At 37.6% G+C, this 60126-nt stretch overlaps 3 protein-coding genes across 4 annotated transcripts; 2 read left to right on the top strand and 1 right to left on the bottom strand.

The window, feature by feature from the left end:
- Window positions 1–4466: 4466 nt before the first annotated feature.
- ngfa (nerve growth factor a (beta polypeptide)) lies at window positions 4467–24971 on the top strand. Of its 2 annotated transcripts, XM_042004522.1 has the most exons (4): window positions 4467–4638; window positions 23214–23320; window positions 23693–24258; window positions 24345–24561. In XM_042004522.1, the coding sequence occupies exons 3-4, from the start codon at window positions 23704–23706 to the stop codon at window positions 24423–24425; spliced, it is 636 nt and encodes a 211-aa protein (XP_041860456.1). In that variant the 5' UTR covers window positions 4467–4638; window positions 23214–23320; window positions 23693–23703; the 3' UTR covers window positions 24426–24561. The 2 variants fall into 2 exon arrangements, with proteins under 2 accessions (XP_041860456.1, XP_041860455.1); XM_042004521.1 differs by having other exon boundaries at window positions 23693–24971.
- Window positions 24972–30313: 5342 nt separating this feature from the next.
- On the top strand, window positions 30314–42114 carry LOC121652010 (CD9 antigen-like). Its single transcript, XM_042004534.1, has 8 exons — window positions 30314–30500; window positions 36565–36667; window positions 38809–38906; window positions 39016–39090; window positions 39196–39279; window positions 39395–39451; window positions 39884–39967; window positions 40057–42114. The coding sequence occupies exons 1-8, from the start codon at window positions 30432–30434 to the stop codon at window positions 40120–40122; spliced, it is 636 nt and encodes a 211-aa protein (XP_041860468.1). The 5' UTR covers window positions 30314–30431; the 3' UTR covers window positions 40123–42114.
- Window positions 42115–43030: 916 nt separating this feature from the next.
- Window positions 43031–47138, bottom strand: LOC121652001 (mitochondrial glutamate carrier 1-like). Its single transcript, XM_042004518.1, has 9 exons — window positions 47038–47138; window positions 46465–46590; window positions 46143–46198; window positions 45518–45608; window positions 45303–45421; window positions 44997–45192; window positions 44742–44899; window positions 44546–44621; window positions 43031–44437 (listed from the first exon to the last, which is right to left on the bottom strand). Exons 1-9 carry the CDS (start codon window positions 47058–47060, stop codon window positions 44278–44280), a joined length of 1005 nt encoding a protein of 334 aa, XP_041860452.1. The 5' UTR covers window positions 47061–47138; the 3' UTR covers window positions 43031–44277.
- Window positions 47139–60126: the final 12988 nt, after the last annotated feature.

Below are 60126 nucleotides of genomic sequence, written 5' to 3'. Positions count from 1 at the left end.
GGTAGATGTTAAATAAATTGACAGCTAAGGGGCAAAATGAGGCCATAAGAGAAAATGCAAACTTCTTTAATAACTTCAAGGCTATTATAGCCATTTGCTTCATCTTGGTGTCTAAGAGTGTGTTTTCAGGGTCAAGGATTCTAAATAAGATGTGGCATCTATCCTAATGATGGAAATAGATGGTGATATTAGATTGAAGTATAAATGAGAGTGTCGGCATGGGGTTGGTAACTGGACGAGGTGTTGGGCCTTTTGGGGATTTTCTCAGGCGAATGACCCTATGGCTAGGTGGAGGCCTGCACTCTCTGAGTGCTTTTAATATTTCTTATTGTGTGTTGTTTTGTATTCGGCAATGTATACACAATGCAATACAAATCTGTAACCATGTATTTATTAGGACTGCAGCCTTACCATGTGGGGGCTTTGTAGTTGTTTTTGAAATGCCCCTTACCCCCCTTTTTTTTTTTTTTTTATTAAAATTTTTTTTTGCAATTTTATCACTTTTGAGTCTACATTGTGTAACTGATTTACTATTCCATAATCTGGTGTGAGATGGTGTTGGACAGCAGCCTAGTCAGTAGTGGTTCCACAAAAAGTCAGACAAAAATATATACAAACAACCTTAGACTGACACAACCTCATAGCATTTTACAAAACATGTTAACACTGTCTAGAAAAGAGTGTTAGTGTGTGGGGTGCAGAAGAGATTGACATGATGTAGTGCAGGGAATGCATTGAAGGTTTTTTTAATTGTGCTGTAGGTCCCACCAAGATTATCTTAATGACAATATATAGAAATAGCATGCTGCTTTCATCACTTGTTGTGTGTCATTTATATGCATTTTCTGTTTTTGGTGTGTAATCTGCTATTGTTAGGTTGTTACTTAAAACCAAGACCTGGTGTCAAACACTCAAATGCACAAACCAAGCTAACCAAAGTTAAACAAAAACGAAAACAAACAAAAAGAAAGATCCAAATAAAATGCAAAATGACTTGGCACGCAATAACTCATCTTTTTATAAGAACATGTTGGTTCACAAGTTTTAACTCAAGTTTATGATTATCTCACCAATGAAATTGGGTTTTTGAGTCATTTGATTCCTAGTGTGGAGAAATTTATGTTCGCACACAAACGCTACCCATTCCAAAAATCCATTTTCTAATAACAGTGTTAAAAGGGTGGAACTCAGTAGCGAGGGCACTACAGTACGTCAGTAGTGAGTCACACACTAGAGTTGTAGTCAATCTTAATTTTTTGAGTGGGGCCAGGCTACTGTGAGCAACCGAGTGATTCATTCATTCATAGCTCAAAGCAGAGATGGAAATTTTGATGGCCATGAAACCCGAGATGTTGTTTTTTTCCACTGGGCTAATACAGCAATTAACTTGATATATCTCAATTTGAATAAAGACAAAGAATCAAGATTCCCAAGTCATTAAAACTATTCTAGTTTTTTTAATGATTTGTTCAAGATTCATACATCATTAATACATACCGCTGTTTACAGAAAAAAAAACAGCAGTGATAAATACAGACACAGAACTATACAACATAATAAAGTCCACTAACATCCTAGCATGTTAGGAAGCTGCAGTTGGAAAGCAAACTTCACATGCAAGTAACATCAGTCAGTAAACAAGGGACAAATGTTGCAAGGTGAACAACAGTAAAACACCTAATATTATGTTTATTTTCTTTCATTTATGCACATAAAAATAGAATAAAAAAACATGCACCACAACACACTCCCAGCTAGAAGGTGGAAGTTATACAACTATACTATATATTCTTACTTTCTCTTTCACCAATGTTTTGTTTAGGTTTAGGTATTTAAATACATCTAGGTTAGATTTTAAATTTATTGCCTGCTTTAAAATTCCCCCTCTCTCAACATGTTTACTAGACTATCATTTTCAACATACATTTTAAGGTTGTAGGTCTGCAGATCAAGAATAACACAAAGGAAACCATCCAACCTGGGAGCCAGAAGGGTTTTAATTTCCCTTTGGGATTATTAAAGTACTTTTTCATTTTAATTCATTAAAAAATTGGACTTCATCCTAAACTGAGATCTTTTCTTTACCTTTACCAAGTTATACTGTGACTTACACCTATAATTAACCTAATTAATTGACATAGGAAAGGAAATGGCAGTACAACTTGAGAATCTTGTTAGTATTGTGTATTGTGTATTCATTCACTCTGTCAGACTGAAATGGCAGCAAAATGTTTAACTGAAGCAACTTGGAGGGGCAAGGAACTGAACTACAAGTCTGCTCTCACACCTGATCCCACACCACCTTTGACTTATGAAATGTAGCACTCCTATAACTAAATCAAAACCAGTACTGAAATTCAAAGAAGTGTTATATCATACTTGGAATGATGTAGACAAATTGGTAACGCGTGCTTTTCTATGCGTGAGTATCTGTTTGAGATATTTGTGTCCAATAGCAGCCCATTTTGGAGAAACCTGTCCAACCACCCCCTGAAAAGCCATCCAGAAATAAATCAAGCATGGTTAACAATTACCCTGTTGCTAAATGCTTGCATGAGAACAGTGAGGGTATTTTGATTTGGCTGAAAGTATTTATGTTGCACTGAGCTTCTGCGCTACAGCTGCAGATTAAAAGGAATTTAAACAAAAACACTGTCGTTTTGAACCATGAATGGATGCTGTAACATTGTGCAACATGTATTTTGATGACTACCTGTGAGGTAGTGTCACTTCAAAATGAGTTTTCAAGTCTTTGCAGACCTTTAGAGAAAATTATAGAGCTGTAAATTGAAGATCACATTTTAGAGCTGGATTGAAAATGAATTATATGACAATTACATAAACACATATAAACAGATATTCATGTTCATGCATTTTTACAGTGATTGATAGCAAATTTGATACCCTGATGCAACCATAAAAACTAAACATTGAAATGCCACTTTTCACATTTAAACCAACATACAATGAATTTGTCTTTACTATTGAACAGTTTTACCTCACTGATATGTGTTAGAAATTACTGAAATTAATACAGCCTTGATGGATTGACCAAGCAGTCAGAAAACCGGCTCCACAGACAAGGTTGGACTCATGCACGCAAGTCATCAGTAGCACCCCAGCGTCAAAATGCCTGAAATATGAGGATATCGGTGCACTCTTGACCTTCTCTCCACCCTTTCAGTCAAAGTGCTCACCCCTCCTCAGCATTTCTCACCCTTAACCAACCCCAGAGTGGGGTGCAGGGCCATAGTTTGCTCTCTGGGGTTTTCCCCCTTTCAGAGCCTTGATAACAAGGACTGAGGCAATTTTGACAGTGACACACACAGTGACGCTTGTTCACATAGCATCACGCAAACACAAAAACTTCACCTGTGTTATTTTATTGCAGGGCCCATTTGAAGTGAATAAAGTTTTCTCCAAAACAAAACAAAACAACACAAACAAAAGCAAAAACGATCTGAAACTAAAGGAATTTCATTCTTCCAAGATCAAGCGAAAGAGATGACACTGATACACAATCCTTCTTTTCTCTCGTTTTTTTTTTTTTTCTCTCTGTCTGTTGGAGGACATGGGTGGGATGTCTGTCTGCTCAGTGCCAGGGGCTCTGACAATGATACGGTTCAGGTCAGAGGGAAACCGTGAAAGGGAAAAATGCACAAACCAGAAAAAGGGTGAGAAGTCAAGAACAAGAGATAATAATAAAGTTGCATAAACAAGAAAGGGAGAAAACAGTCAGATAGGGTCTGCTGTGATACTGTAGCCTGAAGGTTCTGGTGAATGCAGGGTGTGGCTGGCAGCTACCAGGGTGAGTGGAGATTATAGGCTAGTTGCGTTGCGTTTTCTAGTTGCTCTTTTTCTCCTTTTTTTCTGTCCATTTGCCATTGACAAGTAACAGAGCTAAATTCCTGGTTGCAGCAGACCATCAAAGTTATATTCTTGTAAGTGCATAAAGCTGAATGAACTGTACATCCTGGTGTCTCAACTGTTGAAGCATGCGTGTATTTGCTTAATCAGCCTTTTAAAAAATGACTGTCTATGGATTTTTTTTAAAGGATGGTGATTTGTTTAACTGAGCTTGCCTCTGTATCCATTTGAATGATTAATCACTTAGATTCAGACCCATTACACCAAAAGGGCAAAAATCCATACTTATGTGAAGCTGTCAGAAGTTCAGGAAGAGGAATATCAGTGTACAAGTAAAGTAAAAGCAGATGCTGAGTCAAAACTGAATCGGTTAAAGAACTGTTATATATAGAAAAGAGTCACATGGATCAAACAATGAATGGATGGAGGACATGAATGACAACAGCTGTTTATCATGAGCAGCATTTTTCATTGTCACGGAAGCTTGTGGAAAAGGTAGGCACTAGGACCTGCTCTCAGCTTGCAGGGAGGGAAAGCTTTGAGACTCCTCTCACTAAACTTTTAGAACAATCCATTTCCAAAAGAGTGTGAGAGGGAGACAGAAGTGGATGGCCCAAAACCTGCTGGATGCAAAGTTTTAAAAACAGGAGCAGGATTTGGAGTTTGGGATACTTCTACCCCTGGCTGTGGAGAGAGTAAGGTGGAATATAGCAGACTTTCTGTGGAAGTTTTCCCTTAGTTGGGAGAGAAGATAAGGAGCATTACAGACTGGTGAGTTTTGCGCTTTTAAAAACTGAAGTTTGACACAGTATAACATGCTGGGTGTGTGTCTTTATAAGTCAGACAACCTGAGTTTATCTTTGAAACTGCCTTTTTATTTCCTTACCTGTCATTAAGTGAAAGTGGAGCTTCTGAATTAATGTTGAGCTGAGCAGCAGCAGCCAGTTAGTCCTCTGTGGAGGGCAGAAAATTCCAGTTGGCTACAAAACACAGGAGGTGCTATAAAAAAGTTTAACAAGATAATATTAATAATGTCATGTGCTGTCATTTTGAGTTAGATACATAGTGCAGATACAGAGAGGGGATGGGAGATGTCTAGGTGCAGGGAAAAAAGAGAGAACAGACGTGAGGATGAGGGAAAAAAAGGGGGTTCTCCAAACTTCAATGGGAACCCGCTTAGTGTTCAGTAAACCCCTGGGACATCAGGTTACCTTGTCTCTCTTTTTCTCCCCCTCATTTTCTATCTTTCTTTCCCTCCACTCATGTTACACAACCTTCAAAAGACTTGTAGATTCTGATGAGCTCCAATGTCTAACGTGAAGTTGGTGCAGTTATCTGTGGGTGGGGCCAGTCCTTGTGTAGGTGTGCTTCTGATCAGTTTTTCTTTCTGATATGTATATTTTTAATGGTGTGCTTGTGTGAGTGCAAGCATGCATGTGTGCTAAACACAGACCTCATGCATGCCACTCCTACAAGGGAATTCCTTTCGGGCTTTGACAAAAGAGGAATGTCACGGCGAACAAACATTTACGTGCACAAAACAAGATTACACACCAAGAGCTTCAACAGTGTCATATAGTTGTACTCCTCATGGATTTCCCCACACTAGGACTCGTGTGTTAATTTAATCTTACTTTTTTTCAGAGAAAGACCAAACACTCCCAAAGACTAAACACATTTTTAACTTTTAACTTTATTTTTAATTCACTTATGTGTGCATTGCCTACTTTTGTGATAAAAGTCATCAAAGCTTGACCAATAAGTAAGAATATATAAGATAAAAGGTATTCTGATCCATTTAAAATAATACATTTTTTAATTGTTTGAGTTTTGCTGTTGCTGTGTCCTAAAGGCTGTCTGTGTTTTCATCACGTCTCTGTTTGTCCTGAGGAAGTGGAAAGACAAAGCTCCAGCAATCTGGCTATACATCTCACACGAAATCTTGACAGGTCCTGTACTTTGTCTTTCTTTTTTTTTTAACACAGGATAATAAAAAAGAGGAAAGACTTATATAATTAAAGCAGCCCTGTCCCTTCTCTTGTAGTTTACTGTGTTGAATGTATGTACAGCGTATCTGGGCGAGCCTGCTGGCTGAACTGACTCTGAAGCATTTGTGACCGTGTCCTCACTGTTTTTGCAGTTTTCTATCAGTAACTGAATATGAAATTAATTTTGACAAACTTTTAGCTACAAAATGTGCTAATAACTGTAACTTTGTTTGGAGTTTAACATGGAAATTGTCCAACTCAAAATATCTTTCAAACTGAGTACCTAACACTGCCAGTGCTAAAAACAGCTTAGTGTTCGTATGTGTATGGAGGGCAGATGGACAGTGCTGTTTTCCCCTGCAGACAAAGATGTCTGTGATTATTCATGACCCTCTCAGGTTTCCCTTTGAAGTTGAGTTACAGCTTTCCCTATGTTAGCACCAGTGTATTTGTGTGTGCAATTGTGTATGCTTGTATTAGAGTATGTGTTTGAGTATATTTGTGATAGAGTATAAAAGTAGCAAGATACATAAAGAATTACACTTTGCACTATGCTGCACAAAATCTAATTTAGCATGTTAATTCAAAATAACAAAACATTTTGGGTTATCCAAAGGGGTAACAACCTGCTTAATGGTGGGATGGAATTATAGTTAATGATTTGTCATAATTTATACTGGATAAAAATATCCACATTGTTATTTTGTAAAAAAAAAAAAACAGCCAAGACACCAATTAAGGTGTGTTGTAGTTTCTAGAAGGTTTTAGTTAAACATAAAACTTCATTAATGCACAAATGATGCAAGTTAAAGACAGAAGATGTTATATTTATAATGCATTTTACATCAATGTTCTTGTCCACTTGTCATCTTCAACGGCTGAACTGTGAAGTAGTGATGGAGATGATCCGTACTGACTTATTGTTGATTATATATTCAGGAGATTGTTGCTCTGTTTTAATATTTCATCCTACAAGATAAAATGCATTACCTGTATACATGTGTTTTCATAGAAGCAGATCAGTTCACCGATAAGCTACATTCTACATGTTCATCATAAATTAGATGTCATACAACAACAACACCCCTCTTTCCAGTTTCAAGTTATTTCTGTATTCATCTGCCGTTTTGTTTGCTGCTCGCCTCTGTGGAGAAGTTACATAATGCCCCATTTCAACAAGCACATGCATCCCCAGCAAAATTACTCTTTCTCAGGAAAAGGATCCACCTCTTAAAGACATAAAGATGGAATGATTTGAGCTGTCTAGACTGTATAGGACACCTGGGCAGGGGAGAGGCTATAAGTGCTCACCTGGGGCCAGTGTAAAACTTCAGCTGCATCTGCTCATAAAGGCAAAAATATACGTATGTGTAGTTTTTTTGTTAAATCTATGAAGTTGTACAAATGGTCCTGAAACCTTATTCAAACTGTCAGTTTCAGCTATGAATGGATGTAGGCAGCGCCTTAATTAATCTTCTGCATAAGAATAATGATGTTTGCACAATGCTATTTGACATTAGAGTGAAATTGTAATAAAGATTGAATTTGTTTTAACTGAACATGGAATCCAGAGACTCATCTGAGAGTTGTTGCATTGGAAATTATTATTATTATTATTATTATTTGTCTGTTTTTGGTGGGCACAATTATGGGATCATAAACTGTAGGGATGTACGAATCCACTTTTTTCACTTCCAATACCGAATATCTGAAATTTAGTAACACCAATGCAGATATTAATACAGGAAAAAAGACAAATTGTGCTTCATTGTGTGGAAAAGACTGAGATCTTTCTTTTGTGCAAGGCAATATCAGACCTGACTTAAAATTTTCTTTCCTAATTTTTAAAAACAAACAGATATAAATGTACTGAATTACTTATTTAACAACTGCGCGCCAGTACAACAATCATCTTAAATCAACTTTAACAATCCTAAATAAGCTTCACAAGCATGTAAAAATACAAGAAAACTTCTCCTTTTTCAGTCAAAGCAAGTAGGAGTATAACACTCAATGTAATATAATAAGTCCTGAAACTGAAAATAAACTATAGCTTGACTACCCGGATTAAACAACATGGAACTATAACAAGAACAAAAACTCTTTAAAAATGCTTCAGTCAGTGCAATTAGGAATTCAAAATCATATGTTAAATAATTAATAAAGGAGCTGAAATTGAGAGAAAAAGAACAAAACAAAACAACAACAGCTCGGCTTAGTTGGTAGATGTTCAAAATAAACAGAAATCAGTCAGTTTAGTGCAATTATGCAAATAGAAATTACTGTTACCGTATTTTTATTATTGTTATTGTTGCCGTCTTTAAATGATGCCATGTCCTTTCTGACTCTACATTCACAACTCTCCTCCACCCCGATGCACAGGTGAGCACACTCCCACCAGAAGGCAGGCAGAGAGTGTGTGTCAAAAAATATGTGTCATAAATAATACATAGTAACCAGGCCTCACTAATTTACGCTGATAGAACTGACGTATCATAGTTTGTTTGTAGTTTTATTTAATGTTTACAGCTATACATCCACGTTTCTGCTCTTTCGTAGCAAGCTACCATAGATTTAAACTGCAGCTGGGTCTCTCAGCAACACGTTTTCCAAGGCCCAGCTCAGCTTCTGATCGGTTATTAATGTGTTTGAGGGGAAAGCTGCATTAATTTCTCACCATTGGTAGATGAACTCAACCTGACAATAGTACACAATAGTGCACATTAACCTTTTAAATAAGGTTTTTCTTCTTTTTTTTTTTCATTGAAGCAAAAACTCCGCTAGCTGGAGATGTGGTATGGTGCTGGAATACTTTAAGCCCTAAAAATTAAACATCCATTACAAAAGTTGCTGCATAAAACTATAGCTTCACTAGTTTGATAAAAGAAAAAGAAAGTCAGATAGTCCCAACTTGTCAAGCCTTTACACTACCGCTATGTGTCAAGCAGATTCCTTAAGTTTCTCTGAACATTCACTGTGCAGGTTTTGCACGTAGCCTTTGAATGTGTGGCTGAACACACTCAAGGTGTGACAACAATTGAAAGATTTGCAAGTCTTTGTGCACAGTTACAGCTGTTTAGCATCACATTTAGATAAATCAAATAAAAGGAAAAAGCTATTTTATTGGTTGACTCCTGCTGAGGAGCCCATCACTGGTGATTTTGACAGTGTAGAACCCAAAAGGAGCTTTTTTATGACAATCATTGTTTTGATAGACCTGCTAATGATGAGAAAGTTTTATCAATCAGCATATAAACATTAATAATAATTTTAGTATACCTTTCATTTAAGACAGTTGACCATTTGAAAGTATGCATTTTACTGAAACAGTTTAAGTCTAAACATAACTTAGATTGTGTAACATTCTATAATCAAAATCTGTAAACAAGTTTAAAAAAAAAAGCCTCAGTCTTTCTCTACGCTGCTGGAAGACTTTTGAATAGATTCTAGAAAAGTTTCTGATCCGTAAAAAGAGGAGAGAGAGAGGTGTTTTATGGCTAAAATGAAAACCCAAGACTGTGGTAATCTTTTGAGCTGATGAGCAGCTGAACATATGGTGAAAAAAAAAAAAACATTTATGAGGTCTGTCTGGAACCAGTGGGAAAGGCAACAGGTCAGAGTTCGTCCTCAGGGCTTTACGTCTGTGCCTGTGGTGGAAAACTGGCATCTTGCGGTCACTGCAGGTCTGAATCTCAAACCATAAACACAGGGTCAGCATGCACAGAACAGAGCAGAAAATAATGGAAAATACAATCATGCCTTTAAGCATAAATGTTGCTTTTTTCATTCAGCTAGCCCCCTTGGCTTGTAAACTGAAGCGTGATGAAGCAGTGCTCATAAGAACAACCCTGAGCTGTGGTTCATCAGAGCAGAGAGCACAGAACAAATTAGACACTGGAAATTTAACATTACTATTGTGTAGTCATTTCTGTTCATTTTTCCTTTTCAAACAAGTCCTCACAATGTTTAAAAAAAACTTCAGCTGAAATCACAGCTTACATTATTTGACATTTCTAATTTTGCAGATTAAAACAGAATTTTTATCAGATGTGCAGGATTCTTCATATGTGCCTGATTTTCAGTGTCTTTACACTGTACAAATTTTAAATAATACGCCTCTGTGTTTGGCGTTTTCCAGAAACTCAAGGCTGTTAATGTGAGTCAGTGTTTGATTGATGAAGACCTGATTTTGACAGGTACCTCATCAAAGAGTTTTGCCCGCCTGCAACTCTTAAAGTGTTTTTTGTTTTTTTGTTGTTTTTTTTTTAAATCACCCCTTATGTCTATACGACTGCATGTGTACACTATATATGCACACAAAAAAGTGACACAGATATGTGCAGACGTGTCTGCTCATTGTGCATTCAATGCCTCTGTGACTTTCAGCTATGTCTTACTATCTTTACATGCATGTGCATGCAGCACAAACACAGTAGCTGATAAATCACCAAACTGCTAAGGCCCCTCTTACAGTAAGAAAAACAGTGTTGTGGTCTTAATCTGTTGACTTAGTGCACGTTTGCTGTTTTGAATTGTTTCGCTGCAAACCATTTTATGTGCGTGTGTGTACATTTGGATTGTTGTGATGACACTTTCCTTACCCTTTATCCCAAGTGGTAGTTTGACTGCAGCTTGTCTGGACTTGAAGCTCTAGCTTGTTGCCATCAACAGAACCAAATACTTGATTTTTTCTTTCCTTTTTTTTCTTCTTTAAATATTAAAGCCCTTACAGGCATAGAAGTATCATTTTTGGCATTGTATGTTAAAAAAAGGACAGACATCTGCCGCTACAATTCCCATTTTTGAGATTAAGTTCAGCAACCTGTTATCAGGAGAGTATATAGATGAAATATACATTTAAAACATCCCAACACTGAAAGAATAGGAATTACATGAGTATAACTCACATGTATATATGGGTGTGTTTATGTGTTTCTGTTGGATACACATCAAACAAGCACACACCCAAAGATATAAGTGAATCCACTTACTATGCACTTATTTGAATTATGTCTATATGGGAATGCACAGAATGCAAAAAGATGAGCCACCAGCTATTTTTCTCCAGTTCTCCCTTCAAACTATTTGTTGTTTCTACCTTCAGGTTCTGCAATAGTTAAAACTTACTGGTATTTTGTTGCATCAAGTGGAGATGTAGGTATGATGACGCTGTAAGTAGCATAACTTTTTGCTGGATTCTCTGTTAGGCCTATGAATTTAGGCTCTCAGTAAATATAAATTTGTCACATTAACACAGAACAACACATGGAGCTTTACTGGAAAGTAGCCAGTTTATCTCTTTCACCACAGCTCTGCTCACACACTTAACATGGCATGCTGCTAACAGACAGAGGATGGGCCTGGGAGGTCCCTCGCAGACAGGTGGTTGACATCAGCCAGAGTGTGAGAGAGAAGGAGAGAGAGACAGAGAGAGAGAGGTGGGGTGGATGGGTGGGGGATGGTGGGGCAGGCAGAGAGGCACAGAAGCACAGAGAGAGGGTGATGACAGAGTGATGTGGAGACCACACAGAATAGAAAATACAAGGGTCAAGTTTTTACCAAGCAGTGTGAGACTGTGATCAAACAAACACCAGGAGTGATAACAAAGTAAGATCTTCACCACTCAGAGAATCAAGCTTAAACTGATAAGCAGCTTTGGCTGCTATCACCAGACACGGGTGGTAGTTGCATAATGACTTGCAGCATCAGATTTAAAAGACAAAAACTAAAGGCCTGGTCTACAGAGAAATCAGTTAAGATGTTTTCACTAAAGCTTTTTATCGTGTGTTTTGTCCACATGGGATAGAAATTTTGTGAGCCCAAATAATGCTCATTTTTTAAACTAGATCCCAAAGTGAATACATCTGAAAATGCTGTTTCATTTGTGTTTACAACCTGTATACATAGCCTCTGAACCAATGACACCATAGCCCCACCTCTCACTTAACCCAGATGCACAAACCAAGCCAATAATGGTATTGTGTTCATGTTGCTAAAGCTCCTGCTCATGATATGGTGTCATCAGTCCAAACAAATGTCTCCTTTACAGCTCGATTCTCCACCAATTCTTATTTGTATGTTTGTTAATGTTACATGAGTTTTTGCACACGCTCCATGTCTTGTTCTCTGTTTTCGGTGTTTCTGTGGCAGTGGCAGCTGTTTTGTGGGTTTATGTAATTACTAATCATAACTAATCTTACATTTTGTTTAACATTTCTGCTTCATGGTAAACTTTTTTAAAACTAAACTGTTCTGTCTCAGTGTGGATGTAGCCTATATTAGAGGTCATAAAATACTGTAATAGGATCAGTGTAAAATTTTACATTTTTATATGTGAAATTTGTTTCATAATTATGTTCCTGAATAAAGGACAGCAGGGATAAAAACCTATTTAAAAAAAACTCACCCTACTAACAGTACTCTTGCAGTTTCTGTCAGTGTGCTGTTAAAATGGTAATATTTAGTTTTAACCAACTGTTAACCCTGTTTTTTCTTCTTTTTTTTCACTTGCACTTTGAGGGGTTTACCAAGAAAAAAAAAATGTGTAGAATTCATAATTATTTTGGCCATTTAAAATATTTTATCTTTTTTTCTTGATTCCCACAAAAATGAAATTACTAATCATAATTTTATCATGTTAACATGTTCCAAATAAAAAAAATCCATGCATTTGATTATAATAGAATAGTGTTACTTGATATTTATGTTAGTGAAACTTGTATCGTTCATTCTCCGTAAATCATGAAAGATGATTAATCATTTATATCATCCTATAGATTTTAATATTGTTTTATTTTCGTTGTTTGTTTTTTTTTTTTTTTTTTTTATTTGATTGTTTTTTTATGTCAAACCATACAAAATATTTGACATCCTAGTAGCAAAAGAAGATAACAGGATCATCAAAGTGAGGTAGCTCTTCTGGAGTGAGGCCGCAGCTACTGAGATATTGTAATAATTCAGTCTTGACAGCTTAAACATCTCTACACCAAGTCATACCATAAATTAATAATAAACATCACATGATGATAAAAAGGATGTTTTGTCTTTTGTTGTTTTTAAGCTGTGGTCGCTCAACATATTTTCTTTGATATCCTAAAAAAATGCTCAGTCCCAACATGTTTGAGATGTATCAGTTAACCATTTACCCCACACTACCTGGCCAAAAGAAAACTTAAAGTAGAATGTTTCACTCATCTAATATCTGTCAGTGAAAACATTTTGCTTCATTACCTTTGGCATCATGGAAATATGGATGTATGAGGAAGCACATCTGTCTACTTACGCCCACGTTGACTTTCTGCAAACATACCTGAGTGACTTGCTCACAGTTGCTTCTCTGTTGTTTTGTTTACCATACCACACAGTCAAAGCGTCACATAGACATCCACAGCCCACTTAATTTTGTCAAAAGAACCGTGATAAGCCTTTAAAGCAAAGACAGCCTGCTGTAAAATCAATCAAACTCAGAATGACTCACACTGACATTAGTCAGTGATCAATATCAGAAAAACAACTGTGATTTATTTTGTGAAATTACTGCTAATAAGTTTCTTCACAATGAACAAACAGGATTAGCAGGAATGAACCACTTTCTTTAAAACATAAATGGTGTTCAAGTTGGACTCGGGTGGATTTCCTAAGAATAAATAAGCAAAACGATCTTAAAAAAAAAAAAAAAAAAAAAAAGACTGTACCTCCTGAGTATTGTACACTGAGCCTTCTTTTCTTTTAAACTTTAAAGAGAAGAAACACAATGCTGAAACTCTGCATGCCCTTTACCCCAGAGTGCTTTACAACTCCTCATAGCCTTATTTTTCTTCCTCCAACCATGTCCTTGAACTGTTTTTGTCTCCTTATTTGTTACCCTATAACCTTGTACTTCCTTATTCTCCTTCTATCATATGCTTTTCATTTTCACAATTCCCATAGCATCTTATTGCCCATCTGTATCCCGCCTTCTATAAGTTGTTGCCTTTCCCCATCCCTTGATGTCTCTGATTTCTTCCTCTCCATCCCTCTGTCTTCATCCCTTTCTGCTGCCAGACAGGCATTCTTGTCTTTGGCCCTCCTTTCACTTCACTGCTATGGGATTTTAGATTCTCACCAGGAAGGGGGAGTTATTACCATGGCCATGCCAAAAGATTAACCACTTGTCATGAGAAGATTGTTGAATGTCAAGGTCATAAAAACTAGAGGTCTGGAAAATATGTTCATCATTTCGTTCATCCTGCCTTCAAGGCCTAGAGGACTGGCCTCCCACGTCCACTGGTCTACTACAGGGAGAGGGTGGGTTGACAGGGGATGGGCCCAATTATAGAGAGTGAAAAAAAATGGGGACAAATGGGAAGAGATGGCTTTTCACCGACACCACTGTGGTGTTCTGGCTTCGGTTGTCAAAAGAGCCTCATGTGAGGAGTTCTGCTGTGGTTCGGTACAGTATGATAGCATCTTTGAGGACCATTTATTAAATTAAAGTAGAACCAGGGTATGGTGGTTGTTAGTACAGAAACAAAGGCTTGGTTTGTCCAACATCCTAAGCAGATGGCCGTTAAGTATGGTTAAGCTAAAATTTGACCCAAGATAGTCTATGTTTAAACTTTGTGTGCCTGTTGTGTTTTTCAAGAACTGTACAATAGCAAATCAGGGATCATCACAGCAGTGAACCACAGTGTCTTTTTTGGTTTAGTTAGTTTAGGATTGGTAAGTACCGCAGTGTCAAACACACAAAACATAGATCCACCTTTTCAGTCATGGCCCTGAATAGTTCTTGGTTTAAAATGTACCAATTCGAGCCAAATGGTTTTGCATTAGAGGTTTCAATTCACTTATGTTGCTCTTTTGTAAATATAGTGTACTGCTCAAGATAGAGCACACTTGTTGCTTAAAATGTACAGAAAATTCATACTTAAGATATTCTAATAACCACAATTTGCATTTACTGGAATAAGACCAAAGAAAGAGAAAGAGAGAGAGAGAGAGAAAATACTTTGTAAACTAATATATTCTAATATTAATTACTACTAAAATGAAAGTTAGCTAAATAATTTATTTTAAGGAATTTAAGATTATTCTCACAAATAACCACAAGGATTCAATCTTGTCTTTTGTAATGAATCATTGTTTAAATTACTGAGACGATGAGCAGAAAGCTTGGTGTTACACTGTTGTCATGTTTTGTCTGTTTTGTCTCTTTTGAAAACATTACTCTGGAGCAGTATTGTTAAGAAATGAAGTGTGAAAAAATGTGTTGCATGTTGTCTCATGAGTTGCTAAAGACATGAGAAAGTGCAGCTGAAAGCAGATTTTTTTTTTTTAAAAAATGTTGTAGTTTGCCAAGGTCTGTGATTACTGGGAGTATGTTTCAGTCTATTGGGTGGGAATATCTTGTTTTGACAATGAAGACATAACTTCTTTTTAAATCAAAGGAGAGAGCTGCTTAAAGATGTTATTATGCATGTAATGCATTTTTTTTTAATAATTTTAATGTACAGTACTTTAACTCAGATAATCTGCATCACAGACTTGTGTCCTTTTTACAGAAAGGGTCTAAAACAATGGAAGCGTAAAAGTGAAGCCACATGCAAACACAAAACTGATTGTTTTTCCAGTTCAGAGGCAGATATTTCTTGGAATGCTCTCCTTAAATCCCACTGTTTGTGAAGTAAGTATGTCTTTTTCAAAGTTACTTTATAGCTTCTGAGGCAGTAGCCACTGGTTTTTAATATAACTCACAAAAGTTCAAGATTGTCATTAACAGAAAAGAGGCAGTGGATTCTATCTTAAATAAAAAGGGTCACTGGATCTGATTAAATAATTTCTCTGCAATTTTTCCTCAGCCTGATCCAACCCAGTCCTCTGCACCTGCACACATGCACTTGAATGGAGCTGAAATCTGTTTGCTGTTAGTCTCAGAAATAGTCATGTATTCAGGAAGTTAACTCTGGCTTTTAAGTGTGCAGCAGGTCAGATTCCAGGAGTAAAAATGGAGAGACAGATAAATGAGAGACAGACGAGAGGAGAAAAAAAACACAAAAGACCTGGATGAAGATGCTGGCTCTTTGCCAATTCATTCATTGTAGTATCCACATCTTGGCTCCCAGTTTTTCTGATAATCTCAGGATAACCCAACAAACATACACATGTTTTAGTGATCAAACTTTCTGTGCGAATCAGTGATACGGTGAAGTGAATCAGTGCTTTCCATTGCTAATTTTCGGCAATAATGCACAAAGGTTTATGTAAAATTATTCCCTAAAGTTTTGACATATCACAAATGTGTTGGCAGTGTGTCAGCGAGCTGGGAAGCATTCATGCCCCCTTGAGACTGCCGGTAGGATTTAGATTAAAAAATCAGCGTTTAGAATTTTTTTTCCTTGCATGTCATTAACTTTATGCTTGTTTTGTTCTTGCACCCAGTAAACCCATCAAGTTAATACAAGTTGATGTCAAAACCTGATATTTCCTTTTTTGTGTTGTAGCAGTTGGCTCTGCAACACACAATACACAGTAAATGTTCTTTTGTTCTGCATATTTTAAAACATTTGTCACCCCATTGAGGATTAAAATGCTTCAGCAGGTTGTGTGTGGCTGTCAGTTTGACACTGTTTGTCTCATTCTTCCTGCGTCCTGAGACCATAGAATATAGAATTTGCTGTTTGAGATCTGATTTACAACAATGTTTCAGTTTTTACAGCAAATATCTTAAATATAAAGTCTTAGGGACAAAGATATAGAGTTATATCTTAAGCTACTACAGATTTAATGCAATGGGCCGAAACAAAGTGTATATCAGTTCAACATAAGGCATGTCATTGTGTGTGTGTGTGTGTGTGTGTGTGTGTCTCTCTCTCTGGGTAAACTTTTATTATTTGTGGAATAATAAATTCTGATGGGAATAAGTTATTTTTAAAACATAAAATAAATGCAACCAAAACCTTATTAAAGTGTTTTGACTAAAGACAAAGCAAACCAACTTAAATTTACCCACCAAGAATGAACTGAAAACTTTGCTGACTGAAACACAGAAGAAAGTTTAACCTCACTTGCTCTACAGAACGTGCTTAATGTCATGTCATGTTGACTGTAGTTAGTGTTGGTTGTTCAGTTAATTTTTGCATTAATTTTGAACTGCAGCGAGCCAAATCCCTATCACAATGCCATGATCTCAGTAGGATACCAAGCACAGAAGATTACCCGTGATGAAGCATCAAGAAACTAAAGTTCTCAACCAACAATACAACTAAATTGAATACATCTTCATCTAGAAAGGGGTGCATTTCAGATGGTCAATCTGGATTTTATACATAAAAACTCACATCTCTTTACTCCCACTGCTGATCAATGATCTGCTGATCCAGCCTCACATACATATTGGTGCATGTGAGTCCCCATAAAGTATTACAGAGTGGGCAAACTTTCAGGTTTTCCCCCACTGTTTAAACCATGTTGTCCACAAAAAATAAATAAAAATAAAAAATAAGTTTGCAATACTGTGGTTTCCCCCAGATCCTAAGCTCCATGAGCATCTTGAGGGGTTTCCAAGTCAGACCTCTCTCTTTGTTTTAGCTCATTATGGAGAACAATACACCTTTTTTTCACAGCACTTATTTTGATATACACTAATCACATTAGTTAAGGCTCTGTAAACATGTTGAGTTGTGTGTAATATAAATACAAACCAGATGCAGACAGTGGTCAGAACACTCGGTTTGTTTAATCAGATGGTTTCCTTAGTGAGTGCAAGCTAAAACATTTTTAGAACAGGGATAACTTAAGAATAACTTTAAACAACATAAACCTCACAAAAAAAAAAGATCCATTATGGATTTTTTTTTTACTCCTCGTCATTTCTGTGACACATTATTTTTAGTTAATTACTATTTTTCCTCAATTGTAGAACGTCTGTGTACCAACAACAGCCAGGCCCATGGTGCAACACGTTTGTGGACCCAATCCACAAAACCATCTGATGCCAAAGTGATGTGGTGTAAAAATTTGCAATACAGCGTATTCTCTGCCCCGTAACTGTTTAGTTGGTCCAGCTTTTAGCTTTAGCTGCTTATCAGGAAACCATCTAATTCTCCAACTAAGGTACTCTGAATGCTGTTTGCTGCAGAAAAAACACTCAGATGTACTTCATACAAACATACTTGGAGGAAAAAATGTTTTCTCTATTTGGAAAAGCCAGTTTAAGAAACCTGAATGTCTACATTATTAATAAAACTCTTCCCATCCCCTGCTTTAATCAGAGATAACTGCATACATGGGCGCAGTAACAATTATATCATCCAGTTTTCCAAACAGCCATTTTGTTGTCTTGAGCACATCACTTTTGGCTATCTTACTGTTTTCACACTTAATGAGATGACTGAAAGATAAAACCCTTAGAAATTACATATGTCTTTATGGAAGCAACATGTAAATTACAAAGTGGTCACTTAACAGGGATGACAGTTTATAAAATGATTGTTATACTTTAATGAAAAATATTTATAACTTACAACTGGGATCAGTAACTCATTAAAAAAATGTTTACTAAAGTAACCAGTCAAATTTTTTCATCTAGTTGATTATTATTATTTCAGACTGGTTTGGTGGTTTTTCTGACTGTGTGGCCTTTGCTTTGCCTCAGTGAGAGTTTTGCTATTCCAAGAAAAAGCTACTCACTGTCAAAACATTTGAAGTGCAGTTTAATTGTGCTCTTAACACAATTTCATGACATCACTTTTCGTGACAGAGTCTTGATTCAAGACAATATCTTGGCTTATGCGCCTCATTGAAACTGACAAGCAGATTTTCTTTGCACCGATGACAAACTTTCTTTGCAGTTGTAAACGAAACTGAGTAGATCAGGACTGGAAGGGGCACAACTGTTATCATAACTATAAGACTATTTAATTTTGGAAGAGAAAGTCTGAATTCTGCAACATTCCTGAATTTAAAATGGAAACTTTAAAATGAAACATTCTCCAAAAGAGAGACTCAGTTATGCAAAAGGGAGCAAGTTGACCTGGCGGTCATCCGGCTTGATAATTATTTCCAGTGGTTGACAGCAGGAGGAACTGCACTACACTGAGCTGATGAGAGACAGAAAAACTGTTTACCTTTCACAGTATTTCTCTGCATCACCCTCTCTCTGTCTCCTTTTTTCCCCTTCTCTCTACCTCCACTGCTGTCAGTCTCTCTTTCTCACCCCCTCATAATCTGAAGCAGTTGTCATCACTGTGAGAGATGTTTGTGTTTGTTTGAGAGAAGCGCTGACATGAAGCTCCTGCACATCTTTTAACAACGACTTGTAACTAATGACTAATGTGTCACAGATAGGAAGAAGCTCTGGCTAACTGTAAACTAACCGCACATTTATAACAGGCAATGCCTTCCTCCATGGTTTGGCCCACGTGTGTTGCTATTGAAGACTTCTAATGAAGAGCAGTAATGTGGCACTTAGAGTCTGATCAGTAGATCATTTTGTTGCCTGGCAGAGCAAAGAGCAATGTACTGCTGGCAAACACTACAAAGTCAGTACCAGTAAAAATGTGGCTGTGCTCCAGTGCCTTTGGCTTCATAATCTCTCTTTCTGAAGTGTTTTCCTCTCGTGCTTCCGAGCTCAGCTGTGTAACTTATGTCCTCTTTCCGTTTACTTTCATCAACTTTGGCAATCTGGCTTAACCAGGTTGTGTCACGTGGTGCGTGGCTCATGCCATCGCGGCATCTGAAAGTGAAAAAGTTATAAAATGGTCTTGATTTACTGACTGGCAAAACTTAGAAGCCTCTACAGTAAACCACATGATGCAGCTTCAGAGTCTGTTCTCATAACGATCCTCCCTAACGGCACCTGTTCAATGTATGATTCATAATAGGATATTGAACTGCTTTGTTTATACAGATGTCTTTTACCACAGTGTGTTGACTCTGAAAATATGAATCATGCAGTGTCTGTCATTTCTACTGCTTTGATAGTTTCTTTGTCAAAATTTGTCCATTGAACTTTGTCCCATTCTTATTTTTCTTGTGTTTGTGTTTCTCATGTTTTTGACATAGATACTGAAGAGGGGATATCTATCCTGTGAAGAAAGCCTCACAAAGCACTATGAAACTATTGGTTATATTTTAATGAAGAGAGATCAGTTGAAAAGATGTGATGTACAAGTAAGAGTTAGATGAATTGAGATAAGAAGAAGAGGTGTAAATGGGAAGGAGGCAGGTTGCATGAAAGTTTGCCTGGAGAGCTTTAAAGAACACAGTTTTAATTATTCAGGATCAGACTGGCTCCTATCAGAAGGTTTTTGCAGACAAGAAAATGACTGAAATGAGTTTGACAGTGTAAGAAAATGAAAATGACAAAGCAGAAATGAGAAAGCATATCAGGATGAAAACTCTACAGGCTAATGAAGGCTAATGTGAGGGAAGAGATCTCCTTCATTGTATGAATAAGCTTCATTTAGCCCACTACTAAGGTAAATCATCAAGTAGGCACATTTAAGTGAATCAAAATGTTTTCCTTTACACTTTACACAAATTTAAAAGTCACCAGCCTCCATCAGCTGTCCTCAACCTGTAGAAAAAGGATATTTTTAACATAACATTTAAACCAGTGCTGTGAGTTGGTATATTTTTATACAAGCCAAAATGTTTTCCTATACTTAAACAACTAAATTTGTCTAAACTTTTGTCTAAACAGGAACTACAGTTAAACTAAACTGTAACCTGAAAAGGGCACATTTTTTAAAGTACTGAGGTCTCTTGGATGCAATTCCCTGGTTTTAGTGCCCAGCCACCCCCCAGCCTCCCTATGTGGACATTTTTGTCTTAAAAAAAAAAAAAAAAAAAAAAAAAAGCTTGTTCTCTGAAACAAAAGAAACACTCTTGTCCGGGAACCCAAATAAAAAGATTCTGCCTTGTGAAAGTTTTACAAACTGTTATGAGAGGTTGCTTTTAATCTCAACTGTATCAACCGCTTTTCTCTAGTTTCTAACACAGTATGTATTTAAGTTTTTAAACTCTGTTGGGTGAACCTGACTCTCTATTCCTAGTTGTGTCAACACCTTTCAAGTCTGGCTGAAATATTTAACTTCCAGTACAGCCAGGAGTACACAATTCCTACAGATAAACATACTTCTCCTTCTGCAAAAACCATAAAACAAACATTTTTGGAACATATCCATATAATTTCCAGCCTTCATGAGAATCTCACTAGCTGGTGTTTGCATGGCCGTGTGCATGTGTGCTGTATTTGTGCGAGAGGGTCAGGGGGATATTCAGAGAGTCTGATCCAGTGCTGAAGTAATCCTGTAAGTCAGAGGTGCTCTGTAAACTGCTCTGACCCTTGTGCTCTTGTGATGCAGTGTTTACGCTGGCTCCTCTGGTATTAAACACAAGCCACATATTTTTAACATTAGGATCTTCCAGACTCACCCTGGGCCATGTAAATAGTGAGCTGCCCGTCAGCCTGGATCAGTTAACTCGTTGCCTGTTTGGACCACCTCCATATGTGTAGATCTGTGGATGAGTGTGTTTGATTGTGTTTATTGAAGTCAAAAGATATCCCTGATAAGTCAGTTCCTCAAAACCAAAGCTGCACCTATCATCCAAGATCGTTTGACTGTTGTGCAGACAATGCAAAACCGACATAGTTACCCTGTTTGATTAAGCATTTCTTCAAGTAAACACAACATTACCACAGTTTAACAGTGCTTGCTTTTTAAAGTTTTAGTAAATAAAATTCATTTCCCAAAGGTAATAAGGTGGGAAAACCTGAGACCAACCTTGAAAACTCTGAGGCAGTAACTGTGGGTATTATTTAAGTGTTGATGAATAAACTATGCTTTTTTTTGTTGTTTGTTTGTTTTTAAAGGAAAGGGGAAAATGTATAAAGCAATACTAACATCTAGTACATTTGCAAACCTCTCCATGGTTACTCCTCATCTCCGCTTTGCAGGTCACACAGTGCAGAAAATGTTGATCAATGCACAAAAAAAAAATAACAAAATGGAATGAAAGTCATGGCCTTGAACATTCTTAGCTTGTGGGAAAATACCTGAATAAGAATTTAAGATGCCTAACTTCTCTCTTGCCACCAATTTGATGTTTCTGATGGGAACAGAGCTAGTGACATTTTGATGTGTCTCAGCTGCTTAACAGTGGCTGCATGCTGATGTTCAAATCAAAGCAGGCAACACTGACCCCCTCTGGTTATTATTGGCTACAATGGGAGGATTTTAGTGCAACTTTAAATATTCACAACACACATAAATGTTGTGGTGTTTGTGTGCTGTGGTGAAGAGAAAGCCCGAATACCAGCAACATACTTTTTACAAAACATTGCAGATAAGTTTAAAATGCCAACAGGCCCGTTTCAACTGACCTCAGCGACCTTGTGAGTGTGCATGTTGGAGTAGTTGTGTTTTTATACACACCATGGTATCCTAGAATGCAAACTATTCTTATAAACAGTGTAGCACACACTCCCACATACACATGAATGAAATGTGTTTAGAAATGCAGGAATGACCTGTTTGAATTTGAATGAATGTGTTGACATCCATGCTTTATTATTGGTAGGTGTATAAGGTGCTAAACATTTTATATTTATATATATATATATATATATATATATATATATATATATATATATATATATATATATATATATGTATATATATATATATATATATGTATGTATGTATGTATGTATGTATGTATGTATGTATGTATGTATGTATGTATGTATGTATGTATGTATGTATGTATGTATGTATGTATGTATGTATGTATGTATGTATGTATGTATGTATGTATGTATGTATGTATGTATGTATTTCATCTAATGAGGTGTGAAATGCCTCACATTCCAATGTGTGGCAAGTCCAAGCTTAAAAAGTTAAACATAGTGAGTGTGTGTGTATATGTACTTTGAATAGGATAAGGTCAAATAATGATGAATTATTCCGGGGTGGGGGGTTCAAGATGAGCTTTGCGGCTCAAAAAATGTTTTCAGATCACAAAAGATTGTTTGTATAGGAGTACTTCCTCGATTTGATCCAGTATATATCTTGAGTTGCTCTTTGAATGTTAAAAAACTCCAAAGCAGTCTTTTATATAAAAAAAGTCTCTGTTTTCATGGCAGAGTCATTCTGCCCTCCAAAATACTGATGTGCTGACTCCCTGAGAAAGGATAGTAAGCTGTCAGTATGTTGGAGGTCAATATGACTAATACATGAAATGAGAAGTATTTTAACTCTTCAATAATTAATGTAAGAGGCTATTCTGCATGAGTTAACTTTAAACATTTAATTACTCCAGATTTTAGTAAAATGTATTAGCGTAAGCATTAAATCTGTATATGTGTGTGTTTTACAGAGCTGTGGTTCAGGGGTACAAATGGCAGGCACGAGGGGCCCAGCCTGCATTGGAGTCTGGCTTTAGAGTCCACAGGGGCTCCCACTTCAACTGGACACATTCCACAGGTACATGTAAACACCCACCACAGCAACACCCAAAGCAAGACACTCCCAAACAGTTTTCTGTGATGGTGAAACAGGCCAAAATAAAAATAATAATCAGCAAAAACCTTTACTTGACCCATGAAATATACTACTAATGCTAGATTTACATCTTTGTCCCGGATGATGTGTGCATGCAACTGTTCAAGTGCTGCATTTAATTCTTACTTAAACTTAAGATTGATCTCCAAATAAAGTGTTTGACTTCAAAAGTAAATTTAAGAAAACTACCCACAGCAGTCAAAAGACCATTAAGAGCAAATGTCAACACAATCTTTGAAGACATAGCTCTCTGGGGGAATTTAAGCATGTAAAATTTTCGTCTGTTTGCTTCAGGACCTGTGCCCATGAGGTCGTCACCACTGGTCTTGCTCCTCCTGATCAGCGTCCAGGCTGTACTGAACATGGGAGGTGGATTGGGCCGCAGCACTGGGGCAGCCAACCACAAAACAAGACAACACACAGCAGCCAATCACAGTGCAGGACAACAGGAGACAGCAGCCAGGGACCACCTTTCTGACAACTATACTTCAAAGCATCATCATAGGACCAGCCACCACAGGACCAAGAGGCCCCACTGGTCAGCTACACACAGGCAGGACAGGAGCCCTGTTATAGGGCACTCGCCAGTGGATTCCTCCCCTGACCCATTCAGCCCAGTAGTAGACCCCAAGCTCTTCTCTAAAAGACACTACCGCCCCTCACCCCGTGTTATCTTCAGTGAGGTGCCACCATCGCACGATGTTCTGGAAAGTGAAGGCTATGACATAGAAGGGGTGCGAGGGTTGAGGGTAAGGCGTGGAGCAGGATCACGTACCATGCACCGGGGAGAGTACTCAGTATGTGAAGCCAAGAGTGATTGGGTGAACCTGACTCAAGCTACAGACCTCAGAGGAAATGAGGTGACAGTACTATCCAATGTAACAATCAACAATGTGGTGAAGAGGCAGATGTTCTATGAGACCATCTGTGTTTCCCCCACACACAGGGGCCCCAGGACTGCAAGCGGGGGGCGGCCTGGGGGACAGGGTGGCAAACAAAGTTCCAAATCAGGCTGTCTGGGCATTGACAGTCGCCACTGGAACTCCTACTGTACCAACACACACATATTTGTAAGTGCCCTGACCACCTTCAAGAAACTGACAGCCTGGCGTTACATCCGCATCAACGCTGCATGTGTGTGTGTTGTCAGCCGGAAGTCTTGGGCGGGAAGATTTCGACACTGACTGAGGAGTCGACTCCCAACCGCTGAACTATGAATGAAGCACACAAACACTTCTACTAAACAGCCACTGCAGCTTTATTGCCAATACTGTAGTCCTTTTCCCCCCGCATCCAAACATACACCTGTACTGTCCAGAGAAATCAATCCATACACACACACAAACACACATGCCCCTTCACACAACCCCTCAGTCCCTGACCCTACCTCAGTCAGGTAAGTCCTGGTTATTTTAAGTTATAAGGACTGCATGTCATATTTATGGTTTATACAGTCAAATATGAGAATATATACAGTATGTGTGTACATACAAAATGAATTCAAGCTTTAAATGTTGATGTTGATGTTATTGTTGTTGTGTTGTTCATGCTGTTATTTATTAAACACCTCAGTACTTGCCAGGCTTGTTGTGTCTGTTTAAGATGTTGATGTACACATTTTGACTTTAAGCTCCTTTACTTGATTATCATTATCACTATTTAATGATCACCTCTCTTTCTCTCTTTGTAGTTTCCCTCAACTCTGGATTGCTTTTTAGCAATTTTCAGTTTTTTTTTTTTTTTTTTTTTTTTTGCTAGTGCAGTTTTATTTTCAGAATTTTTCCACAAGAGACACGTTTTGTTTTTTGTAAGAATCTTTGATAAACATGGTGAAACAACAGTTGATGCAGGATAAAGTATGAACATCACAGCCTTGAGGTTTAGATGCTGTAAACGGAAAGTGATTTAAGGGGATCATTTTAATAATTAAAGATGTATCATCAAGCAGGGGCAGAAAATTCTTGTTTACAGTATTAAAAAGTCCCAAATAACTGCATATTGAGTCTGATGAAACTAACAAATTTTCCAAAATACTTGTGTAAATAGAGTCACCAATGTACAATTATCTATCTTAAATTTGTGGTGGGGCTTCAGTAACCAGCGAGCCTTATTCCTGGGCAGGTGATGGTGGTCTATAACAGTATAAATTTGATCCCAGAAATAACCCCTAAAAAATTCATAGCTGATCCAGACTTTTCTCAGCGTGCAGGAATGTTGTTCCCACTTTACAGGTGTGAGAACCAGCTTTGCATTTCTCACACACAAAGAGGAACATTGATTAGCTGTGATTTTCAAAGCATTGGGGGAACATTCCTGTCACCTTGGAAAACCACTGAGCACTAAAGGAAGTCTGTGCCTGACTACATTTGGGAAGAATGAGGAACATACGGACAAATAAGAAAAGCTTATTTGGAAAAAAAAACATTTAGTCACTGCACTGTATTAAGATATTGAGAAGCAATGAACCACCAGAAAACATAACAATCAAGAGTTATTTTTTAAATAGTTGGTATAATTGTTCAAATATTAGTTGACTTCACATTTAAACTTCAAGTCTTTTCTAAATAAATTATTTCTGATTTGAAAACAAAGTTAACTGAGCAGTGGATGGCTATAGAAAGATATGAAAGCAATTTCAAATAGAAATGTTTACTATATAAATTTTTACTAAGAAATGGCATTTATGTAACAGCAGGATCAGGAAAACAGAGGAACTTTCAATACATCTGTAGCAGCAAAACTTCACTGCAGCCCCATGGAAACAATGGTTTACATGATAAGTAATCAGCATGAAACTTTACCTGCCACCTCATCAAAAGCATGAACACAAAGCAACAGAGTTAAAGTAGAGTTGAGAACTGATGTGTTTCACCACAACTATTAATGGTATGTTTGGAAATGGAAAATAGAAGTGAACAAAGAACATGGGATAAACAGGGAGGAAGGAGGTTGGATGCTATAACATAAGAAAGATTTGAAGCAAACCTAAAAAATCTGCCACCAGCAGATTTTTGGGTAGGTCTAACTGTTATTGCATTGACCTTTTCTTTCCAACCATTCTTTTCAAATTACTTCTACCTCTTACTACTAAAAGTGAAGAGGCAAAATCCAGTCAAGAGGCCAAACTCAGGGCAGCGTGAAGAAAATATAAGTGATATACAGAGCCAGTCAACTGTTTGGACATAGCCATTCATTCCAAATGAATGGGTGGTGAAAATACACAGTAACCTGCAGTACCAGCCAAACGTTCAACAGGCACTGTGTGTGACCAAGATTTCAAGAAATGGAACCAAAGGCAGAGCCTCCTTTGACTCTTCTCTGCTAACACAAACATATCTTTAATAAAGCCTTTAATAAAGGTTTCTTTGGAAAGCAATACAGGCATTGGTGCATGATTCACGGACTTTTATCATCTTCACCAATTTTGAAACAAGTCATTTGGTGAGGCAATGCTGCCCTCTTGTGACCATGTGGGAAAATTTATTCAATTAATAATATCAAATGAACAGATCTGCCTCCTTTTTGCTCTTTTTCTTCTTGCTTTTTCCCTGTGTCTGGGTGTGCTCCCTTACCTTCACTAACACTGCTGCCTCAGATCATTCCCTGTGCCTTTTAAAGCACTGGGTGTGTTGCCAGGAAATCTCAGCAAGGCAGTCTGATCAAAGCTTTTTTCACACTGGGACTTCATATAACCTCTCACTTTGAAAAGAAGCTGCAAAAGAGGAGGTAAATGTGTTAGCCATGCCCTGTTTCATCTTGATCTTTGCAGCAGCAGCAATGAGGCTTCATGAGGTAAGAAGCTGCTTATAAAGAGAGAAAAAGATTAAGCGGAAATCACACTTTCACAGTAAATGATATTCTCATAAACTTGCCCATCTTTTAAATTTTTTTTCTATTACTTTGAGGTCATGTTGGCAAACAAGTGAAAACAGTAAATAAAAAGCATTTGTTTCATTCCACCAACACTATTAAAAGGTTTTTACACACATCTTCACTGGAACCATTAGTAAGCCTGAATTTGTACTTTACATCACTGCATGTAAATAAACAGGGACTTTGTATTAAAATAAATCACCAGGTGACCATTAGATGGAGCCATGCTGCCAGATATTGAGAGTCTTATTTATATCTTTAGTCTCTTAAGTTTGCTGTTAAAATGATGAGTTTCAGTGCTGTGATTTTACAGTATTTGAAAAAAATAAATAAATAAAAGCAGTGGAATAATTCAGACAGCGAATAGGCTGAAAAAAAAGACTGGGACCCTAATGTAAGTGTGGAACAACTTATATTATGTACACAGGACATTAGCATAAAACAGAACGTTAGCATAAAAAAGAACATTAGCATAAAACAGGACATTAGCATAAAACAGGACATTAGCATAAAACAGGACATTAGCATAAAAAAGAACATTAGCATAAAACAGGACATTAGCATAAAACAGGACATTAGCATAAAAAAGAACATTAGCATAAAACAGGACATTAGCATACAGTATAGGTGACAACAAATTTCCGAGATGATTTGACTATTTGTTACAGATACCCAAACTCATATGTCAAAAAGTCATACAAATGGTTCAGTTAGTTATTCAGCTACATATATCAGGTCTCATGGAGGCCATGACCTACACACATTCTTTTTTTTTTTTTTTTCAAGCAATACAGCTACAGTTACCAAAAGCACAACCAACAAGCTCAGTAGGCTCACATTGCCCTCTTTTGGCAATAATCTGGGAAGCATCCAAACTAAACTTTTGTTTGTTGTTTGTTGTTTTTTTGCTTGTTTGTTTGTTTGTTTGTTTGTTTGTTTGTTTGTTTGTTTGTTTGTTTGTTTGTTGTTTTCATCCCCTCCTTTGTTGCTCTCCCAGTGGATTTTAGAGGGAAAACTTGTCTTTTAAAATAATTCTATTTTAAAACAACAACATAAAAAAAGACATTTTGGTAATGATCTAAACATTGGTTCAAACCTCTCTGTCCCTTCTTTTCCATACTTCCCACCTGATTCTGCCCTCCTTCATTCACTCAGCTTGGAGCTCAGAGCCCTTGTTTGTCTCTGACTAAGGACATCTAAGGACATTCTTAAACCAGGACTTAATAGCCAGGGATAAAACTAAAGGGCTCATTGGATGTTCCCCACTGTTCTTCTTTTTTTGTGGAGAAAATGTTTGTGGTAAACATGGTACTGTTCCCTGTCACTGGATGAAACTCAGCAGTCACTACTGTTTCCATTTCATTAGCAAAAGCCCTAGTTTTTTTACTGGATCTGCTTTGGGCTTTGCAATTTATATATTTCTGAAAGGTTGGAAAACACATTAATGACTGAGAATCGGGTTAAAACTGATTCAGTTTGAGTATACACTGGGTTATTTAGCTTTACTCAAGACAGGGGTTGTTCTGACCCATTAATAAAAACTAAACTAACAGACCTGAGTACTTAGCTCGATTATTTAATATTAATTATCATTACAATGAAAATGCATTTATTTAATAAAGAATCTACATTCTAAATTGATCAGTTATGAAAAAATACTAACCCAAGCTCTTGGATTTGTATTTTTTCGTAATTGACCAATACTTTTCCTTTAAATTTTTTTTAATTATTTTTCATAATTGGTCCTTATCACTCACATGGTGATGGCAATTAAGTCCTTCTTAAACCACGTTTCCTTTACAGCTTATTTCTGCTTTTCAGTGACCAACTTTTTTGAGACTAAGCTAATAATTTAAAATACAAATGTGTGTGACACCTTAAACTGATGTCAGTCTAGCAACAATTTACAGCACACTAGGTGTCGGTGAAGTAAAAACGAATGATGTGGTTGTCAGGAAATACTGTTTGATTTAATTATAAGTTACATTTAGGAAGAAATATAGTAACATGCTGCTAGAAAAACACCAGAAAGTTACAACATTTACTTAAATAATGTATTGTGACTGTTTTTTGTAGGGCTCATGTGTGTAACTCTGCTATAGCATCTGGTTTGATCTCTTAACAAAGGGGTTTGGCAGGGTTTTTCACTTATTACTGTTTGGAAATGGCTCAACAATTATGTTTTCACTGTAAGAGGAAATTGGGCAAATCCTGTTATCTGATAATGTGATTACAAATAAAACAGAACTTTTTTTTTCACCATTCAAGTCTCCACAGATTTCACATTGTTTACATGCGGATCCCATGCTCACATGACAAGTTTTAAAAAGGTCTGTACTTTATCATTTCATGATAAACATATAACCCATAGACTTAAGTAAAACAACTTGATGCCATATCCAAATTACATGAACGTTTATGAGAAGTTAATATTAAACTAATAATTTGATGGTGATTAACTACATTTGAAGAATATGGACTGTAAATTGTCCTGCCATTTATTTTTGTTCAGTAATTAGTAGGATAAATTAACCTTAAACAATCACAGCAGTGCAGATTTTAAGCTTTAAAAGGTCACAAAAATGTCCTTTGAGTGTTTGTTGAATGACTAACATTCACTTCAAGCAGACATTGACATCGTGGTTCTCACATTCCTCTTTCTTCACCTACTATGTTCCTGTGGAAGAATTGTGTCACATTTATTAGACGATCCTGCTCCAACAGTCAACTTACAAAAACATGCCAAAAACCTGCTGTTGTGTATATTGCACACACACACATATATATATATATATATATATATATATATATATATATATATATTCTACTTTATATTAAAAAAAACAACTATCAGCAACAAACAGCATAAAGTCCCCATCGACTAGTCTCGACCCCCCTTCCGCCACCCTCTGCAATATTGAAAGGGGCGGTCTGGAAAGAGTCTAAACGGATCTTGCGGTGTTTTGACTGTGCGCGTGTGTGCGTGCGTGTGCATGAGAGAGAGAGAGAGAGAGAGAGAGAGAGAGAGAGAGAGAGAGAGAGAGAGAGACTGTCTCTTGCCTTACAACTGCTGCCGGGTAGACCGTTATTGTCACATTGTGCGAAACCAGTTCAAGCGTCCAACCATCCTGCTGGGATCAATCCAAAACACCGTGCCGTCATGGGGAAGGTGGAAGGAGGAATGAAATGCGTTAAATACCTTCTATTCGTGTTCAACTTCATATTCTGGGTAAGTGCATGTTCACAGTTGATCTGCGTGATAGTGGGATGCAAGCAGACTAAATAAACCCGGAACAAGTGCAGCAGTGCAGAACACTCACTTTACAATAATCACATCCAAGTTGTGTTTTATCAGCGGTGTTTAAATGGTTTGTGTTGTATCCTCCTGTCAGACCTCTGTGTGCGTTAATGTGTTCTTATCCTGGATGAACTTGTCTCGTGCAGCGCAGAAAGGACACTCAAGAGGCTTTTAGGTTTTTTGGCTCACCGCGCTCAAATCAGATTTTCCAGAGGAAAAATCCCGCCCCCCTTTCCCGGGGCAGCATGTTTTTGAAAGGAAGACTGAATGAAAAGACAGAGGGAGAGAGATTGAGACAGCATGGAAAACAAACTCTTGGCTTCCCGCACCACATTGCTTCATTAACAAACACTGCAGAGCTCATTTATAAACTGACATTTTAACTACCACACACCCTCCACTGCTTCCTGTTTTAAATTTCTAGAGCAGCAGCACATGGGTACACTGGAGGAGGCCCCAGAGAGCCACTTTATAAGAGAAACAGGTGGATAAGAAGGGCTTGTCTTACACACATTCTTTCCACTTTTAGTTTTATAAGCTCATCCCTGTCAAATATCATTAAGACATTGCTGGTCTCTTCATTGTTGTATCTTTTACCTCATATATGTGTCACTATTAACTCTCATCACACATGGAGGAGTTCCGTTGTACGTGTGTGTGTGTGAGTAGAAAGAGAGAGAGAGATTTTCCAACAAGCATCTGTGAAGTGGATCAGACTTTGAGTGCATTGTGAATGGATCCATTGTGACAGCAGGACAATGGCATAATTTCAGTCTGCTGCTTCAGGCCGCTAAGCAGCAGTGCCTATCGGAGCCCTAAATCCAAGCAGTCCGACCGGTCTCACCAGTCCTACCAGTCCTACCAGTGCTTCTTGTGGATATATCTTAGTGTGGATGAAGGTGATGGAGATGGCACAGGCTGTGAAGGTGGACAGAGGATGGCCTGGTTGACAGAGAGGGATGAAATCTTAATTACTGAAATACAGTGAGGACAGTAACTGTGAGAGGCAAAGAAAAGGGTCATGGGGAGATTGAGAGGGATATTCCTGTGCGTGTTTGTGTGCTCACATGGCAAAATAGGGACAGTTGGTGGGAATTTGACCCAGATACAGATAAAATAGATCAGTGTTGATGTTGTTTGCTATGGATGCATGCTGATTGTATCCCTTATTGCACACAACCACACATAAAATTTTCTTTTTAGTCACTACTGACTACAGCATCCCAATCCTCAATGGGTGGCAGTCTCTTTGTTGTTTATGAGTGAAATATGATGTGTGAGATAAAGGCAATTGAAGGAAGGGCAGATATATGATTGATGTTGAATCTTCAAGTAAGATCCTCAGGGGAGGGGAGCAGAGAAAGTGTGATGATGACCATAATGGATGAGGAGTGTTGTGTACTGAAGTTCACAATCATCCTCTTTTGATGCACACACACATGTTAAAAGAGCATCCTCTTTTTCTGCTGCAAATACCACAGAACACCAATGCCATTTTTGCTTGCCAACATTGTGTTTGTGATCCATGACTTATTGACCTGTTTAGTTAAAAATAATGCCCGTGTGGTAAACAGGTTAAGGAAAACATTGCTTCATTGTGGTTTGCACAAAGTTACTTTGCCACAGATTTTTTCCCTTCACTGTTCCTAAGCAACTGTGTTCTGGCAATGTTGGTACTTTTAATATTAATGGTTTATTTATTTTGCTAAGGAAAAATAACTAGTATAATAAGTGTCAGTTGAACGGGAAACAATGCCATTGTCTGTTTACAAGTAGCTGTTTTTGGCACTGTTGGACTTCTTTTCCAAGTGCCTTATGTTTTTTCTGCTACTGCATTGCATCAGACTATAATTTTTACTAGTAAGTTAGCTGCACTGCAACACCAGATTTTTGGAAATGTTCTTCTTTTCCCCATTTCGTTTAAAAAACATCACAAGTCTCTGTCAATAATCACACAGATCTCTTGTTTATAAGCCTAAAGTCTAAGTATAATCATGAACCAGAACCACGGGCAAAATGAAAATGTCTTGTCTTAAAATGTTCTATGACATAAAAAACATTTACAGAAGAATATGAAGGAGCCAACAGTGGTGGAACTGTTGCATCTTTGTTCTGTTTGTAAAATACACAATCAGACAGAATCAGAGGGCAATGTTGTCCTGAGCAGGGTGCAGAGTTAGACTGAGAGTCAAATAAATGCATGCGCTGGTGTGTGTGTGTGGTAGGTCCAGCACAGTGGAACACACCACACGGGACACTAGTGCTGCTGTTAATCCTCTCAGGCGGCATGTTGTTTGACAGCACACTCCGAGATGTTCCCCTATTTGGTCAGCTTGAAGGAAGGAAGGCGAGCGATGGCAACATGTTGAAGGAATCTGCTTTGTGGCATTGTGGTACAAAATCTGTGTGAATGGACTTTGGTAACACTTTATATTAAGTGGTTCCATCCATCTGTGAATGTAGGACTTGGTAGTTCGGTCTAATTATATTTTGATGCAATGTCTTTTTTTTAACACACGGCGTGGTTTCTAAACCTTCAAGTTTGTAAAACAAAAAATGGCCATAAAACAGAGACTGAAATCCAAAAATTACATTTCAGTTAACCTTCAATTTCTGAGTCAATTTGCACAAAAACAAAGAAAAAAAAAATCAAGTCTTTAGACGCTAATTAATAATTTAGTTTTAATGCAAGAAAACTGTTTTGTTTACATTTGTTCATATTTCAAAACACTTTATTTCCTTCATGTTGTAAACTACTGCAGTGCCTCATGTCCCCTCTGGTCCTAAAGGCTCTGTTTTAGTTCCTTTCCTGAAAACATTCATCAGATAATTGTTCAAACATGGCAGAGTGCAAACCAGCTGCTCATTCTTTGTTTGAGATTTGCTAAAGTAGCCTGCAGGCCAGTATTATGCAAATGTGTTTCATGGTGATGTTGTGAAGCAAAGGGAGAAAAGCCTGGGGATTTCTGCCAGTTCAGGTGCCGTATTTTCCGTGAAAGGTAATAACTGTCTATGGCGTGGACTTTGAAATAAGTTTGCAAACACTTCATATTCACAAAAAGATGCAACACACTGATGCAGAGTAATATCAAATCCACACAGCTCTTTCTTTCTGATTCCAGTGACGGTGAACATGAGTCTTTGCACTCCGCCGCCCCTCCCTGTCACTGTACACAATGGGATTTACTCCACCCATAATTATCTCACTCCTATTTACACTCTCCTTCTGCCCATCATTTTTATATGGCCTTACAGTGGTTTTCCCAAACAAGTGCCAGACAGAGCATTATTTTTGACCAGCTTAAATCATGAAACATTTACAGTTGGAATTAGGACGTTTATGACTGTTTTGCTTTTATATGCTTTTTTAATGTTCTTTTTTTACATTTGTTTTGCCCTAATTTACAGTAAAGTGCTTGTTTTTTTTTTGTTTTGTTTTTTTTTGTTTGTTTTATTTTCCCAAACCTTGCATGGACTGTATCTGACCAAGACCACAGCCTGGTGTCAGCTCAACCCTTGCTCTCATGGAAATTCCCTTCACAAAAACACTCTTTAACTGCACTATTAAAAAGTTGGGCTTAAACTGTAAAAGAACCTCAATAAAGCTACAACACAGACATTTCCATCTCCACCTAAGATCATCCAGACATACAAGTGCTTTCAGAAGTACCGAAAAGAACAAAAAGGAAACTCTGCTCGTCTTGCTGTGTTTGTGTCTAAAGTACTTCATTGTTTTACTTTCTAGACATGTTATATTAATGAACAAATTTAGTCTCCAGAGACAAAAAAAGGCTGTATTAGAGACTTTAACCTTGAACAAGATTTATCTATATCTGTGTTGACAGAGGAAAAAAAGATGATGGGCTCTCTAAAGACATACTCTCTTATTTCCTTTTATCCCTGTTTCCTTTTCTCGTTCATTGTGTCTCTTTCCTTCAATTGTGCAGTAAAGTATATAGTCACAGGGAGACAGTAGGTCTTTGTCCTTTGGGGGGACTGGGAGGCAGTGGGGGGGAGAAGCTGAGCTGAGATGGGGTAGAGAAGGAGGATGAGTTGGGATAAAAGGAAGGGTGAATAGGCTCAGAAGCTTGAGAAGCAAAGAGAAGGGAGGGGTGGGGGAGGTTAATGGGGGGTTACAGCGTGAGGTGGGGAGTATGAAAGCAGTGAGGGTGTTAATGGGACCATTGGGACGGTCATGCTCATGAGTGCCAGTGTTGGGGATGCATTTAGCATGTCAGCTACTGATTGCAGGCTTTGAAAAGGATTTTAAAGGAAACCATAAAAGTAATGATGGTTGGCTAATGGAAAACCTCTTATCATTTGTGAACCAGCCACATCCTCCACACAGCATTAATACAATCTACAGCATCTTGGAGGGCCCTGCTCCTTCACCACTGTGTGCGTACCCTCCACCTTGCACCATCAGATGTTCAGACAAATACCACTGTTGAAAAGATCCAGACTCCTTCTCCACACTAATTCCACCTCGCTCACTAAATCTACAGACCCACAGCCTGCACTTCACTTTGCTTTATCACTTTGGACCCGCTAATCCTGAAACCCCAGGAGCTCAGCTGTCCCATACATCACCACGCATGACACTAAATCCTCAGTTTAGGAGGAAGCCGTCTTCCCAACACCTGTCCCATTCCGATGCTTTACAACGGAGCTACTGGCTTTACTTCAGACCAGCGCTGTAAAATATGACTTGTGGACCTGGAGAAGCGCAGGAGAGGAGTGCAGACAGCGAGGATGAAGATGAGATGCAAGAAACAAAGAATGAAAGAGAGAAATTGCAGAACCAGAAAAAGATGGGGCACATTTGGTTAACAAGACATCCCAAAGCAAAATTACATTGGGACAATTTGTGTTTATCAGAGTTTAAAAAAAACAGAACTTGTTGCACCAAATCAATTCACCCTACATAACTGGAGAACACACAAACAAATCTCATACACAGTGGTTTACCTAAATTCTAGATCTGGGACACAGAGAGGCCATGTGACAAGCACTTCTAAATACTCTCCATTTAGAAGCATTTTATTTCTCTGCACATACGCATATACACACACACACATAGACAGTGTGTGTTGTTGTGAAGCTCAAAGGTTTTTAGCCTGGATTATCCTCAGGGGCCATCAGCTAAGTGATCATTACAACCTCTCTGTATTGATTTGTCAGTACAGCGCCCACCTCAATCCTTGTAAGCATCTCTGATATATATATACTGTATATATATATATATTTTTATTTTTTTTTTTTTTTTTTTTTTTTTTTTTCTGTAGTTAGGTTGTCCTAAGGCAAGCTTCTACTTTCCATACTGATGGAAAAATCAAGGAAAATATGAGCCATGTTTCCAAACTAACAGGGGAGCCTGTTTAAGCTCAAGGTGCCACACGCTGCCCACAGCCCAACCGGTCATTTTCTCCATACTGGCTAGCCAGCAATCACTAAGAAGTGTTTTTGTTACATAAATCACAGTTGTAGACAGATATCAAGCCTTTTTTAAAACAGTAAACTCACAATGTAAATTTTGTTGCCTGCAAAACATGAAGGCACTGAATGAAGTCACATGGAAAAACACCTACTGAATCGTGGGCAGAAAAGTCTTTCAAAAGAACTAAAAACCTCTATTATTGGGCTTAAGATTTTTAAAAAATGCATTTTTGATTAATTCTGTAGTTGATTTTTTTCACAGAGATGTCAGTTTAATGATTTTAGTGAAATGAAATATTTAACTGTGAAACAGAAAAATGGCTTCCTCACTGTTACCATATTTCTGCAGCCACGTTCTAGTTACATGGTTCTCCCTCTACATGTTAAACCAGAGGGAAGGAAAGCCGCAGGGAAGAGCAGTGTAGTTGTAAGAACAGAGGAATCCAGCTTACCATACCACTTGTCTGAATATATATATATATATTATTTTAATACATGTTCTCATAATAAACATGTCATACAGCTTGATGCATGTCCTTTTTTTCTTTACTTCCTGCAGTTAATGGGATCCTTTGTTGTAGCAGTGGGACTGTGGCTACGTTTTGACCCAGAAACAGTTTCTCTGCTCAACAACGACAAGGCTCCAGATACGTACTTCATTGGTGAGTGTTGTTACACACCTCCGGTAATCTTTACAGCCAAAGAAGGCACAATGCAACTCAAGGTAGCTGATGAAGTGCATGTGGGGAACAATTCTCTATAGCTCATAACTGAGCTGGAGTTAATGAATTTTGTTTTGTCACCACAGATTTTGTTGAGTTTGTTTTGGAATGTCTGCTGTCTCTAAATGGTTGAGATGTTTGTAATTTGTAAGTAATTTTAATTGTTCATTTTAACTGTTAATTGTTAGAATTGTTATTTTGGTTGTAACTGATACTTTTTGCTGCCTCTTGGCCAGGACTCCCTTGCAAAAGAGGTTTTTTATCTCAATGGGACTTCCTGGTTAAATAAAATGTTCCTCATGGCAATCAAATGGAATATTATCAGTGGAAATAGGAATATTAAATAATGTGTAATTTTGCAGTATTAAACATATTTCTGCATCATTACACCTCTGTCCCTTATCAAATCAAAGCATTTTTTTTGTAAATTGTAAGAGAATTGCTAAGTTCTCTGTGCATATTCAAAGGTCAGGCCTGAACATACTTTCACACTTTTTGACTTATTAAATGTTCATGCTGGAGATGAATGTGGAAACAGGAAGTGACACATATTGATTGAGGATACACCAGGGAAACTACCACCCATTCCCTTTAATTCACTCACTCTGCCCTGATGGAAAGAGGGCCAGAAGGGAGGAGTAGAGAGATGAAAGAGGACAGTGTTAGAAATAGATGGGGCTCTATGGAAAGTTTCTCAATCAAAACTAAGATTGGAGGTCAAAGGAAATGACAGTGCATAATGTGAAAATGAAAGAGAGAAGTGGATATACATGTGCTGTCCTATAGTGAAAAAAATGAGCACATCATGCACTGCATGTGCACATCCACTCTTCTCATGTGAGAAAATTACAGTTATATAATTTATTTTAAGTCTCAAGAGATCCTTATTTTACTGAGTGGTACTTTGTTTTGTAATTGTAGACTGGTGAGCCTGAGTTAAAAATATTTATGTGCAAAATCCTATGATATAGTAAAACTATGTCATCACCTCTGTCTGCCTGAGAGTGTGAGTGATCTAGAATTATATGTACACATGATTTAATAGAGGATATGTGGTTTTTTCTTAGGTCTTCTACAGCATCGTGCCAAACTTGACTTTGACGAGTAGAAAGATTATGTAAACTAAGTATGTGGCAGCATCACTCAGCATCAGATGGAGGAAGATAACTGCTAGGTAGCTTGTTAATTATACCAGAATCTTATGGGCTGTCTTTTTCATACCTTCCTGAGCCCAATTTACTTCCAGGCTAGAGAAGCCTCCTTCAGCTCATCCTCTGTGGAGCTTTTACCTCGCGAGAGACCCCACCTGTACAAGTGCACACTGGTGGAACAAATTTTTTGAGATCCTCCCAATAGACCTAATCATGGCATTTGTTTCCTAATGAGAGGATCAGTTAGAGATCAGGGTTCAAAGCATCCCACATGCTGTGGCCAGGCTTACTTTACCTTAATCACAAAGAGCGAGAACCACATTTGGTTTCTTTTTCATTTTTCTCAGTGAAATTTCATGGGTTAGAGAACTTTCAATAGTTTTGTGCCCTGTACATTTTTCAGCTTTCTTAAACTGTGTAACTCAAATTGAGATCAGATTAAACTTCCAAACATGTCAAAAAGATTTCTTGAAAAGAACTTCTAATCAAGGATTCCTTTGATCTCATGTAGGAAGACGTGTTAAAGTGCCACTGCAGTCTACTTTTACACATATAGGTGAAGAAGCATCAACAGTACTTGTAAATCATGCAGTGTGGAACTCTAATTTCACTGCTCGACATATAGATCACTGTTGCTTTAACTCAGCTCTTTGCTGCCCTCTTCTGGCTAATCCTGTAAGTGACATCCCTGTTAGATGAAACAGCTGGGAAAATCAGAGCATTTAAATAATATTAGTGAGTTATTACACTCATTGAGAGAAGTGAATGCACCACTATTAACTTGTCAGGCTAATATTACATAAAGCTATTGATCTATGTAACCCATCAAGTCAAGTGGTTTTTTATTAGTTGTTTGACTCACAACTGCAAGTTATATTCTACCACCTTGTTTGTTTACATTTACCATGGCTTTTTGTTCTCTTTTTCTAGGCGTGTACATACTGATTGGTGCTGGCGGCCTGGTGATGCTGGTTGGTTTCTTCAGCTGTTGTGGAGTTGTTAGAGAATCTCAATGCCTGCTGGGATCGGTAAGTACCAGTGCACAATTACAGTATTAGGGTTAAAACAAACTGAAATGCATCATTATCTCATTTCAAAGTACTTAATACTACATCCATGTTTTTCTTCTTTTGTCAGTTCTTTGCTTGTCTGCTGATTATTTTTGGGTCTGAAGTGGCAGCAGGGGTGTTTGGATTCTTAAACAAAGACAAGGTACGTTTATTTTTTTCACCGCTTTAGAAGTTGCTATGATGTTCTGCAGTGCTGCCATGAGAGTGATAAATCCAAATGTTGCTGACATTATCCTGTCTCACACAGATAATTAAGGATGTCCAAACCTTCTACATAGAAGCTTATAATGAAAACAACAACAGCACATTGGTCATGTCTTATCATAAAGTGGTAAGGTAACAAAATTAATGAATTTAGGTTAAACAATATGTAAATTTCTATTGTTTAAAAGAACTTTGCTTATAACATTCTTTATCTTCTTGTGTGTTTTCCTTTCAATTTACAGCTAAACTGCTGTGCGACCGCAGCAAGCCCATGCTTCAGTTCTGATCAAAATATCAAGGTACGTCACCAGCTGCAGACTTTAAGCCTTTAAAATCCTTTGTTTTCTCGCCTAAAACAGTTTTTTATGGACAAATGTCTTGTTGTGTACCATCTGGACTACTTGGCTTCAAAGATAAATTCCATTTGCGACTGATCAGAAATAAGTGTTTACTGAATCTACACTTAGGATTGTAGCCTAAAATGATATACATCATTCAAATTTCAAGAATCTTAGCTTTTCAATGGTGTATATCATGTGTAGGTACTTGGAAAAGAGACAAAGTGAAACACATATTTATTTGTCACATCCCACCCATGAGGCATCTGGTACCAACGGGTTAACCAGGAACTCGTTTTTGCTGCTTTGTTGCTTAATGAGTGAGCCATGGTGCCAAAAACCTGATTCACATTAAGAAAACCCTCCTTAACTGTTCTTATCTGTACTTCGCAGGACTGTGAGGCAGGACTCAAAGACTTCTTCAACAATAAACTCTACATCATTGGTTATGTGGGCATCGGCATGGCTGGAGTCATGGTGAGGTAGAAGATGAGAGAAGTGTAATGCATTGTGCACAGGAATGCATTGTGATGGAAAAATGATCATTATTGTTCTTCTTTCAACAGATCATTGGAATGATTTTCAGTATGGTGCTCTGCTGTGCCATTCGCAACAGCAGGGAGGTTATTTAAGACGAATCCTTGACCTGGCCTCTCAGGCACCCAAGAAACAGAGCATGTCCCAAAAATGAATTTTCACTGTGGTGCTCAGTTACCCTTCCCTTGGTCTAATCTTTTTTCATATATATAATTTCATATTTATTCACAACTCAAGAGGCATAATCTTACGTTCGTGACATTCTGATAGGACTGTAACATATCAAGTGGGAACACTACAGTCTGTGTTGACCTGACAATCAGTCAAATAGTTTCTCCTCTCAGCCATTTGTCCACCACTGCAAATTTTAACCGACATACTGGCACAACAGTGTCAGTGCCTCTTCACATAGCCTTGACACTGACCCCTTGGCTGTGGGAAACTTAAGCCTGAGAGAGCAACCAGAGGTGAAAACAGCTGAGTTTGCTTATTTGTCACACACACACTCACAGAAGCACACATGCAAACACAGCAGTGACATGTTACATAAAACCACAGCTGTAAAAAGAAGTGAGAAAGAGAGGGGATGACACAGATTGGTCTGTTAAAAATGGGAACGACTGTTGAATGTTTCTACTACAGCCCTGCATTCTTACTTAACATCATGCAAACACTCAGAGCTTTTCAAGCTACAAATGTTGCTGACTACAACACAAATCCACATAAGTGTAAAGCAGTAATTTGGCATTTATTTGATTTCTTAAAGACAGTTCATGATGATCCCCTCATCCCTGTTCTCTGAATTTGTTCAGCTAGCAGCTGTTTTACTTAAATTGTAAACAGGACTCGTATGTAAAGAAGGAAACAAGATTTTTACATCATCTTTTCACAAAGGCATTTTTATTAACGCTAACGGGTAAACACAGAGGTTAGAATTGATTATATAATCTTTATAACAGCCTCAAACACAGCTAAACCACTAAACAGATTTCCCTATCCTCCCATTAAGAAGACTTCATTACCTGTTTATTAATGCCATTTCCTACTTATCCAGTGATCATAAATATACTGTCCTACATAAGAGAGTATATCCTGTCTCTGTTGACTATGATGTTTACAGGCTATGAACCAGCTAAAGAACAGTCACAGAGGCCATCGTTAACACCTCTCATTTCCATCTCTTTTTTCCCCTTTGTGCCTTAAAAGTACATTCCCCACAACAAAAAAGGAATTAATATACCACACATTCCTCCTACTTAATTAGCTTTAGTAACATAGGACAGATGAATGACATAACCAACATGGAAAAGTTTCCATTTATCCAGGTTAAATTAGACCGCTGTTCTTCCAAGTGTCAGAAGTCCACTATGTAAATAAATAGTTTTTTCTTTCTTTTTTTGTAGTTGTATAGCATTTTTTGTGGCTGTTGTGATAGTTACTATTTAATAAGCTGTATGTAGACAGGTATTTGCTGTAGCTGTACAATGTTGTAGTAAAGACAGTTTTAGAGATGGTCAGAGCGAATCACAGCTAAAACAGCTTCTCAGTGTGCCTTTCTTTGACAACAAGCTGTTTGGTGAGCTGTCTGGACTTAGCAATTAAATGTAGCAAATGTGACTATATGTTCATATAACTGGATTTTGAACAGCTGTCATTCAATTTTCAGGAGGAGCACACGGTTTGAAGTCTTTTGCCTCTTAAAATCTAGTCGTAGGGCCCAAAATAATCATCCTAATGTTGATTCAGTTAAAATGATTAAGCAACTTTGGACTTCACCACTGGTCTATTGTGTTTTTTGTATTTTGTTTATTTCATTTAACTGTAATTTGACTAAATTGAGTGGCTAACTAAGTACTTCAGGATGCCAGGTGGTAGTGTTAAATGATGACACACATGCAGAAGTCACACAGCTGTCACTGTGTTTACTGCTACTCAATCTAAACGCTGTTGCTGTGCTTCTAAGATATATTTGTGTGGTAAATCTGGACACACTCTTGTAGATGATTGTGTGTTAATTTATTTCAGTACCATTTCAGGGTTCTCAGGAATATATATGTTTGAAGTTTAATAAAGTCTTAAAGGTTTAACGCAGTCTCTTGTGTATTCTGTTGCCACAGAAATCTGTTCATCTCTACAGAGGCTGTGACATTTGATTTTCTGTGGTTTCCTTAACAACTTTGCTGATAAAATCAAGGTCTTTCTACAAGATTTGAGAGATTTCCGAGCTCAAGGAGCCTTTACTCCTGAAAAAAAAGTGTGACACATGAGAGAATTGGTTTGAAATGCATTTAAATATGATGGTTAACCTTATTGTAAAGGTTTTTCTAGATGCAATAGCTTTAGTTTCAGTTACTTAAAATGTGTCAGGAGTTCCTCAGTCTTTTCTGTTACTGGTTTACAGCCAAAATGTCCTGTCAAATATAATTCAAACTAACTTAAAATTTCAACAAAAATTGTAAGAAAATAGCATGATTATTCTTTTTGTTATTTGGAACAGGAATAAATGAGGAACATATATATATATATATATATATATATATATATATATATATATATATATATATATATATTGTTTTTTAAAAAAGAAGTTTTAAGTAAAGATTAAAAAAGGCCTAAAGGATTCACAAGAAAACCATAAAAATATTTCTTGTAATTAAACAGGTTGCTCGGTTAGTCTGATAATGTTCATATAAGAGGTTTTGTTTCTGAACTTGAGCTTATAGAACAGCTGAAAACTTAGTTGAGAGGATAGTTATGTGTAAAATGCAGCAGAGGCTCCAGGATCCAAGCTAGAGTTACCCCAACACAGCAGTTTGAGCACATTTGCTGCCAAAAATCTAACCATGCCTGTAGTGCATGACTATGGTGTAACACCTTTTCAGATTGCATCAGAAAAAAAAAAATAGAATCAGTTTGTATCATGTGTAAGCCAAAAACACTACAAACAACACAAATAAACACTGAATTTATTTAGCATTTACAAATCTTTATTTACATGATCTGTTTGACATGTTTGGTGGGTAAATCTGATCTAATTGCACAGTTTGGCAAATCTGAACATCTACATCTGACCCATGAAATTTAATTGAGACAGAAAAAGAAGGCAAATGTATTTCTGCCTCTTCGTGATTAAGATACAACCTCATAGGGCAAACAACAATAAATTAGAGAGCGGGGCTGCATGTTGCACCTTTTTTTGTCTCTTTTTCACCAGAAAACTTGGTCCCAGCTTAATAAGCCCATCATGAAACGTGATGTCCACCAGCATTTAACTGTGCTGTAATCAAACATTTCCCTGACAATAAAAGCAGTTTTCTGGGATAATATGCACATGACTGGAGGGATTATATTTATCTAAAGATTTCAAACTTGTGCAATAAGCAAACAGAGTTGTGCAGAGATTCACATTGCAGTTGTAAAAATTAATAGCTACAATTCTAATGAAAATTTAACTCTATAAATGATCTGCTGTGACTAAATCTGGGCAAAGTGTATTTAAGTGTATTATTTTAAGGCAACCTGGTGAACAGATAGTCCAAATGTTTCATTCTTCTATGATATGACTTTAAAATCTGTTTTCCACATTTCTTCCTAGTCTGGCTGTTTAGATGATGGTGGAAATTATCATTTTGGCAGACATTATTTAAAACATGTATCCACTTTAGAAACAAATGTACAATATATACACAGGAGCAAGATTTATATCCCAGTTTCACTTGTAAACTTTTAAAACATGTTAGAAGTTATTCAAGTAAAGTTTTGATATCCTGCTATGATATTTGGCTATACTTGGCAGTCTCTTACAATAGTTCAAAAGCCATTACTTAGTGGTTGCCAAGCAAGGGCAACTGATGGGATATCCAGGTTAAGGTTACAGTGAAGGGTGAGTAGTGTGCGATGTATTTAGCAGTTGGAGCAAATTTTAAGAAATGGGGAAAAGCTTTGGTTTGTTATGAGCTAAATTGTGATCAGTGTTGGGCTGTTAAGTCTCAGTGAGGGAAGCACCTTAATTCTTTTGCTGTTCCACTGAAACCCAAAGACAAGGAAGCTTTTAAATGAGTCTCTTTAATAAGAGACAGTCTTGCTAAAGGCATATATGGAAACCATTTTGGAACAAAACAGTTCTTTCTGGTCCCTTTAGCATTTTACCCTCAACATCTAACAATAAAGAGATTGCACAGTAATCGAGAGCTGGACCCATCGCTACACAATAGCTGTCGCATTTTAATGAGCTGGCAGAAACAGCTTGTTTAGGCAGAATAGATGTTGTAAGGGGTGTACCCCAGCAGGAACTCTCCAACTCCTACAAAGTACACAACCTGGGCAATGCCAAAGAGTGGGGCAATAACTAGAGCCCGGCAACTGGCCCCCTTGAGGAAAGCCCCGGGCCCCTCTTTCCTCAGGATCTTTCTGTAATGAGAAGGAGAGATCAGGGTTCGATTGTACATTATACAAGCACTAGTGAGTGGAGGGCGATGTTTGATGTGTTGCTGGAAATCAAATGATTACAATAACTACCTGACGCAGTCCATCACTCCATTGTAAGTTTCCTCATTGGCTCCTTTTTTGAGAGATTGTAGCCTTGTCTTTACCACTGCACAACACAAGCAAAGCTTGATTAACTAAAGATTTTTACAGCAACTTTACATTTTTTCTAGCAAGTTAACCAGTCCCCCCAACATTAGTCAGTTAATTGTATACACATTTGACTCACCATCACAAGGACTGACAGCCACAGCAGCAATAGATCCAGCCAAGCAACCAGACATGAAGGACCAATAGAAAGGTACAGATGGGTCTTCTGGTGAATGTTGGCCAAGCTGGTGCAGATGTGCGAAAAGAGGGAAATACACAACCGAGAAAGGGATGTCCCTAAAAAGGCAATACATTTGTTATATTGGCGCTTTAACAATGCTTGTAAAATTATTCAATCTGTTCAAATAAGACCTAACATTAACTTCCATCACACCTCATTAGTGTGGCCCCAAGTCCCCTGTACAGTCCTGTGATTCCTTTGGTCCTCAGCAGCTCTTTGGTGATGTCTATGGCAGACATACGCATGACTTGAGGTGAAGGAACGGTGTTATAGGAACGGCTGGGGACAGCACTGGCCCTGCCCATCTTCAGTGCTGTTGCCACACTGGGCATCACCCTTTGCTGGGCCGCTGGAAGATACAAGTACAACTTTTTTGCTGAGCTGGGAAGTAAGAGGTAACTGATAACTTATTGGGCATCAAGGGGATATTGTTATTCTGAATAGATTAATATGGCTTACCAAGCCTGCCTGCATCCTGGAGCTGAATCTTGAGCATCTCCATGGGTGTTGTGATAATGACCTGGCACATTCCTGCACAACATCCCGCCAGCATCTCTTTGAAAACCGTAAGTTTACCACTGAAGACACATGCACATGCAGAGTTGGTAAAAAGAAAAATAAAATGAGACCAATGCTGGAACATAATGCTGATAGGAATACCTGGAGCTACTTACCCATCTTTGCTCAATTGGTGACGAAAAAAGTCATTAGCAGCAAGTTTTATGGCCTTCTCTGGGGTTACCAGGGTAAGATTTACTGCAGCACCTGCAACAATATATGTTTATTATTAACTTAATGCTAATGAAAGGAAAAATGCAACCACTCTCATAGACATATAAGCACTCACCAGTTTGATATCAGATTTAGCACAGCAGCAGTAAACAAAACAATAACAGATTTTAAATAGCATATGTCTTTAAATAAAACAGATTTCTCTCACTGGATTGCAGGGGTTACATAACAAATAGAGAGCAAGTTGTTTGATTGTCACAGTAAACAGTACCTGCACACTTTTACAAGATAAACTACACCACTGACCCATTGAGCCATTTAAGAGCCAATTTGCATGAAATCTGATCCAAGCAGAGTCAGGTCACAGTATCTTCTTTGGGGGTCTGATCAAATTAGTCAGCTTGGTTTAGATCACAAGACAAATTTGACTCTTGGATATGAATATGTGATCTAAACATGTCACTGATCTCAACACTTCAATACCTCTGCCAATTAAACTAGCAAATGTAAACTGGTTGCTGTTACAGACACTCATTTAAGATAATGATTTTCTGTCTGTTGTCTTACCTCTGTACATGCCAAAGTAGCCTTCAGATTTCACTGTCTTAACAAGGCAATCCATCCTGAGGTGGAAAAAACAATAAGCAGAGTTCATCACATGGAAAACTTTGCTCTATTGTTACAATATTGGGTTGCAAAATACTAAGAATCTTGAGTGTCTTCTCGCAAAACAGGAACTAAAGCATTTACTGAATGAATTTCGCAAATCTGACAGTCAAATCAAACCTGACAGGATACTTTGAACATGTCTGAATTGTAGCTTTTTTGATGTTGTCTGGGGGGTAGAACAAACAATCAGTTGGCTCTCCAATGAAAAGGTGCTTCTTACATGTTCTTGTACAGTTGCTGCCCACTGCGCTGGTTCTGCAGGCGCGTCTTGGCCAGGTCGATGGGGAAGACACAGGTGACTCCTACCATGCCTGCAATCCCTCCATTGATAAGTTTGGCGGGCAGACTGCATAAGTACAAGTTACAGTTTGTGCATGATAATTCTTCCTTTTTTCATGATGTTTCTTCCAAAGAATAAGTAGTACTGACAGACAAGGTTATATAAACCTTTGAAAGTGAACTTAGCTGAGGTTAGAAGGACTTAAAGAAAGTTATCATTATACTGTTAAAGGTCCATATGTATACCCCACATGAAGCTTTACCCTAACTCAGTAATTTAAGTCCCTCTTGGAATCTGGTCATCCAAAAATAACTTGTTGACAGGGAGAATCAGACATAAACATTGGTATATAAGTTGTTACACTTCTTGAAGTCTGGACTCTCTTGATATATAATCAATGGAAAAATCACATTCATAACTACACAGAACTGATTAGATTTAATCATCAATATATTCTGAGTTCCATTTTTTTCTTTTTGAGCAGCCCACTAACACAGCTGGCAAGATTCATACCTAATCGGCTGTTGCTGGACCATGGTTCTTGATTGTTGTTGCAAAAGTTGTTCAGCACGATGGACGAGGCTGCAGAGGGAGAGCAGGCTGGGAGCCCCCAAGAAACACTGCAGAAGGCAAGAGTAAAAATAAGCTCAGGGTTATATATACGGTGAACACCCAGCCCCGCAACCCCAAGGATAAACGCAACATCTTTCTCCACCCACAGCATACCCAGCCAAGAAACAGAGAAGGGGAAGTAATGACTACACCAAAATCACTGTCCAGTGATACGCCTTGGCTTAAACCTCAGCTCAGTTTTTTTTTTTTTTTTTTTTTTTTTTTAGAAACATGCAATTAATTATTTCTATAAAAATCTTTCAAAGTTGTTGCAGCCAGACACTTAAGATGATGAACATTGCCCGCACACAATATGATGATTTGGGACCATGCAAAATGTTAAAATGCAATGTTAATTTCAGTCATACATGCAGTAGTACTTATTTGTGCATTTGTATCAAAATAAATGAAGTCAGTGTTGTATAGCTTTTTTCACTAAGACTCGGCTGCAAATTTCCACTTTTTCCTCATGCTTAACTAACAAAGAGGGAATAAAAATCATACAACAAGCAGCTACTTGCATTTTGCATATGCCTTTATGAGTGGGAATGGTAAATCTGATTCCTGTTGTAACATGTCATTTCATGCAGTGTGCAAAAACGTGGTAAAGAAGTACCTCCATGCAAATAAATACACTCATTCCAAAATTAAGCAAATCAGCATGTGCTTAAATATGACTTTATTTTAGAGGCAAATACAAATGTCCTGCATATGGGTTCCCCATGTTCTTAATGGCCCATTTATTTATTTTCTAAGGTACTGTAATCCACAGAGATAGTGCATGCTCAACACAGTGTTTTATTATAACATCAGTTGTCTATCAAACTACAGAAAATTCACCATTTATTTATTTACGCTCATGAGCAGAAATGCACAACAACAATTAAGCAAAAAATATCACTGTTCCATCTGGTCAGTTGTGTTTTTTGACATAAATGTGCAATGATTTGATTAGCATGTTGTTAGGTTTCCAAAGCAAGTCTGGTTCTGGTTCTCCACACTGCCCAATGTTAATGAGCACTGATCATAAGAGAGAGGCCTGGGATGGATACAGTAGTGCGTGCGTGTGTTACAGGGCCCACAGCTGCAGCAATGTGCTGCAGGATAATACAGCTGTGGGTTGACATCCTGAGGACAGCCGGGAATAAAAGCAGCCCGGTACTCCAAGGAGAGAGGTACACAGCTACGCTGGATCAAGAAAGTCCTCCCAAAACGTCCCTTCAAATTGGTATCCTGGAGTAGAGGAAGCAGGGCTATGAGACACAATACAGGGGTTGAACTGAATGCAATGATATTGTTCTTGAAGCTTTTTACATGAGTTGGGAAATTTAGTTTAGCATACATTATAAGTTTATCTAAACTTGTGATGTAATAATGTGCTCTAATGCATTATATTTAATAATATACTGAATGCTCAAGTAAGAGTTTCCAGGAAAAATGTAAGACTGTGTGGCAGTTGTCACCCTTGTGTAGCAATAGCCACTGCAGATGGTTGTGTTGACAGCCACACACTGGGTACAGTTTTGCTTCTCGATCCATATGGTATGATTTCTCAGCATACAGGGGCACACTATTCCAACCATCAACACACACAGCAGAGCGCATTTCATCATACTAAAAGTGGAGACACAAAAAAGAAGGCAAACAGTGAAACAGATAGCTTGAACTTTCTAAATAAATCTGTAAGAAAAATATTAGATGCAGTCAGTACACTATCGCTGCAAGAATGTGAAGGAATTGAAATTAATACAAACCTTTATATATAATCTTAGCTCATGAGATGATCAGAAGATAAGTGCAGTCAGATGTGAAGAGCTTGAACAGTTTCCGTTGTCTATTAGATCTTTTATTTCCTTTTCAGATGGGACAATATTTTAATCTATGATGCAGATTTTCCGTCTCTGTCTTCCGTCTTCGCCAATCCTCCTCAGTTCCTCTCCTCCTCGAATATCTGAAAATATTGAGGATCTTCGTCCTCTTTTATGGAAACCTTAATCCATGCCCCACTAAAATATCCTTCCAAACAACAGGTCAGCTGACAACAATTTTAGAGCACCTGAGTGTGTGTGAGCGTGACTTTTTTTTCACAGGCCACACCAAAGAATATAAGTTCTATTGTTTGGTAAACAGAAGGGAGCAGGTGTCACACTAATCACTGCCAGCAGAGAGGACGTGTGTGTGTTTGGCTGGTCAAAACTCATCCCTTGTGAGGTTTGTATTTAATTGCAGGATGATGAGTTGATGAAATAACTGATTAACCAGTAATGTGAGTAAAAACATTATATTATCCATTTATTAATATATTGGAATTAGTCAATTAGTCCCATCTGACTGATGTTGGGTCAGTACTTGGGTTTGTGTCCTACCTGAGTAAAAAGGTTGTAGCCTCTTTATCTAAGCCTTTAATGCTCCCATAATTCCCATCTGTTCCAAACAGGAGAGGCCCAGTGCCCTGGGATTTTTTTCCAACAAAGTTGCCAATTAACATGTTGAGTAAACTCATTTAAGGAAACAAGGTTCTTACATTTTTTTGGTGACCAGAAAAAGTAGCCTACAACCTAATTATTGTAAAACATATTGAAATAGTAATAATAATTTAAAGTTATTAATAAAGGTTTGTTTTGTTCTGACAATATTAGAAATCCAAAAGATGTCATGTTGGCTGGACTGCCTATAACTACAGATTAATCAAACTCCTCTGAAATGTAAAATTATCTACACAAGTTGGATTTTTATAAAATCGCACACAGAGTGCTGTACCTTCTTATCCTAAAATAAATAGATACATGAATAAATAGATGCAGTGACAGAATTTTAGCTTTAACTATTTGTTTCCGTTTTATTTACCAATTCATTTATTTACCAAAATTACAAAGCTCGGCAACTTAAAAAAAAAACATTTGCCAAGCTAGTAGGCATAAGTGTGAAAGAAGTGAAATATTTTCTCTTTTATATAAATAGGACTTTACATTTCTGATACAGGATTAAAAAAACAATAACAGCAACAAAAACATATTTAAAGTAATTTAGGAGTCCTGTCATTGCCATGACTCTTTTCTTAAAATGAATTTAATCTAAGGGGAAATTTAAAAAAAAATTATAAAATATAAATTTACTTAAATAAAAAAAAAACAATGAATGAACAGGTAAATTAATAAAACCTTTAAAGCAGTGCCAGAATCTTTCACTGTTATCAAAATTAATTTAATTTGAATATTTTTATTAACTGATTAAACATTGTGTATAAACCTTAACTGCTCTGTACATTAATATATCTGCAATTAACATTTACTCAAACATAAATTTAACATAATTGAGAATACAACCTTCAAGATCCTTACAAACCTAAATTGAAACTCTCTCTCTCTCTGACCCAGTCCCTGTCTCTGTCTGTGCTTTTGCTCCACATGATGGGTCATAGTTTTGTATCAAAGCCATCAGATAATTACACCAAACTGGGCCATAAACACTTCAAAAATGATCTCTCCTGACACACATCCAGCTTGTTTGAGACCTGTGGATTACTATTTGTGTGACATGTGATTTAAGGGACAAGAGAACAATCAGGCTACGACAACAGAGCACAGGGGGTTTAACCCCGTAAAATGTGACACGTGAAAGCGAGAAAAATAGAAAGGTACATATTTTGGTATTTGAACCTTTTTTAGGGAGGTCTGTTTCAGATCATATGAGTTGGAGACAACCATTTTGAAAATGACTGCTTGAGGACTGTTTTTAACATTTGGTGTTAAGTATGTGAAACACCTTCACAATAAGAGTTACAATTATGTCACCATGAGATTCATATTTAATAATTTAGAGAGAATGCAGATTTAGTGTAAAGGAGAACTGGGCTGGGCATACTATTTTGGGCTTAACTTATTGATAAAGCACTTTTCATACAAAAACTGATAAACCAATCAAACAAATCAATCAAATGAGAGATTCCTCAGAAGCAGTTTGAGCTCATTAAAACTGAAGAGAAACCCCATCAATTCAGTAATCCCTGTAATGAACCACACACATCAGAAAGGAGAGCTCATGGGACGGAAAAAGGCAATAAAAGTACATCGTTCTGGGGTCTCTTTAAGATTTCTACTTCATCTGTCCACAAATAATCTATTAATTCAGCATGACAGCAGCTCACTCTTCAAGTGGACAGCTATTGAAAAGATCCTCAAGAAATGCCTGAAACATGATAAATCAAGTCAACCCAAACATAACATCTCTTAAGACTTGACTCTAAGCTGCATCTGGGATGCATGTTCATGCTTCAATAATCAGAAGAAAACTGAAAACATCTGACATTCACAGGAGGTTTGCCAGGATGGAGCCTCAGCTCTAAAAAGAGAATGAAGCTCAAGAACTCCTATCAATCTTTACAGAGAGCTCCGGGAGCAACCGAAAGCCTTCTGGAAACCCTGTTTTCAAAGATTAATTTGAAATTGAGCCATCTTTTTCATTACAAAGCCTAAATTCATCACTGCATACCTGCAAAGAACACAGGTGTGAGAGAGAAGAATTGTTTGCTTTATAATCCCAGGACCTGAATGACTATGTAATAAAAAAAATAAATAAAAAATAGACTAAGAAATTCGGCAGCTGGTCAGGAAATTTTTTAATTGAACGTTAAGGAGTTGATGCTTGAATTGGCCTTGCAACAATAGTTAATCTTCACGTAAAACCACAAAGATATGGCTATGCTATGAGGAGAGGAGAAGGAACATTATAATCAAATTAAATCAATGTATTTAATCTTTGAATTCTCTTTATGTGTGTTAACTTTTATAAAGGTCTAAAGGTTGTTGTGCTGTGGTCAGAAGCAGTCTTCAGCATCAAGGAAAGAAAATTCAAGAACTCATTTTGGTAATAACAACATAGAGGACAGGTCATTTGATTTCCCCTCTGTTCACCCCTTTCAGTCACTTCATTATCATAATGACATCTGCAGATGGTTAAGGTTTTAATTGCATGGCTCTCTGTTTCATATCATATGAGTAACTTTACCCAGTACTGATAAGGCCCTGAAACTGGGTCAGACAGATACATGAACCCCATTTGTTCCATAGGGGGCTTGTCCTGGCCATGCCCCAAAGTCAGTAGGTCAAACCATGACTAAGAAGTTTCATTTTCACCTGGATTTATGTGTTTGACTAACCTGTTGCAATAACCAACAGGAAAGTACAAAGACATGACTGAATGTTTTTCATTATCTGATTTTAAAATATTAAGAATGCAAAATTTGAATGCAAAGCTAAAAAATAAAGATTTACACATTTTTCTCCAAACAGGGAAATATCAGTGTATTGCTCCACTGTCCTGATGCATAAGTAAACTACTAATATTTTTCTGTCTTGAATTTTAAGCTAACACAGATTGGTTAAATAAAAACTCCTAATGCTTTAAACCTTCTGGAAAGTTTTTTTAAATTTAGACTAAAGGGTAAGAAGCTTCCACATGTCATTTAGCTAAAACTAAGACAGGTGTTTCAACTACGACTTAAGACAGGACATGAAAAAAATACATCTAGAGCTCACAGTAACATAAAGAATATTTCTGAATGTAATTCAGGAAGCCTTAACAGAGAGAGTGAGAGGATGGCGTTCTATATGACTAACAAGTGTCATACCATGAAATTTTAAACATGTCTTTAAAATGTTTGAAAACAGACAATATAATCAGGAAACACAAAAGCCTGTGGAATACATGATGTAATACTTTAGATTGTTACATACTCTGTCTTTGGCTTTGGGGACAAGAAAATAGTTGTCACTTCTCGCTGAGTGTGTAACGTCAGAATTTTTTGGTTAATTTGTGTTAAGCATATAACCATAACTAGAGTGTTATTAGATCACCTTTTCATGCAAACTACGCATACAAGTGTTTTAACATGACAGATAAATTAGCCTAAAAAGTTGATTAAATCAAGTTGCAAAGACACTGTGTTCATATTGTAGCTTCTGCAAAAAGATAAATTATTTACCCCAATTTTGGAATAGCTGCAGATTTAGATCCTTTATATCACAACATTCCAATTTGTCATTTATATTAATTATATCTTTCAGTCTAATTCACAGACTAACTGAATAGAGGCAGCTATTATTTCTATAGCCTTCCTTTGAGTGTTTATTCTATATTTGTTTATTAACTGGTTTTAAATATAAAATGTGTGGCTTTAGTCTGACTTAATCAGAAAACACAATACTGGCTTCTTGCTATGGCTTGATTCTACCACTAGATGGCAGAGAAACACAAATCCACGTTTTTATTCTCACTGATGAATGATGTGGTGTGTGATGTATCTATCAGTTTAATCTGTTTTAAGACTCTTCTATAGACCGTTTTAGCTGGAGAGTAGGATGTACATGCATAAAAAAATGCTATCTAAAAGTTTTTCCTCGCGAGGGTGTAATTAAGTTAAAACTAGGTCTCAGAGGAGCAGGTGTAAAATGGCTTAATAACAGCTGGCATGCAAATAAACCAATACAGAACCCACTGACTTTTCACGTGAAGGAATTCAGACATCATTGCCATTAAACGGCAGAGCTTATTGAACACACTCACAACTCTGTAGGCGGGAGAGAAACACTGTGCTGCTTTGTTCATATGAATGAATGGGCAAGTCAAGGTCCTCTTCACATAGACAGATAACAACAAAGAAACAGTCATTGTACATCTTGATTGACGGAGAGAAAAAAAATTCAAGAGATTTGTGCACAACCCATCTCCACATCGAATGAAATTAGAAAATGCAACAAAATATGTTCAAGGACAACATTTGATTATTTTCTGTTTTTGTTTTTCCATCTGTTTGTCTGTTTGTGTGATTTTTTTGGGAAGCACAATTTTTTAACAGCCAGTACAGCACTGAGAAGAGTCTCTTCACTGGCATTATTTTCTGTAAGAACTTAGTTGTGTTTTATTAGAGCATCAAATGGTTTACCATCACCTGCTATATTTTGTTTTTATTCCCTGAAAACAAAGATAGCCTACTTCAAGTTGAAAGGGAGAAGGAGATATTTCTGGGGCCATTTTTAAGTGACTTTGGCACACCTCGGGAGGAAGAGAATATAGTTTGACCCAAATCATTGCTGATGTCCTTGAAGATACTCACTTATTAATAACCTCAGGAATCTGGAGACCACCTCTAGTCCTCTCTCCTCCACTCCTCCCATCTCCTACATGCCTTTGTGAGCTTCCCTGTCCTAACTTTTATCCCACCTCCTTTTTGGTCTGCTTGCACCTTCACTTTCACTCACATAGACCCGCAAGGCCCCCACAGGGCTTCAAAATCAATCTCACAGTGCTTAAAATAATCAACCTAGTTGAGGGGGAGGGCTTACAAGTTACATGTACAGTAGCACACATCTTATTTTTGTTCTCTTCCCGCCTTCCACTGAGTGTGAGGACTGCCAGCCATCTCATTTAGTCATTTAGACTCATTTCAAATATGGTGGTTAATCTGCTTCTTTTGTTTAATGTCATTCATAAATGTGGGTCCAAGTTTGCTTCTTTCCTTTCAGTTTCTCTAAGTTTTGGTTTCTACATCTATTGAGTTAGATTTTGTATGTTCTGTACCTAAGAAAAAGTGACTTTATTTTATGTCATGTTTCTTTCTTGTGTATGATCCAAACAGCCACACATAAGAATTAAAAAACAGTATACTGGACACATTTTATTAATGATTCACACTGTGTATGCAAGTGTGAGATGACACATCTACATTTGTGTGAAAAAAATGTCTATTTACTGAAAAAGAAAGGGGGAAAAAGGTTGTTGCCTCTATATAATTGGTGACCTCTGTCTTAGTAAGGTGTGATCCACAGACAGCTGGAAAAATATCATCGATCACCCAGGATAAGAATAGAATCTGGAAGGTGGCCCATGGCCAACAGTGAGACTGTCTTTTCCTCACAATTTGGGCAATTAACAGTACTGTTCATCGCGGGGCATCTAGCCGATGATCTTCAAACAATCCCTGTTCCTGTCTGTTACAACCTTTACCTAATGAGCTCTCCTGCCATTTCTGCTGCCACTGTGCGGAGAAAATTGAATGACCCAGGTCTGATGTAAAAGGCAAGTTAACTGAAAAATGTGTGTTCTTTTTCTCTTGTTGAGCCCACTAATTTTGTGTTAGCTTTTTTTTTTTTTTTTTTTTTTTCCTTCTTCTTCTTTTTTGGTTTTATTGATTTTTAAAGGCATGCAAATTTATCCCAACCCAGTGCTAAAGTCAAGGAGGCAATGCCCGGCCTACATTACAACTCAAATATAGCTGCACCAATTAAGGCCAGCTCTGGAATGCTTTAAGAATGTGAGAAAAATCATTCTGTGTTATTTATCTGTGCAGTCATTTATTAGATGAAATAGATGGGAAATAGAGCAAACTTGTTTTTGTATTAATGTAAACATGACACAAAAGAACTTTGCTGAATTACAAAACCATGCTAAAAAAAAAAATCTGGCCTTTGTTAAAGGACTACATAATCGGTCTGTTTATCTTTCTCTCACTTTCCCTCCGTTTCTTCTTTTGCCTAAGCTGTCAGAGGAGGAGTAAAGTAATTACAGCCTGTCTCTGACCGACACTGGCCTAAATCCTAAGAAGGAGGCCTATTGGAGGTCCCAAAAAAAAAAAAAAGAGGAGGATGAAAAAAAACACAAAAAAATTCTGAACAGAAGAAAATGCGAAAAGAGAATAAAAAACTATAGACGTGACATAAAAAAAGAGAGTGAAAATTAGAGAGGAAACAGACCAAGTGAGGGATGATGATGAGTGATGGAGAGATGGAGAAGAGATGAAAGCACTGAGGGTGAGCAGGATGACAGAGGGAAAGGAAGGGAGGGTAAACTTCCGACAAAAGGAAGTGGGAGACAGTCCAGTAAATCACATGGTGAGGAAATGCATCTTCGTGTGTGTGTGTGTCTGTGTGTGTGCATTTTGCATGTGTGTTTGCATAACAATGTGTTTGGGGAGTGCAATGATCACAACAAAATCTGAAAGGTGAGATTGCAGGCTGTTAGTCCCCCCTCAAATTAGATGTGCATAGAGAAGTCTAAACCATTATTATGTGTGTGCACAGAAAATAGAGTTGAAGGACTAGAAAATCTCCATAGAGACAAGGACCTGACATCACAGAAATAGTGAAATAACCACAAAGTCTCAACACTTATTTACGTGTGGACCACAGAAATCAGGGCAATGTTAGGTCAATGAAGCTTTGTCGTGGTGTGTGCACAACTTTTCTGGTTATGGTGTATCCGGTTGTATCGAAGCCAGTTTCCCCGATGAGATTCATTCCCCCTTCAGATCTGTTGAAGTCTCATCCCCTCCACACAGGAAAACAAGCTTATGTCGCTAATAGTAACAAATGCTGAAATGCATGTTAGAGAAAACCTTAAAGAAGAACAGGTACTTTCCCACAATATTACTTTTACCTGAGGTTTTCTTCCACACATGCTCTTTTACCCGGATCACAGATGACAGGGAAACTTCTCGCAAGATTACAAAATTCATTACAATTGTCATGGTTCTTGGGTTTTGGTGTGTGTTAGATGTTGATCATGGTTTAGGATTTTGGTTTTTGTCATGTTGAGTTCGGTCTTGCTCTTGGTTTATAGTTCTGGCTTTTTGTCATGTTCAGTTTCTGTTATGTTCATGCTTTAGGTTTTCAGTTTTGTCATGTTTAGTTCGGTTTTCCCTCTTGTGTTTCTGTGGTTCTTGTTTATGGCTCATTAGTTCACCTGGTCTAATTACTCATTCACTTCACCTGTTCCTTGTTCCTTATCCTGTGCATATATACCCCATGGTTTTCAGTTTGCTCATGTCAGATCCTTATTTGGTTAACTCTCTGTTATTTAGTTTATCGCTATCGTGTGTGGTTCCCTGTCCTCAGTTTGTGACAAATAAATGCTTTACCTGCACCGATTCTGCCTCCTGCCTGATTCTGCCTGCACGTGGGTCCTCACCTCCACCGCCACACGTGACAACAATTGCTATGAGAAATGTGCAGTACAGAGCTCTGCATCTTTCCATCTAAGTTTTCCCTTTTGCTGGTTACAGAGAAAAAGGACTTCTACTGTTCGGAACGCAGATAAAACTCCTGCTAAGCTCCTGAACCCAGTTTTTAGCCTCTCCTAAGCTAGACACTGATTGGACGCTATCTCTAAATTAGTCAGCTGTGATTGGCAGGTCCCATCCTTGCATCTCCCCCATCTTGCACAGGTTTTCTGTTTTTCTGCAAATCAGAGTCACATGCACACAAAGATGCAAAGCGCAGATTTTCTGTCTGATCCTAAACTATTTTCACTTCTTAGAAATTCCCGATGATACAAAAATACAACATGACCTCTTCTACAGACACAAGCACTCAAACCATGTGTCACTTTCACGTCTTTTTCTAATGACTCTGTGCTTGTGTCCTTTTGATGCACTTTACAAGTAGACCAAAACAATGCTGCAATTGGATGTTTGATTAGGGTCATACACATGTTATTCATTCAAAGACAAATTAAAATAATATCTAACATGCACAAAAACCTCCTTCGTAATGATTTAAGAGTTTTCAATTTGAAAACATCGCCAGAGTCCTCCCATTTCTATTTCTTACCAGCACTGAGGTGCTGATGCTTTTATCTCTAGTAGAATAGATTATTGCAATGCCCTGCTCTTGCCTTGCTCTCTGGCGTTCCTAAAAAGAGCATTTCTAGTTTACAGTTACTCCAGCACTCAGCAGCGCCGAAGGACCAGAACGTTGGAACACATTACACCAGTTTTAAATTCACTGCACTGGCTCTATGTGCATTTAAGGATTGGTTTTAAGGTTATTTTAGTTGTTTATAAATGTCTTAATGGTCTTGGGCCTTCTTATTTATTGGGCCTGCTTTTAAATTATGAACCCTTGCAGACCTTGAGGTCCTCTGGTACCGACTTGTAAGTTGTTCCTAAAGTAAGAACTAAAACTTACAGCGAGGCCTCATCCCATTATTACAGTCCTCTTCTATGGAACAGCCTGCCTGAGGGCCTCAGGACTGCAGAGACTATTGGTGTTTTAAGACCTACCTTTTTAGCTTAGCTTATAACTAATTTTTACTCCATTTATTCACTTTTAAATTAATATATCTTTACCTTTTAGTTGCTTATTAAACTTTGTATTTCATTTATTTACTTATTTATTGTAATTTCTGCTTTATTGGTCTTATTTGTTGTTACAGATTTAGGTTGATTTGAGCTGTGTTTCATTTATTTATTTTTTCCACATCAGTGTTGCAATGGGAGCTATGTCTGCTCTGGCTGCGTGGTTTTGGGAATTGTACTTCTCATGGTAGTCACAGCCCTGATCTGCAGCCCTATGGTGTGAACCAGTTTGCCCTGATCTGCATCATCCCCATGGTGACAGCCTTTGTGGTTGTGGGGATGTTGGCTCTTGGCGTGGACCCCTAGGATATTGTTTTTTCACCTGGTGCCAAGCCATAGGTTTGTTTATACTGTTATTATTATTATTATTATTATTATTATTATTTAGTTAGAGACAGTTTACAGTAAAGGGGTGGGACTCAGAGTCTGTTTAGCTTGTGTGTGAGAGAATATGATTAAGCGTGTGCGCTTTGATTTGATTTGTGATAAAGTTTGGGTGTGCTTGTGTTTTTAAACTTTTTTTTTATGAAAAACACTTTGTGCTGCTCTTACGCATGAAAAATGCATTATAAATAAAGTTGGATTTGTTACAGTTTTTAGGTGAAAATGATTGCTCGATAAATTACATCATTTTAAAATCAAATAAAATAATAATGTCATAGCCTTTTTACGTATTGTCTTATTAATCATTTCCTCAAATAAATCCTGAAATTCTTGGCCCTCTGGGTCAGAAGTGGTTTGTCATAGCAAGGGGAACACATCCCGATGGACGGTCAAAAAGCTGCAGGGGGAAGGGATCTTGACAGGGACACTGGGCTCAACATAGCAGTGCACAGTATTTTGTGGAGTTGCTTTGTATTTCCAGCAACATGAGAAATCAGTAATCCTGCACAGCCGGTGCATTCATTCGCCCTGTCTATGGTTATAAAAATGTCAGCAACAGAATCTATAGATAGTATGCATTCACTTCACAAAGGTTATGAGAAAAAAGTTAATATCTCTTGGTAAACTGTGGAAGTTTTGCTCTCTAAAAACATCTGTGTGTGTGTGTGTGTGTGTGTGTGTGTGTGTGTGTGTGTGTGTGTGTGTGTGTGTGTGTGTGTGTGTGTGTGTGTGTGTGTGTGTGTGTGTGTGCATATCAATTCAACCTTTAATATCTATCCGCCCATCCATTTTCTTCCTCTTACCTGGGGTCAAGTCATTGGGGCAGCAGCCAAAACAAAGAAGCCCAGACTTTCCCTTTCTCCAGCCACTTCTTCCCGCTCATCAGGGGGATCCTGAGGCATTCATACACAAAGTAGTCCTTCCAGTGTGTCTGGGGTCTTTCCCAGTCCCTCCTCCCAGTAGGACGTGTCCGTAACACTTCATCAGGGAGATGTCCAGGAGCCACAAGATGTCCACTACTTCTAGATATTTCATCTAGAAGTAGTGTAATCACTAGTTCAGCTTTATTAGGCATTTGATCTACCTAACAGATATATTGTTTTGTAACCCTATATTTCAAGCTTGTTCTTAAAACCGGAAGGACTGCAATCAAGGTGCATATTTGTTTTCAGCTGCATTGCGCTGTTATAAAGAATTGTAGTTTTGCATCGAGCATTTTGCATCAAATTTGACGTTGCAAATATTGGGGGTGGGGGCTGAAGGGACGTTGAACACAACTGTAGATTCAGATTTGTTAAATGGGTGAAAATGTATTTTACAAATTGCACATTACATATTTGACAGTGCCCCCATTCGTTGGATATACAAGAGTTATTACATGAGCTCTCTATAACAGTTGGTCCTATGTCTTTAGCCTCTCTTGTTATTAAATTGTAAGCCTTCAATTATGACTGAAGTCAAGGTTCAAAAGGCGT

This window comes from Melanotaenia boesemani, chromosome 13 (genome assembly GCF_017639745.1).
Source record: "Melanotaenia boesemani isolate fMelBoe1 chromosome 13, fMelBoe1.pri, whole genome shotgun sequence".
Taxonomy (NCBI): Eukaryota; Metazoa; Chordata; class Actinopteri; order Atheriniformes; family Melanotaeniidae; genus Melanotaenia; species Melanotaenia boesemani.
Note: the sequence above shows the minus strand (reverse complement) of the source record. Positions and strands in the feature narration are given on the sequence as shown.

Coding starts and splice junctions, on each gene's coding strand:
- ngfa (XM_042004521.1), top strand. CDS start 23,704: ATGAGGTCGTCACCACTGGTCTTGCTCCTCCTGATCAGCGTCCAGGCT.
- LOC121652010 (XM_042004534.1), top strand. CDS start 30,432: ATGGGGAAGGTGGAAGGAGGAATGAAATGCGTTAAATACCTTCTATTC. Junction 38,907..39,015: donor CTCAATGCCTGCTGGGATCG/GTAAGTACCAGT, acceptor TTCTTTTGTCAG/TTCTTTGCTTGTCTGCTGAT. Junction 39,968..40,056: donor TCGGCATGGCTGGAGTCATG/GTGAGGTAGAAG, acceptor TTCTTTCAACAG/ATCATTGGAATGATTTTCAG.
- LOC121652001 (XM_042004518.1), bottom strand. CDS start 47,060: ATGGTCCAGCAACAGCCGATTAG. Junction 46,591..47,037: donor GTCCAGCAACAGCCGATTAG/GTATGAATCTTG, acceptor GTACTTATGCAG/TCTGCCCGCCAAACTTATCA. Junction 46,199..46,464: donor CAGCAACTGTACAAGAACAT/GTAAGAAGCACC, acceptor TTTCCACCTCAG/GATGGATTGCCTTGTTAAGA.